The sequence below is a fragment of the Macaca nemestrina genome, chromosome 1 (assembly GCF_043159975.1).
Source record: "Macaca nemestrina isolate mMacNem1 chromosome 1, mMacNem.hap1, whole genome shotgun sequence".
NCBI classification, from domain to species: domain Eukaryota; kingdom Metazoa; phylum Chordata; class Mammalia; order Primates; family Cercopithecidae; genus Macaca; species Macaca nemestrina.
In genome coordinates this window covers 46,985,614-47,057,702 of record NC_092125.1, presented here as the reverse complement: position 1 = coordinate 47,057,702, position 72,089 = coordinate 46,985,614, and the positions used below count along the sequence as shown (strand labels likewise).

The 72,089-nt window shown below is 33.6% G+C and overlaps 1 long non-coding RNA gene and 1 pseudogene across 1 annotated transcript; both read right to left on the bottom strand.

Moving 5' to 3' along the window:
• Window positions 1-18,569: 18,569 nt before the first annotated feature.
• Window positions 18,570-48,928, bottom strand: LOC139356572 (uncharacterized). The gene is made up of 3 exons (XR_011608594.1): window positions 48,812-48,928; window positions 48,599-48,720; window positions 18,570-18,668 (listed from the first exon to the last, which is right to left on the bottom strand). It is a non-coding gene; the product is annotated as an uncharacterized lncRNA (long non-coding RNA).
• A 7-nt stretch (window positions 48,929-48,935) lies between these two features.
• LOC105484610 (small ubiquitin-related modifier 3 pseudogene) lies at window positions 48,936-49,404 on the bottom strand (annotated as a pseudogene).
• Window positions 49,405-72,089: the final 22,685 nt, after the last annotated feature.

Here is a 72,089-nt window from a genome sequence, read left to right as displayed (position 1 = left end):
TGTGTATAATTTTGAGCTAAGGGATTTAAAAAACATTCTGAATGAAATAACTACTAACACTACATCTATTACTAATAAATTTCAGTTGCTTCCCCTTTTGTCTGTTCAGTGTGTATCCATCGTTCTGATGAACATACTAGAAAGTGAACACAGTGAATATTTTGGACATATTCTGCTTTTTGCTAACTAAACATATGAACTCAATTATGGAGACAAAAGAAGTATACTCATCATTTTTTGTGATAGTGAGGTTAAATATACTTTGTATAAGTTTTGTGGAAATTTGCAAGTTTTTGTCTTTTTTATACCTTTTGATCACTTTCTATTTTTAAGGATTCTATAAGCAATTTGAATCCAGTGGGTAAGATTTCCCGGGTTTATCATGTCTGGTTTACTTAAAAGCCTATTTTTTTTTTTATTTCATTGCCTTTTCCTACCCTTTATGATATCCTTTGTCAATTAATTTATAAGCTTTTTTTCGGCTACACTTTATTTTCTTAAAATTCCAATCACGTTAATACTTTCATTTCCTTTCTTCATATATGTGCTTGCAAAACCTTCTTGTATGATATCAGATTGAACTCAGTCAAGATTTGTTGCTAAACCATTATTTCATTGCAGTAGATAAGAGACTAATTTACCTTAAATATGTATAAATCAAGTTAAACTCACAAGCAACAATACAGTAAATATGTATAGTTAATAAATGTGTTTGATAATTTTGCCTGAAATGACTGATTGGCTCCATTTCAATAAATTTATGATTGGTAAAGAATCAGCACCAAAACCTATAAAATTCTTACAGAGATCAAATGTAAATAAGAGGCTTTATTTCAGTCAAAATAAGTTTAATTTTATCAACTTTTAAACATAACAGACATAAACTAAGCTCACATACAATATGCTTTTTTCCTAGAAAGAATGCAGAATGTTAACAGATTTACAAAAGAGACATATAATCCAAAAACATTAATGAGTATTTATTGTGTGATTTATTCTCCTTAATAAACACAATGTTGATCTAAGTTTATAAGATGTGTGATTTATTATATAGAAAAAAATACTTCTATTAAAGCTAATTTTAAATTAATTATATTAAGGATTTTCAAATAATATCTGGACAAATACAATGATAATGTTATAATTTCTTGTATCAGTCACATTATTATTTTATATAATAATTTTATTTTATGGTAAAATAACTTTCAGCTACTGTTTTATATGGTGCTAATTTTATTTGATTCCTTAATTTTTGATTCCTTACTCAACTTTTGAATAATTCTTTACTTACTCAATTTTTGATTCCTTCCTTACAGTGTTTTAGTAGAATTATCAATGTTACACAAGGCATTATTATTCAGTTAACTAAAACATTATGCAACTAACTTTTCATCCACATTTCTAAAGCATTTAGTGGTCTAATTATTTTTAAAATACAGTGTATTGAATAGTTTATTTTTAGCTCATTTTGGTTTTGCTGTTTGTTAATCTTATTGCTCAGAAAGAAGAAAAAAAGGAGGAAGTAAAGAAGCAGCAGCAAGAATAGAAACAAGAAATAGGCCGGGCGCGGTGGCTCACGCCTGTAATCCCAGCACTTTGGAAGGCGGAGGTGGGTGGATCACAAGGTCAGCACATGGAGACCATCCTGGTTAACAGGGTGAAACCCTGTCTCTACTGAAAATACAAAAAATTAGCCGGGCGTGGTGGCGGCCACCTGTAGTCCCTGCTACTCGGCAGGCTGAGGCAGGAGAATGGAGTGAACCCGGGAGGTGGAGCTTGCAGTGAGCAGAGGTCGCGCCACTGCACTGCAGCCTGGGCGACAGAGCAAGACTGCGTCTCAAAAAAAAAAAAAAAAAAAAAAAAAAATAGAAGAAGCAGCAAAGAAGATGGGAAAAAGAGTAACATGAGAAAGAAAAGATGAAAAAAGGATGAGAAGATAGAGGAAAGAACACTTGAGGGAATTTAGGAGCCTTATTATTTGGTACCTTTTTTATTTCCTCACTGGTTCACAAAATTTGAAAAAGTCCAAGACTACCACCATCAAAAACAAGAAAAAAAAAAAAAAAAAAAAAAAAAAAAATTCATTCCCTAAATTGTGTTCAATGTACATATGTAATTCTTACTGTAACAAAAGTTCCCTTCTTGCTAATTTTCTCAATTCTTCAATACTTTAAAAATTGGACTTTCATGTTTTTTTTATTTTATAGACCCTTTCCAGTTATTAAAAATAAAAAGAAAATAAAGCACATGGAATTATTTTGTGACTTTCCTGAATTATAGATGTCTCCAATTTTGATCTGGTTATGGAATTTTTTAATGAATATCAATATCAACAATATTTTAATATAACAAGAAAAGCACATATTTTTATTTTTGTTATTTTTATTTTTTTTTGACTGAGTCTGGCTCTGCCACCAGATCATGTGGTGATGCAATCTCAGCTCACTGCGACCTCTGCCTCCCAAGTTCAAGAAATTCTCCTGCCTCAGCCTCCCAAGTAGCTGGGATTAAAGGCACCCACCACCATGCCCAGCTATTTTTTTTTTTTCCCATAGAAACGGGGTTTCACCATGTTGGCTGGTCTTGAACTCTTGACCTCAAGCGATTCGCCCACCTCAGCCTTCCAAAGTGCTAGGATCACAGTTGTGAACCACCGCACCCAGACAAAAAGTATATGTTTTTCAGGGAATTTCTTCTGCATGATGTTTTACTAATAATTTTATTGTAAAGAGTGATTATTTCCCTGAAGCCTTAGTGATCCTGAGCATTTCATTTAAATAGTCATATATTTTTAAATTCTTGCCATTTTCTTTGATAAATATCATACATTTTAAATGTATATATTTCAGGGGGACTTGATGAGTTTGAATTTTTCCAACATTGACTGTTTCTATTATAAATAAGTCAACTAACTCTTACTGACATATTAGCAATTTTCTTATTGATGTGAACACTCTCAATATTAAACAAAGCAACAATTTACTATTTATAATTCAAACTTATGATGGTGTTTTTTAAAAAACTATAGAAAAAAATACATATACAAAATTTACCAGCTTTACCACTTTCAAATGTACAGATCATAAAGGTTAACTATTTTCACATTGCCATGCAAGAGATATACAGAAACTTTTTATCTTGGAAAAGTGTAACTCTAATTCTATTGAACAGTAATTTCCCATTTCATCCCTCCTGTGGTGTTTTTAAATACAGCAATACAAACTAGCTGAAAATTGAAAAAAATAAAAAATATTAAATGCACAGCACAAAAAAATGAATAGGGTAATTTAGCTTATGACTTCCAATAAAAAAATGTTAAATGAGAGTTCATAATGTTTAAATATCACATAAAATAAATTTATACTTGAAATTTTAAAATATTAATAACAAAAATAAAAGAAATACATCACATTAGTATGTATTTAGTAAAACTAAATACAATTATGTTTAAATATTTCTAACTATGATAAATCATGAAAAGCTATAAAAAGCATCCTATAAACTTTTGAATATTTAGGTAAGGAAACCATGTACATCTCTTTTTTAAAAAGTTTCATTCCAGTTTTGACACACAGGTGTTTTTGGTAAGTATATTAATTTATTTTCTTAGTGGAAATTTTCAAGGCAAGAAAAAATAAAAAAGTTTTATCAATTATATTACCCAAAATCTTAGTACTCGGAGGATTCAGAGGCTAAAATTAAGCCTGAGAATAGCACTGTGTATATAGATTTCACAGTGTAGAATTACAGCAAATGCTAATTACGTTGTTTGTTCAGGGAAGGAATGCCTATAAACCACCTACAAATAAGTCCAAAATAAAGGAAGGTATCTTGTGATTTTAACACATTAGACATGTAGAACAGTGAGACAAAAGCAAAAGCAGATAAAAACACTAAAATAAGTACGTTTTTTAGAAGATTAAAAAAATGACTTTGCACTATTTGGTTAATGATTTAGTATTGACTTATTCTGTCTCCATTTTATTTTACAACGGAAACTGTATAACTGTACGCTAAATTTATGCAATAAGGATACCTCACTACTCTGGAAAGAACAAGAGGACAGAATGGGTAGGAAACCATACTCGATTAAAGAGTGAGTTTTGATACATGATTTTGTGACTCTACCTCTTACGTAAGAATGAAGATTGTGGTAATAACTCCTCAATTCCTCATCAGTGCAACTAGATGCCTTGAGTATACCGATGTGGAAAGCATCAAGAACAAATAGGAAGAAACTTGAATGATTCAGATGCAGCCTATTTCCACAATATTATTTTCCTTATATCTGCTGTTCTGAATTTAACTAATTATCTCTTGACAGCTTGCATTGTTAAACTGGGTTAATGACATCAGAAGACAAGCAGCTGGATGGCTGTACTCCTTCAGTTTTCATACTACTGGTTCATATCCTCTCCTGACTCTCCTGACACTTGGATACATCCTTGAAATTGGATTACTGTATGAGATAAAAACAAAGAATGCAGGTATAATTATGAATCTCTCTTAGGAACCTGTGCATCTGTAGTCATGATAATGATAATTGTGCCAGCTGCCTCTGCCTTCTTGTAAAGGCCCTTCATTTTTTCCCTGAAATTTGTTCACCATGAGATATCTATAATACACAATCTACTTGCTTTTCCAGTGATAGCAAGCATGGAAAAAGGTTTTCAGTGTAATATATAGTCTGAATATTCTCAAAAGATCCTCTTAATGTCTCTAATAACAAAATAACTTTTTCATAGAGAACTATACATACATGCTCTCAGGTTATGTAAACTTCTGTTTTTACTTATATTAAAGCAAAACTTTCCCTAAAAATGAGAAAAAAATCTAAACGAATTGTATCATTATCTGAGGTGATAAAGTATCAAATATTGTGAAAGTTTCTATTTAAGGTATTTTTATAAATCAAATCTGCATAAAATTATTTGACAATTTGAAATAAATTTAGAATTTAAACAATTTATACTATAACACTAAATAACACATACAAACATTTTTTGTTTGAGTGTGGTTGCCTTAAAATTTTTTGATAGTGCAATGAAAATAATGGCTACTTGTGAGAAAATCGTAAGAGACTAGGACAAAGAATAGAGAACATAGGTAGATAGACAGATAGATAGACAGACAGACAGACAGACAGATAGATAGATAGATAGATAGATAGATAGATAGATAGATAGATGGATAGATAGATAGATACATAATCGATGGATATGGATAGGTCATAGATAGATATAGATAAACAGAAAAGGTAAATTAACTTTTTGAGCCAGATGGTAAAGAAAGTTAATAGTATATAGTCATTAAATTTACTTGGTTATAATTATACAGTTTGTCCAATGTTTAATAATTTCAAATGCAATTTAGTAGAATTCAGAGATTTTGATATTTATATACATTTCTGAAGAAATATAAAATATGTGAACATTAAAGATGACTTATATATGTAATTACTTATAAATGGAGAGTTTTACAATAGCTTGTACCCTTTATGAACCACACTTTAAAAGATTCAGTAAGAATATCTTTATAACTTAGATATTCTATATTTTCCTTGAGTAAAGTTTTACCTTTCATCATTTTAGTATTTTAGTTAATCCATTAAGATAATAGAGAATGTAGACACAGGAAGATTGCAATAAGAATTACTAAAATAATAATAATGTTAAAAACAAAATAACAAATGTCATTTAAGTGCAGTGGGAAACAAGTGTGTCTAATAAACAATAGAATTGTATAATATGTGACTTATCAAAGTTTTTTGTCTCCTGTGTTATTCCTTTCATTAATTCTATGTTTCTAATATTAGGTGATATTAAAATCAGGTGTTTCAAATGTGGTTTTAATTAGTAAATATAAATTTACTCCATGGCAATCATATTAACATATTCTCTATTATTTCAAGCTACGTACAACTTCAAATAATTGTACAGGTTGGTTTGAAAACCAGAATAAATTCAAATTAATATAACCAGTGATCACAGAAATATTTATATTTCACATACTCTCAGTAGGATTTGAATTGCTGATAAATGCAAAACAAATAGATAACAAGCAAAATTGTAAAAAATATATTTTTTTATCTAGCTTCTGTTAAATCTATTTACAATTCAGATTAATTATAAACCATAAGACAATGTTTGAAAATTGTGTGTGAATGGTGCATTTGAGATGTTAGGGATATATTAAAGACATTAAATGAATACATCTTACTCTCTTCTTTCTTTTAAAAATGAATTCTGGCCAGGTGCACTGGCTCACACCTGTAATCCCAGCACTTTGGGAGGCTGAGGTGGGCTGATTATTTGAGGTCAGGAGTTTGAGACCAGCCTGCCTAACATGGTGAAACCCCACCTCTATTAAAAGTACAAAAATTATCAAGGTGTGATGGTGGACACCTATACCTATAGTGCAAGCTACTTGGGAGGCTGAGGCAAGGAATAGCTTGAGCCTAGGAGGTGAAGGTTGCAGTGATCTGAGATCTGAGATTGGGCTACTGAACTCCCTCCAGGCCAACAGAGTGAGACTCCATCTAATAAAACAAACAAACAAACAAAATGTGTTTTTAAACATTTTATGCAATAGCTTGCATATCTGCAGATTTTCTTGGCCTGTCTACATGATATGAAAATATCTGGATACAAATGGAAATGTAGAGCATTCATCCAAAAACTTTTCAACCTGACACATAAACTCAGGTTATTTGAAAATGGAATGTAAAAGTATTACTGAACAACTTTCCTAAGATTTACCTTGTTTAGTAACATTTGCTAATATTCTAAATACAAAACAAAAAACAAAAACTCTTGACATTACAGTGTTAACATTTGAAGTCTCTAATCAATAAAACTTTTTTTGTTTTAACTCTTTAAATTATATTTTGTTATTGTTTTATTTGGGTGCTATATGATTTTATAATAGAGTAAGTACTAGCCCATGCTCATTTCAGGTAAACTAATGAATTATCATCCAATTAACATAAATTTTGCCACTGCTAAACAAGCCAAACTTGTTTTGTTTGTTGGTGTTTGAGGCAAGGTTTCTTTCTGTCACCCAGGGTGGAGCTCAGTGGCATGATCTCAGCTCACTGCAACCTCAAAGTCTCAGGCTCAACCGATCCTCCCACCTCAGCATCCTGAGAAGGTAAGTAACATCTTAATTTAAATGGAAAAATTAAAAAAAAACTACAAGTACTAGGATTTTATTTCTGCTACTAAATAGAGGATATGTGTGAAATTAAAGTATATTCCATTATTGAATTTATTATTTAATCCCGAGAGTTAATATGATAGAATATTTACAGAGAGCATACAAAGCCTTATCTTCCTTGAATAAATTAAAAATGGATTATATTTATGTATATGGATATATATGTATATAAGTTATCAAATGATATAATTTACTTATTTACCTAAGCAGAGTTGGATTTGATTCTAGTAACTATTTCAGGTACAATAACGGGTTGAAAATGGGACATACAGTAAAACTGATACGCTTAAAAGAAACTACATCAAGCGAATTTATTAGAGGGTCTCTGAAATGGTTTGGCTGTGTCTCCACCCAAATCTCATCTTAAATTGTAACTCCCATAATCCCCACATGTCATGGGAGGGACCCAGTGGCAGGTAATGGAATCATGGGAATGGGATTTCTCCCGTGCTGTTCTTGTGACAGTGAATACGTTTCAGGAGATCCAATGGTTTTATAAAGGGCAGTTCCCCTGCATGTGCTCTCTTGCCTGCCGCCATGTTAAATGTACCTTTGCTCCTCCTCAGGCCATAAGAGTAAGTTTCCTGAGGCCTCCCCAGCCACTTGGAACTGTGAGTCCATTAAATCTCTTTCCTTTATAAATTATCCAGTCTCAAGTATGTCTTTATTAGCATCATGAGAATAGACTAATACAGGTTCCAAGCAAGGCAAGACCACTCTCACAAGATAAGGAATTACAGTCTACTTATTTTGACTAAGTTGGTTCAGTGATTTTGGGCACCACAGACTAGAGGTACATGGATGCTTATTTTATACCAAAAAAAAAAAAAAAAAAAAAATTCCATTATGATATTTAGGAACCCATTATTTCCCAAATCATGATTTTACTTTCATATAAAATAATATTTGATGCTCTGAATTCAACTGAAATTTTAATTAAGCAAAATAAAATGTTACTGCACTTTAATAAAGAGAAACATTTTGTAAGAATAAGAGTGAAGCTAATGGAAAGATAGAGAATAAGAAAATAAAGAGAAAATCAGCAAACCAAAATTAAATTTCTAAAAAATAACAAAATTGACAGATTTCTAGTAAGTGTAAGCAAGAAAAAAATGGAGAAAAGACCCAAATTACTAAAATAAGCAATAAAGATGAGTGCATCATAGCCAGTATTACAAAAATTAAAAATGATTAAGAAAATAATGGGCAAAATGAACGAATTCCGAGGAAGACACAAACCTGAACTGTGGCAACAAAAGAAGCCTCAGGCCCTGCCTCAATAAAGTTCAGTGGCAGGCAGGCCACAGCAAGCATGATCCTTGAGTGAGCCCCAGTGATGTGTCGATCAGGGAGACTGTGGGCTTTGGATGTGACATCAGCTGTAGTGGCCATAGGACTGTCTGTGTCCTTATCTTCCCCAGGTTCATCAGAACCATGTACCTCAGGCTGCAAGAGTCATAACAAACTTGAACTTAAGGTGCCCTCAAGTGCTGAATTGACCGTAGTCTCAGTGAAGTCAATAATGAGTATGCTGAATTTCTGCAAGTCCTTTAAATAAGGACTGACACAAACAAGGCCAGGCTGCAAAGACTGGAACAAATACCCAGTTCTTCATTGCCCAGGCATCAATGTACGTCCAAAAGCACCAAGAACATTCAGGGAAATTTGACGTCACCAAAAAAAATTAGTCACCAGTGAATGACCTTTGAGAGAGAAAGATGTGGGACCTCTCAGAAAGGAGATTCAAAATAGCTGCTTTCAGAAAACTCACTGAACCACAATAAAAAACAGAGATACAATTAAAAAATGCATCAAATAAATTTTAGAAGAGATGAAAATGATTTAGCAAATACAGAATTTCTGAAGCTGATAAATACAATGGATGAACTAAAAAATAACATAATAAGGCCTCAACAGCAAAAGTGATCAAACAGAAAAAAGAATCAGCAAGCTCACAAATAGTCCATTGAAATACACAGTAGGAGAAAAAAGATGAGAATAAAAAACAATGAAGAAGTCATAGAAGGTTTATGAGATAATATCAAAAGAGGAATGTAGGTCATAGGTCTTCAAAGAAAGTAGAGAAATAGGTGGAAACTTATTCAAATAAGTAATAATGGAAACCTTTTCAAATTTAGAGAAAGATAAATATCCAGGTACAAGAAGTTCAAAGACTATCAAGTAGATTCATGCCAAATAATTCTAAACTAAGGCCTGTAATAATCAAATTCCAAATGTCAAGAACAAAAAGATAACACAATAAACAAAAGTGAATCAAGAGACATATAGAGGGCCATCAATAAGTCAGGAAGCAGACGTGTCAGGAAAATTCAGACAGGCATGGAAGAAGTGGGATGACATATTCAAAGAAAAAAAAGTGCCGATGAAAAATACTGGACCCAACAAATTTATCCTTCAAACATGAAGGAGAGATAAAATATTTCCCAGACAATTAAAGCTGAGAAAATTTATAGCTACTAAACCTTTTTTATGAGAAATGCTAAAGAGAGTTCTTTAATCTGAAAGAAAGGGATGCTAACATGCAATAAGAAACCCATTATATGAGGCCAGCATTACCATGATAGAAAAGTCAGACAAGGACATAACTGAAATGAAAACTACAGACAAATATCTCTCATGAATATAGATGCAAAATATTCTCAACAAAGTACTTAAAAACTGTATTTGACGGCACAGTAAAAAATCATTCACCATCATCAAGTAGAATTTATTCCCAGGATACAAGGATGGTTCAATACAAATGAATCAATAAATGTGACATACTACATTAAAAGAATTAAAGATAAAAACATATAATCACTTCATTAGATGCTGAAAAAACATTCAATAAAATTAAGTACCCTTTTACCGTAAAAATCTCTTAAGAAAATGAGTAGAGAAGGAACATATTTCAACACAATAAAGGCCATATACTATAAACCCAGGCCTACCATCAAGAGGAGAAGTTAAAACCTCTTCCTATAAAGTCTGGAAGAAGAGAAGCTTGGAAACTTTTATCACTTTTTTTTTTTTTTTTTTTTTGAAATGGAATCTTGCTCTGTTGCCCAGGCTGGAGTGCAGTGGTAGGATCTTGGCTCACAGCAACCTTTGTCATCCGAGTTCAAAGGATTCTCCTGTCTCAGCCTCCCAAGTAGCTGGGATTACAGGCACTTGCCACCACGTCTGGCTAATTTTTGTATTTTCAATAGAGACAAGGTTTCACCATGTTCGTCAGACTTGTCTTGAACTCCTGACCTCAAGTGATCTGCCCGCCTCGGCCTCTCAAAGTTCTGGAATTACAGGCGTGAGCCACCGCACCCAGCCTTACCACTTTTATTCATCATAGTACTGGAAGTCCTAGCCAGAGCAATTAGGCAAGAGAAAGTAATGAAAGCCATCCACACTGTAAAAGAGGAAGTCAGATAGTCTCTATTTGCCTGCAACATGATCATGTGTATAGAAATCCCTACTGACTCTACCAAAAATCTGTTAGAAATAACAAATGAGTTTAGTAATATTGCATGATACAAAATCAAAATACAAAAATCAGTACCATTTCCATGTAGAATTTATTTCAGGGATAAAAAGATGGTTCAATACAAACAAATCATACACCAGTCAATAGTGAACTACCAGAGAAAGAAGTCAAAAAAGCTATTTAATTACAGAAGCTACAACAAACAAACAAACAAACAAAAACACTAGAAATAAATTTAACCAAGGAAGTAAGAGATCTTACAATGAAAACTGCAAAACTTTGATTTAAGATATTAAAGAGGACACAAATAAGTAGAAAGATACCCTATTTGTATAAACTGGAGGAATTATTATTTTTAAATTGTCCATGTCACCCAATACAATCTACAGATTCAATTACATTCTTCACAGAAATAGATAAAACACTCCTAAATTCCAGGTGAAAATACAAAGGCCAGATAGACAAAGAAATCTTGATCAAAAAGAACAAAAATGGAGGCATCACACTACCTGGTTTAAAAATATACTACCAAGAAATAGTAACCAAAGCCACATGGTCCTAGAAAAAAAAAAAAAAAAATACACAGGCCAAAGAAATAGAATAGAGAAGTTAAAATAGATTCATGCATTTACAGTAAACTAATTTTGAAGAAAGACACTAACAGCACACATTTGGGAAGGGCAATCTCTTCAATAAATTGTGGTGGGAAAACTGGATACTCACATGCAAATAATGAATATAGAACCCTATCATTTGCCATATACAAAAATCAACTCAAAATTGATTAAAAATTTAACTGTAAGCCACAAACTATGAAAATACTAGAACAAAACATAGCAAAAATATGTCATGATATTTGTCAGGGCAAGAATTTTTTTGAATTGACCTCAAAAGCACAGGCAAAGCAAAAATGGACAAATGGAATTACATCAAACAAAAAGGCTTCTGCACCGCAAAGGAGGCAATCAACAGAATAAAGGGACAACCCACAGAATGGGAAAAAGTATTTATGAACTAAACTGTGCTTTTGAAAACGGGGTGTGTATATATATATGTACACACACACACACACACACACACACACACACACTCAATAGCCAAAAAACAAATAACTCAATTTAAAAATCAGCCAAGGCCAGGCGCGGTGGCTCATGCCTGTAATCCCAGCACTTTGGGAGGCCGAGGCAGACGGATCACGAGGTCAGGAGATCAAGACCATCCTGGCTAACACGGTGAAACCCCGTCTCTACTAAAAATACAAAAAATTAGCCAGGCGTGGTGGCGGGCGCCTGTAGTCCCAGCTACTTGGGAGGCTGAGGCAGGAGAATGGCGTGAACCCAGGAGGCGGAGGTTGCAGTGAGCCGAGACTGTGCCATTGCACTCCAGCCAAGGCAGCAGAGCGAGACTCTGTCTCAAAAATAAATAAATAAATAAATAAATAAATAAATAAATAAATAAATAAGTCAGCCAAAGGCCTGAATATACATTTCTCAAAAGACGACATACAAATGGCCCTGAGGTAGGTGAAAATGCATGCTCAACATCACTAACCATCAGAGAAGCACACACCACAACCACAATGAGGTATCACCTTATCCCTGTTGGAATGGCTTAAAAAGTTATAAAATAATAAATACTGGGGAGGATGTAGAGAAGGAAGAACTCTTACACAATTTTTGGTAATATAAATTAGTAAAACCACTGTGAACAACAATATGTAGTTTCCTCAAAGAGTAAAAAAAATAACTACCATATGATCCAGCAATCTCATTATAGGGTATCTATCCAAAGGCAATGAAATAAGTATGTTAAATAGATATCTGTATTACCATGTTTATTGCAGAGCTATTTCCAATAAGCCAAAATATGAGACCAACCTAAATCCCCGTCTACAGAGAAATGGATAAAGAAAATGTGAAATATATATGTTGGTATTAAGTCATAATTCAGAATGCAATTCTGCCATTTGGATGAAACTGGAAGACTTTACCTTAAGTATAGAAAGACAAACACCATATGATTTTACTCATATATGGAATCTTAAAAGATTGATTTCATAGTAGAGAGTATAAGAATTGTTACTAGAGGCTGAGAGGCTGAGGAGACTAAAGAGGATGAGGGAACACGGAGTTGTTCGATGTGTCCAATGTCACAGCTAGGCAGGAAGAAAAAGATTGGTATTCTATTACACAGTCAGATGATGATAGCAAATAAAAATGCATTGTATATTTCAAGATTGCTAGAAGATAAGATTTTGAATGTTACTATTACAAAAAATAATAAATGTTTAAACTGATGAATGTGCTAATTACCCTGATTTGATCATTTCACAATGTATATATACATGCATTGAAAGAGCACATGGTGCCCCATAAATATGTAAAATTATTTGTCAATTGTAAATAAAAGTTCATTTCAAAAATATATTTAAATGGGAAAATATACTCATTGATAGAAGGTTTAATATTGTTAGAATATTAACTGTCCTCTGAAATTGAGGTGTAGATTCAATGATATCCCTACCAAAATCTCCTCATCTCTGGTTCTTTAAATTAAAACTGACATGATGGTTCTGAAATTCGTATTGAAGTGCAAGAAACCTAGAATAGTGGAAACAATTTTTTAAAAGAACAAACTTGGAGGATTCACATTTACCAATATCAAAACTTACTACCAAGCTCTAGTAATCAAGACAGCAGAGTTCTAAGAAAAAGAAAACAAATAGGTTAATTCCATGTAATTGAGAATAGAAAAATAAATCCTTATATATAATGTCAGTTGATTTTTACAAGAGTTCTATGACAATTCAACAAGGAATGACTTGTTTTCTCAACAGATGATGTTGGGGCAAGTAGGCATACATACACAAAACAATGAAGTTACACCTCTACTTCACCCATATACAAATATTAACTCAAAATGGACCACAGACCAAAATGTAAGAGCTGACATTATAAAAGTCATAGAAGAAAAAACAGGGGAAAATCTGAACACTGTAGTCAATGATTTTTTTAGACACAACCCCAAAAGCATAGGCAACAAAATAAAAAAATACAGATAAGTTAGATTTCATGGAAATTAAAAAGGTTTGTTGTGCAAGGCACGGTGGCTCATGTCTGTAATCCCAGCGGATCACCTGAGATCAGGAGTTTGAAACCATCCTGGCCAACATGGTGAAACCCCTTCTCTACTAAAAATACGGAATAATTAGCCTGGGCGTGGTGGCACACACCTGTAGTCCTACCCACTCGGGAGAATGGCTTGAACACGGAAGGCGGAGGCTGCCATAAGCAGAGATTGCGCCACTGCACTGCAGCCTGGATGACAGAGTCAGACTCCGTCAAAAAAAAAAAAAAAAAAAAAAAAAAAAGAAGAAGAAGAAGAGGAGGAAGAAGGAGAAGGAGGAGGAGGAGAAAAAGTTTGTTGTTCAAAAAACAAAATCAACAAAATAAGAAAACAATTCATTGAGTGGGAGAAAATATTTTCAATCCATGTATCTGATAAAAAGTTTATATCCAGGACATACAAAAAGTCTGACAACGTAAGCATAAAAACCCACATAACCCGGTTAGAAAATGGGCCATCAGGAAACAACTTGAAATAACATTTCTCCAAAGAAGACATATAAATGACAAGAACATTAAAATGTGCTCAATATTTTTAATTATTAAAGAATAAAAATTGAAAATATAACAAGATATCACTTCACACTGTTAAGGATTACTAAATTAAAAAAAAAAAAACAAGAATAGCAAGTGATGATAAAGATGTGGAGAAACTGCAACCCTCATACTCTGCTAGTGGAAATGCAAAGTATTCAGCTGACAGTTTGTTGGTTTCTCAAAACGTTAAACATAGAGTTGCCATATGATCCAGCAATTCAGCATTTCAATATGTAATACACTCTAGGAAAATGAAAACATAGGTCCACACAAGATCTTAGATGCTGGTGTTTATACCAGAATTATTCATAATAGCCAAACTGTGCAAGCCAACCAAATGTCCACCAACTAGTGAACATATATAAATAAGGTATTATTTGGCCATGCAAAAGAATAAAGTACTGATTCATTTTATAATCTGGATGACCCTGAAAACATTGTATTAAGTGAAAGAAGCCAATTTTTTTTTTCATTTAAATGCAATGTCTAGCAAAGACAAATTCATAAAGACTGAAACTTTATTGGTGGTTGCCTAGAGCTGAGGTCTAGTGAGATGGGGTGTGACTGATAATGGTTATGAAGTTTCATTTTCGGTGATAAAAATGTTAGATTGAGTGCTGGTAGACATCTTTTGGAACATATGAAAACCATAAATGATACACTTTAAAAATGTTTTATGATATACGATTTTTATTTTAAAAATTGTTATAAAATAAAAATTTTAAATGCCAATTATTTTTTATTGAAAATATATTGGAATATGAATTATATATTTTTTATTGTAAACTAAACATTATCAGTATTTAAAGCTTTAACTGTTGTAAGTCTATATTGTAATTACTCCTTGGCAATATTCCAGGTTGGTCACACAGAGTACACATTTATATTAGAAGTTTGATTAACTGGAGCTGATATGGAAGATAATAAGACTTTTTTAGTGTGAAAACTTCAATAAATTAACCTATCTTATACGAACATATTTCTACAAAAGAATTGCTATCATATTAATGATAAAAATAGCTGCAAATTAACAAGCAACAAACAACCCCATTTAAAAATAGGCAAAATACATGAACAGACACTTCTTGAAAGAGACATGCACACAGCTAAAAAGCAATATGAACAAAACGCTAATCATAACTAATAATCAGATAAATGCAAATCAAAACCACAACTAAAGACTATATCACTCCAGTCAGAAAGGCTATTATCCAAACTTCCCACATAACGGATGCTGGCAAGGTTGAGGAGAAAATGGAATGTTTATACACTTTTGATTAGAATGTTAAACTAGTTCAGCCACTGTGAAAAGCAGTGTGGAAATTTCTCAAAGAACTTAAACAGAGCTACCATTTGACCCAGCAATTCTACTACTGGATGTATACCCAAAAGAAAATAGATTAATGTATCAAGAAGACATACGTGCTGCTATATTCACTGCTGTGGTACTCACAATAGCAAAGACATATAATCAACCTAGGTGCCCATCAATGGTAAATTGGATAAAGACAGCATGGTACATATACACCATGGAATACTTTGTTATGTAGCCATGAAAAATAATGGAACCATTTCCTTTGCAGCAACATGGAATGAGCTGCAAGTCATGATCCTTAATGAAGTAATGCAGGAAGAGAAAACCAAATATCACAAATTCTGACGTACAAGAGGGAGCTAAACCTTGAGCATACATGGACATAAATATGAGAAAAGTAGACACTACAGACTACCAAAGGTGTGAGGTAGTGAGGAGGATGTGGGTTGTAAAACTATTTATTGAGTGCTATGCTCACTATCTGGGTACAATTTACTCATGCAACAAATCTGCACGTGTACCTTTTACATCTAAAATAAAAGTTGAAGTTGAAAACAAATAGCTTACAGCAAGGTTACCAAATTGAGAAATCAATGTCAACATCTGTAGGTTGTTTAATCAGTCCTGCATTATTAGTAGTAAAATAATTATACATTGAACTATTTTATTTCTACCTTCTAAATTTATTTTAAAATTCATATTTTATAAAGGTAGTGCTGTAGGATAAATGTTAATGCTAAAACAAATTAAAGATTATATAAGAAGGTTCTGTGATAAGCCTTCATAAACTAATTTTTGGAAATAAAAGCTGGGTTACTTATACATTTTAAAATAACTTCCCATTATATTTATTTAATATGCACGTTTCAAAGACATGACAATAATCAGGTGAGCTTTGACATAGCAATATACTTGTAAAAAATCAGATATCATTCTGAATAAGACTAAGCTTTATCTGTAAAGAATATATTTCTCTTTATTCACTCATGCATTCTATCAATGTAAACAGTAAACAAGACAGATTAATTACTTTCATTTATAGTTTATAGTTTCATATGGATAGACAATGATGCATCTGATTAGGATAGCCTAGGTTGATTCTATACTATTTTTTCTTTCTTTTTTTTCTTGATACATAGTCATGGTACATATTTTGATATACATACAATGTGTAATGATCAAATCAAGGTAGAAGGGATATTCACCACCTCAGATATTTACCATTTATTTGTGTTGGGAGTCTCCTAAATTTTCTCTTCTAGCTATTTGGAAAAACAATCTACCTACTCTACTATCGAACATTAGAACTTACTCCTTCAATCTAACTGTATTTTGTATCCATTAACCAAACCTCTCTTCATTACTCCCTCTCCTCTACTGTTTCCAGCCTCTGGTAACCACAATTCAGTCTCTATCTCCATGAGCATGAGGTCATTTTTTTTTTTTTTTTTTTTAGCTCCTGCATATGAGTGAGAACACGAAATATTTGTGTTTCTGTGCCTTTTTTCACCTACTATAATGTCTTCCAGTTCATTCCATATTGCTGCAAATGCCAGGGTTTCCTTTTGTTATGGTGGAATAATATTCTATTATGTATATATACCACATTTTCTTTATGTATTTATTCATTAATAGAGACTTAGGCTGATTCCATATCTTGACTATTAGGAACACTGCTGCAATAAAAGCAAGAAAGACCAGAAGAGAGGACCTGACATTTTCAGATTGAGCAGTGTTAGGCAAGCTCTACCTCATAACACGCAGGGAATGGCTTCAAATACTTAATGTAAATAAATTAATGATACTAACACTTATAATAAATAAACAAATTAAGGAGAAAAGTACCTACTACTCTATTAAATAACTTTAATATGGTAAAGAGAAGAATTTATGTTTTAACAAGTCACTGTAATTGCTGTTAAATAAATGATTTTAAGCCACAACAAATGACAGAAGAGAGATCAGGTACTCAATCATTTTAATAAAAGTGATACAAGGCCGGGCATGGTGGCTCTTGCCTGTAATCTCAGCATTTTGGGAGGCCAAGGTGGATGAACCACCTGAGGTGAGGAGTTTGAGACCAGCCTGGCCAACATGGTGAAACCCCGTCTCTACAGAAATAGAAAAATTAGCCGGGCTTGGTGTTGGGGGCCTATAATTCCAACTACTCCGGAGGCTGAGGCAGGAGAATTGCTGGAACCCGGGAGGCGGAGGTTGCAGTGAACCACGATTGTGCCATTGCACTCCAGCCTGGGCAACAAGAGAGAAACTCCATTGCAGGCAGGCAGGCAGGCAGGCAGGCAGGCAGGCAGGCAGGCAGGAAGGAAGGAAGGAAGGAAGGAAGGAAGGAAGGAAGGAAGGAAGGAAGGAAGGAAGGAAGGAAGGAAGGAAGGAAGGGAGGGAAAGAAAGAAAAAGGTTGTGATATGAGGAAAAGAAAAACAAGGACATATAAAGGCAAACTTTTCAGTAATTTAGTAGATTGTCAAATTTTGAAAATACACATTTTAGAAAATTAGTGAAAAATTTTATACAGTTGTGTCAAATAGCAATTTAAATGTCATGTAATTATCATATATATATGTCACCATAAGGGAAGGCTTTTAGAAAAAACTAGATTGATATAATTTGTGAGAATTGTTATATCCAGTGCTTTATAGAATGTTTTCCTTTTATTATGCCAATTTCAAGGATAAAAATGAATTGAATCCTTTCAATTTTATTGTAGAAATAATTCTAGAATAAACAAAAATGGATTATAAATTACCTACCATAATTGATTCCAATAATCTGTCAGTTAACTTTAGTAAAGTACTGTAATTCTTATTATCTTCATTTGAAGGATAATTTTTAACACCTCTCATGTCTTACCATTAAGTACTTCACTACTTACATTTTATCCTAATCTCTCTTGGAGATCATTTATAATGTATGTTCTTCATGTTGATGAATATTTAAAATCAAGCATCTGCGAATGGTAAACATGGCAAAGCAGAAAATCTGAAATATATAAGAGGTTTTTTTCACTAATAGTTTACTTTTTGCTGACACAAGGGACCAAATTTACACACAGTTTGATTAGATTATATGACATTTAAACAGCATACAATAATACACAGTGCCAATTCGTAAGTTAAATAGCATGGGGATTACTGTAGAATTGAGTCAATATCAAATATTAGTAATTAAAATTCCTAGTGCCTTGGAAAACAAAATGCGTAATTTCAAGGGATCTAATTTTTTGTGTTTCCTTTTAATTTAAATCTGCCCCCAATTGGTTTACTTGTGTCTTCAAAAACGTATGCATAAAATTATCCATAGTTTCTGTGTTATATAGAATATTTTTAAATATAATAGTCTACACAGATAGTCTATGTTTATGTAATGAAATTATATATCCATATTAATTCCATAAGGAGATAGTGACAATGGATATTTAAAAGCTCATATTGTTTTTGTTATTATCTGTCCTCTCATTTCTGATTACTTGAAAACTTAAGTCAAATAAACATGTTTTTGAAAAATCTAACTTTGAATATTTTCTATAACCTCTCTAAATATTTTTAAAAATTCATTTCATTCAGTAACACATTAGTTCAGTGACAGAAAGAGTAATGTTTATTTGCATCCTACAAATTAGAAAAACACAATTTTTAAACCAAGTTGTGTGACAATTATATAAACTTACTCCAATAGGAATGAAAATATCAAAAATATTTGATTCCTATGAATAATAATGAAGTATATATGTAATATATAAAATTATCACTATTATTTAAGTTTACTAATATTTATATTTACATTCCAAATGTATATCTTCATATATTTGTATTTTAATAGAAACAATCAGTGGTTTCACCTATGCATATGCATTTTTAGAAAAGTAATTATTATGCAAATCCCTCTACATTAATCACATCTACAAATAAAAATTTACAGATCTCATCTTAAATTAGCACAGGTCATATTTTTATGTTAGTCATGAATTTTAATCACACTTTGTTGAGGAGGACAACTGCAATTTAAACCCTTTAAAAGCTGCAAACATAACACAACTTTTAAAATTGGACAAAAAAAAAATTACAAAAAATTCAAAATCAATCTGTTTCATGCCAGATAACTCATTCAAGTAGTTGAAAGAAAGGATAGTCTCTATGAAATTCTGCCAGTATTTTAAATATCATTTCTAAGTTGCAAAATAAGTGTTCTACATTTTAACATTATGCATAAGATTTGTCTATAGAAAATCAAACTGAAAGAGTATATCAATAAATTACATTTTGATTTTTAAACACAAAAGGGGTAGCAAAATGAAATCAACTGTGTTCCTAAAAAGTAATGAAGCTATGACCAAAGAGATCATCTCAGTTTGTCTTTGTCACGGCTTCATTATTTATGAGAAAGTGAAAAATGTGCAAACTTTACAAGGTTTCTTCTATGTGTCAAACACCATTAGATATTTTATATAGTTTTTAACACTTTTTTTCAAAGTATACAATACACACAAAAAAGTACACATGTTTGTAGAGCTTGGTTAATTTTTAAAAAGTAAACATACTTGTGATTAATTTTTTAAAGTCCCTCAGTCAAGAAGCAGAATCTGACCCCAAACGTAACCCTAAGCCTAACTCGAATTCAGAATTGTCCATTGTGCCATCTTTCAGTCATGGCATCCCAAGGGGTAAACTTCTTGCACCATAGATATTACTGTTTTAAAAATTTATATAAAATGGATTATACCTTATATGTCCCATATAATTCAGTAAAATTGTAACTAGTTCATTTTTTATGTAGTATTTCCTTAGTGAATATAACATGATTTATTTATTCATTCTGGTGTTCGTGAGCATTTGTTTAATTTCTAATTTATGACTATCATGAATAGTACTAATGTTAGTATTCTTATACATATTTTATTGTAAATATACATGCATTTCTGATAACTATATACCTAGGAGTTTAACTGTGGAGTTCTAAGGAGTGCATACATTAAGCTTTAGTGCACACTACCAAACTACTTTCAAAGTTGCTTTTCTTTACATTCTCAGCAGTAGAGTAAAAAAGTTTAATATACATGTGTGTATATAATATTCTATTGCATAAAATATGCAATTTCAAAATACTACATATATACACACACATGTTTTTGGTTAGCAGCTCTATGATGTAAGTGATTTTATCATCATTATATGCAAATACAAAATTAGCTGTAGAAAGTTTTTACGTAGCTCTTTCAAGTCACATGACTAGTAACACACTGAAAATCACAGCAAAAAACTTTCCAGTAATGAGGCTATATTTTCGTATTTCAGAAATAATGGCTCATTATTTTAGCATCAGTTTCCAATTCTGAAAGGCCTTCTTGACTCCTCTGCTGATGAGGAGTTTGCAGAGTTTTCAAGAGTTCAGCTGATGACAAGACTAATTTCTTGTAAGAATGCCCTAGCAGAGATTGTCATAAAACCTTCCAGTACGTTATGGACCACACAATTCAAAATATGCCCTGGCAATAATTTTTTTAAAAAACTTTAAGTCAAATACTTTAAGAAGTTTGTCTCATTATATGAAAATATCCTTAATAGACTTATGTAAATTTAAATTAAAGAGCAATAACTTAGCATTTATCTTTTGTTTCTAGTTGAAACCATACATCTCCACTGTGTAAAAGAAAACGCTTCTTAACGGATCTCTATCTAATAGATATAAAATTAATGATGAAATTAGAAAACTTTCATTGTGAAATTTTTATGTAATTATAGAATTAAGAGTCATCACAAATGCTAAACCCATTAAGTAAAGGAAAATTTAAAAACAGGCAATTTTTAGATGCTAAAACATCACTGTACAGATTGCTAGCAAATTCAAGTGATGGGGCTGGTGAAAGTACATTTACAAAGGTGGTTACTGTCTTAACCAGCTGATAAATCCTAGCACCAATAAGTGGGAATTGGTCATTTTATGTGTATCCTGGTATGATATAATATGTAGAATACAGTATTTTACCTATATGGATTTCACCAGGGATGTTTAACTTAAATTTAGTTACGTTTTTTAGAAACAGTCGGATAAATCCAAGTGTAGAAAAATCTACAGAAAACTAGCCTGATCCCTTCGATGAGGTAATGTAATTCAAACACGTAATTATTGTTTTAAATGGTGAGACTGTTAGGTTAAACAGCTTAACAGCAAAATGGAATGTGTGAAACGTCTGTATTTAAAGCTGAGAGTAGGAAAAGAAATGAGCACAGAGAGAAAAATGTATACAGTAAATCGATTAAGTTCCTGCTGCTCACACTGGTTTTACTAAATTCATAACTTGTTCCTATCTCCAACAAAGCACCGAAGGGAGCAATGAAAATTAAATTCCTAATGTCTGCCAATTTCATAGGAATAGAGGTGATTGGACATAAGCTTTACACAAGCTTTACAATTATGCCAAATCTCTTTGAATTTTTACCTTTAGCAAAAAAATTATATTTTGTGCTCTTCTATGCTGTGTAGCCCATAATTTTACTTTGATTGGCATTACCATTGTTAGTTAAATGTTGGGTTCAACATTAAAAACATTAAACCCAACATTAAAAATGTTAAAACTTTGGTGTACTGTAAATATATATATATTGCATATAATAACTTTATAAAGATAATATTAAAGGTAAAGTAATTTCATTATTATTTCTCATGATTTATTAAATTCATGCTTTAGTCTTAAGCATACACACATATATTTGTATTTAATATACATTGATATTCATATATACTCACATATATATTTAATATATAAATACTCATATATATTTATATTTATATATATTCTTAAGTTCTAATTTATTGATCCTTGCTTCTGTATCATGCTTGACCTTAGAATCTAATCTTCATGCATGGGTTCAATTACATGCTTCAGTAATGCCCCGCATTGATTCTTAAGTATGATCCAGTATGTAGAGTCTAGCAATTTTGCTGATTCATGGCTATATCTGGGATAGTAAGTTACCCTGTAGAAGGAAATATATTTAGAGATTCAACAGTCATGCAAAAATAATATCCAATCTCACCACTTACTATTTACTATACAGCTGCTAGATGTGACTTATGGTCACCCGAATCTTTAAGATATTATTAATTATGCTAATTTTGTGTAATCCTAGAGATTACAAAGCTTATTACTTAAGGAGAACATGGAGGTTACTGAAAATTAACTATCTCTATCTCGCTTCTCTTGATGGCCCAAAGTTGTATCTCTGCTTGCTGTTATTTCCTTTCCCATGATTACCAACATGGCTAATACCTCTTCCCTGTGTATATAAATTTATATTTTCTGCTTTATTAGATACCATTCAAATACTCTTCTCCATATAAATTGAATTTTCATTTTTTTCCACTGCTTCCTTTCTTTCAGCCTAAATAGAATAATAAAGTTTCTATCAGTCCTACTGTAGTACAGATAACTTCATTTTTATCACATATTTACTTATATATGTGTTCCTCCAACTAGCCTGTGTGTTATTGAGTACTAGAAAATTTGTATTGTTTACTTATTTCACTCATATATTTTAAAATAGTGTCTCCCAATAAATTGCAATCTTGAGTAAAAAGCACATATTATTATTTTTTTCCCTCTTTTTGTACTTATTGGCCCAACACTTGAAACTTATTAGGTACATATATATGCATTTATGTAAAAAAGTATAGCTGTCAATATTTACATGTTCAAATATATGTATGTGACATTTGTGTGTGCATGCATATATTCTACATATGTGTGTGTTCAAAAACATATCTGACATTTAGAGAAAATGTCCCTAATTCCAATGTTTAAATTAAACAGATTTTATTTTTATAAAGAGAAGCATACAAAACTCCTATAGTTTGGAAAAGATAGCCTATTATAAACTGTATTCATGTATCTTTAAACATTATCCTGCTTTAACTTAAGTTGGGCTCTACACTGCAGACTCTGCTTCTGCTATGGCACTGTCGAATTGTAGGTGCATATACACCAACTATCCCGTTTAACTCTTAGATTATTAGATGATAATACCCAGTTTTCCTTGTTGTCATCATTCACAAGTAACTGCGTCACACCCTCTCATTTCTCAGAGATTTCAGTCACAGTGGAAATATTACTCTCTCCACCATTTTCATCATAGTGCTTATTTACTTCAGAATCCATGAAATCATCCTTTATGCCTTCTCATTCAATGTCCCTTTCAATCTCCCATCAACCCTTTACACCTCTGACATCAAAACTAGACTTTTTCATTGTTAATACCTGCAATCTCCTCTTAATCGCAAGTATAGCAGCCTCCCACCACTACCTTCTTTCACCAGCTCATCTCCTTTGACATTGCTAATCCAACCATCAAGGCAATATTCACTTTATTGTTAGAATATTTACACTCGTACATTTTGGGAAGTAAATGCTCTGTTTATATGCTCCCACTTATATTCTACTATTGTGTGGATAAACTGTTTTTGCTCTTGTTCAAAGCTACTCTTTCCCTTTACACTAGATACCATTATCATTATCCTACTCTATGAAGTAAAGGATTTCAACCCACTCTCTGTAGCATCTGTAAATTTCCTTCTCTACTCAATATATGCATAAGCATATCAATGAACTATAATTTTTTTCAACATTAGGAAAAAGAAAAAATGTTATGATAGTTTACCCTCAAAATATCAAGCTATTTTATGCTCTACTTTAGAATAAATTTCTATTAGGCAATAACTATTCATTCTGATTTTAAATCTCTGCTTTCACTCCTGAGTGTGCTTTCTTCAGGCTTTCATACCGAGTTCCTAAAAGAAATCAATCTATTATGGTCAGCTATGAGTGTCATACTTGTTAAATCTAAGGTTTGATTTTCAGTTCTCAGCTTATTTGATCATTCTGTCTTAGAATTTCTTTAACATGGTTTCCAGAATATCACACACTGGTGGTTTTCCAGTCTCCTTTCTGGTCACTTCTGCTTTGCTTATTTCTACTCTTCTCGATTACATCTAAATGTTGGGGGACTAGGAAGCAGTGGAGATCTATCAATGCTATTATTCTTAGATCTAATTCATTGCTTTCATAGATGTACAGTATGTGAAAGTATAATGTTACACTTACTAAATCATTCCTGTATTGTTGATCAAATATTACATTTCCTATTGTCTAATATTGCAAACAATATAATAATAATCACTTGTACGCTTCTCTTTGTAATGTTTCATGATTTTTCAAGCTTAGATATCAAAAAAAAGATTTCACTCTTTAACAGAAGTAACTTTTTTTACTTATACTATCAGCTAAATGATGCAGGATATTTACTGATTCCCCCACTTACTAGTCAACACTCCATTATTAAATTTACTTTCTTGATATAATATCATCAAGGTTTATAAGGTTATCACAAATGGCAGGATTTTCTTCTTTGTTATGGCTGAGTAATGTTCTATTGTGTATATATAATATGTTTGCTTTATTCATAAATTGATTCCATATCTTGGCATTTGTAAATAATGCTGTAATGAGCATGAGAGTACAAATATATGTTTGATGTACTGATTTTATTTCCTTTGGGTACATAGTCAGTAATAGGCTTGCTGCATCATATAGTAATTCTGTTTTTTTTTTTCGAGGAAGCTCCATACTACTTTCTATAACGGTTATACTAATTTCTATCACACCAACCTGTGCAAGAGCTCCCTTTACTTCACATCCTTGCCAAAACTTACCTCTGGCTTATTTATAATAGTCATTCTAACAACTGTGAGGTAATTCTAACAACTGTTAATATAATTGAGAGAGGAGGCAGTTAGACGCTAGTTAGGCAGATAAGGAGGGTCTTGGGAGTGGAAAAATACCCATGGGACCACACCTGCACTGCCCCTGCCACTAACAGGAAGAAATTGGTTAAAAATTTTTCCTTGTGTCAGGATATGCTCAGAAGGGGTGGTCCCAGCTTCGGCGCAAGTACAATCAATCAACCTAAATGTTCTTCACTTGACCCAACTCATTAAAATATTATTCATATGACACGAACATTGTGATTGCTAGCCCCACCTACAATGAGTTTCACTTAGGCACTCATTGATATTAACCAAGATGAAGTCACTCTAGCCAACCCCAGGCATGTGTCGATGCAACACCTTTAGGAGGAAACTTTACCCCTTCCATTTTGGGCAGAATCAACAGAAGACTTGCTTCTGCTTGCCACATAACAGACCCAGAATTTAGCCCCATCTCTGGCAGCTTGCATTCAGGTCCTCTCTCTTTTCTGAAAGATTTCTTATTTCTTAAGTAATCCTACTCTACTCATTCTCTGGTGCCTGTGTGCCTTATTCTTCTTGGTCATGACACAAGAACTTAGATGTAGCTGAACTAAGGACTGAGGTGACTGCAACATTTTGGGATCTCATCTGGGATCATTGGAAGGGTAAGTAGGAGCAGATTTCTAATTCTTTACTTTCATTCCCGAGGATTCTTGTCCTCAGATTTTTTTTTCAAATCAAATAAAATGCTGGGCCTCTATCGGCCATTTTAGAGCAAATAGCGCATCTGCCAGACTTAAGACTCAGAGGACAGGCTTGCTAGAGAGTACTTTGTCAATCCACCATTGCCCTTGGGTGTTGAGAATGTTGACTCTATTCCAATCCAGTTTCTCTTTATGGAGGTCTAGCCATCCCACAGAACTGGAAGGAGGTCTTGTGGCAACTGAGGGTATCTGGATGAGGCTACAACACAGTCTTACCCAAACACCCCTAGACTAACTTCAGTACCCAACAGCCCATTACGGTATCAGCACCAGGACTTCCAGGCTTTTGGTATCACATTTTCTTTCTTCCTTTCTTTTTAATATTGTAGCTCTTATGGCTTCTAGTTCTTCTTTGTATGCAAGATTGCAGGTACTTTTGCAGCCTGGAGATACAATTTTGTTGGGTAAAATCAGCAGGTGCCTTAGCAAACAGAAATGCAGCTCAAAGATAGTGTGTGTGTGTGTGTGTGTGTGTGTGTGTGTGTGTGTGTGTGTGTGTGTGGGTGTGTGTGTGATTTCCTTGAGACAGGGGGATTTCAAGGTTTCAGTCTAAGGGTTTCTTTTTCTACCTATGATGTCTATATATGGCACAGTATAGAGAGATATTTCACCTCAAATAGATACCCTCCTCTCCATTTGACCTGTTTCTTTCCCCATGTGAGAAATCAGCACAGTCCAGTGAATTTAAGCAGCTGCTCTGTGAAACAAATTAATTTTCTTCTTCTGGGAGGCATATTGTGGGACAGCCTATCAAGTCCCAAACCTCTCTTTCCAAACTCTGCATTAAAAGTATGGCCGGGCACAGTGGGTCACGCTTATAATCCCAGCTCTACGGAAGACTGAGGCAGGCGGATCTCTTGAGGCCAGGAGTTTGAGACCAGCCTGATCAACGTGGAGAAAACCCATCTCTACTAAAATTACAAAAATTAGTTGGACGTGGTGGTGTATGCCTGTAATCCCAGCTATTTGGGAGGCTGAGGCAGGAGAATCATTCTAACCCGGGAAGCAGGGGTTGCGGTAAGCCGACATCACACCATTGCACTCAAGCCAGGGCAACAAGAGTGAAACTCTGTCTCAAAAAAAAAAAAAAAGTATTTGGAGACGAAGTTACAGCTTTACATTTCCATCTGATTAAGCCACCTGATGAGATGAGATCTCTTTCCTTGGGGAGCCCTATCAGTCCTCTGCCCGAAACCCTTAGTTTTCCAATTACACACCTTCCTCTGGCCACTCAGCAGAGGCCAAGTCCCTTGTCTCATTTGAAAAAAAATAAAAAAAAATTAAAAGAAAATACTTTATGATAGGGAGGGAGAAGAAAGCCTAGCCAGACAGATGTTTGCTTCTATGTTGTCTCCACAGAAGGAAAGGAACCAGCCTGTAGTGTAGGTCCTTTAGAAACATCTGTTTGTCTCCAGGTGCGATGACACTTAAACAAAAAACACAACCATTATGGGCATCTCAGGAGAGCCTTTAACCCAATATTTTTCTCAATCCCCAAGTTGTAGTTGGGGAGACCTTTTGTTTACTCATGGCTTTTAAATCATGCCTGAAATCCCAACTCCTTTGTTAGGTACAGATACTTCAGTTCATATGGGAACCACCATCCTTATAGCTCCAGGAAACACTCTCTCTCCCCCTGTTTGCAGACTGATATTAATCTAGGAGTTTGGGCAACTCACACAAAAAATTGATCACAGCCTGACCAACACAGTAAAACCCTGTCTCTACTAAAAATTAAAAAAAAAAAAAAAAATAGCCAGGGGTGGTGGCACAGGACTGTAATCCCAGCTTCTCAGGAGGCTGAGGCAGGAGAATTGCTTGAACCCAGGAGGTAGAGGTTGCAGTGAGCCTAAATCATTCCACTGTACTCCAGCCTGGGTGACAGAGCAAGACTTTGTCAAAAAAAAAAAAAAAAATTGATCAATCTACAACCACCACACCAGTTCAGGTCCACCTTAAGGATTCTACCTCCTTTCATAACTAAATATGCCCTAAAACCAGAAGCCAGGAAAGCGCTGATAGCCATCATTGATATCCTAAGTATGTAGGACCTCCTCAAACCCTCCAATGGCCCCTTGAACATCCTGACATTGGGGTTATAGGAACCCAACAGGGCATGGGGACTAGTCCAAGACCTCTGCTCCATTAACGAGGCTGTGGTTCCAATTCATCCTGTGGTTCAAAAACTTTATAGTTTGCTAACTCAAATACCTGAGGAAACTAAATGGTTCACAGTCCTGGACCTGAAGGATGCATTTTTCTGTATACCATTACACTCTGACTCCCAATACCTGTTTACATTTGAGGATGCCTCCCACCAAACCATTAAGTTAACCTGGACAGCGCTGCCTCAGGGATTCTCAGACAGCTTCTACTTCCTTGGGCAGGTGTTATTAAAAGATCTCTGAGTTTTTTCATTCTCAGGTTAAAGTTTTACAATTTGTAGATGACATTCTCCTCTGTGCCCCAACCAAGGAACCCTCTCAGGAGGGCACTAAGGCTCTTCTCAAATTTCTAGCTGACAGTGGATACAAGGTTTCAAAATATAAGGCTCAGTTCTGTCAAATTTCACTGAAGTACCTTGGTCTAGTCTTCTCAGAAGGTGTCAGAGCACTCAGCAAAGAAAGTACTAAGCCCATCTCTTCTTTTCTCCACCCCCAAACCCTCAAGCAACTGAAGGGATTCTTGGGCATTACAGGGTTTTGCAAATGATAGATACCTGGGTATGGTGAGATGGCTTATCACGTATATCACCTCATAAAGGAGACGCAGGCAGCTAAGACTCACTCCGTACTTTGGGGCATCAGAAGCTAAAAGGACCTTTAACCAATCAAAGCAAGGTTTGCTTAAGGCACCAGACCTTAGTCTTCCCTTGGAAAAGACATTCATCCTTTATGTATCAGAAAGGAAGGGAATGCCCCTGTGAGCTCTAACCCAGGTCCAAGGTCCAGCCAAGCAGCCTGTAGGCTACCTAAGCAAGGAGCTTGATTTGGTGGTTAAAGCATGGCTGTCCTGTCTCTGGGAAGTTGCAACAGTAGCCTTGCTGGTGTTGGAGGCTGCTAAGTTAACCACAGGGAGTAACTTAACCGTTTAGATTCCCCATAGTGTGGAAGGACTGCTGTTCTCTAAAGGGAGTCTCTGGCTAACAGACAGCCACCTCCTCAAATATGAGGCTCTGCTGTTAGAGGGATGTACAGTCTAGTTAAGAACCTGTCCCTGTGTAAGCCCAGCCACCTACCTCCCAGAAGAACCTGGAGAGCCTGAGCATGACTGTGAAAAGACAGTGGTATAAACCTATGTGGCCAGGAAGAAGCTAGAAGAAACTTCCTTAGAAAACCTAGAACGGATTCTATTTACGGACAAAAGTTATTTCATAGAACAAAGAATCCATAAAACAGGATATGCAGTAGTCACTACGAATGACATTATTGAGAGTGTGCTTCTCTCCCCAGGCACAAGAGCTCAACTAGCTGAGCTGTTTACTCTCACAAGGGTGCTTGCATTAAGTAAAGGGAAAGCAATTAATATTTATACTGATTCTATGTATGCTGTCCTATTCCTCTGTACCCATATCAATATCTGGAAAGAAAGATATTTCCTCACAGCTAATGGGTCTCCCATTCAATACCATCAGGAAATTGACAAAGTATTGTCTTCAGTTTTCCTTCTATGGGAAGTAACACTTACACACTGTAAAGGCCACCAAAAGGGAATAGATGAAACAGCCAAGGGAAATAGATTGGAAGACCAAATATTTAAGTCAGCAGCAAAAAGGGCCCAGAGTTTCAATATACTTGAGGTCCCTTGAATCAGGGGGGATTCCATGAGACAAATAAAATCTAAGTATTCTCCTGCAGAGAGAGGCTGGGCCACTTTTTAAGGATACATTTTTTAGCGCTTGGGATGGCTACAATTGGAAGACACCAAACTTCATTTGCCAGACACCAGCCCATGGACAGCTCTTAAAAATCTTTCACCAATCCTTTTACCTAGGAAAGGATAGAACTTTCAACAGGCCCAAAAGCTGTTAGCAGAAAAATGAAGGGTATGTGCTATAGTAAGCACTTCTTGTTGCTTCTATGTTAACTCTTCAGGAGAGGTTGAATTTAGGGCTAACCGTCTACTTTATAGAGCTACATGGTTAAGATATGCTAAGAACTATGTGGCTGGAGAAATATGGAATACCGTTAAAGGATACCTTCTCTCAATGGCATGATTTCTCCCCTTATTAGCATTTTCTTCTAGTACTTACAAATTTTTGTTTTCTGGGGTTTTTTCTGGGTTTATTTTTTATGTCCTGGTCTTTAGTTCATCTGAAATTATTATTTTATTTATCAAAAAAGAGTTCTAATTTGTGAATATTATTTTCCTACTAATTTTGGATGACACCATTATTATTTATCAAATTTAAATATATAAATGGGATTGTTTCATAATTCACTTTCCAGTTTCTATAATATGGTATTCTATTTCAGCATGAATAGATAACTTTTTAGATTGACTATACACAATTGAAATATTTTATTATTTAATTATCATATTGTGGAGTGTAAATATTTTGAAATGTTAACCATTCTTGAATATTTAAACCAATCATCTTAGGTAATGTATAAATTCAAAGTATAATTGGATTTCATTTTATATTATTCACTATTTTTGCATTTATTTATATGTGCTAAATTACCTTATAATTTACCTTTATTGAATTTTATTTGGCATGTTATCTTGGTAATTCTTATTTTTAAGATTATTTGGTAATTTCTTAGCTTCAATTAAATGAAGTAATTTATATAAAATTAAATCTTCTAGGAAACATTTTATCTATACAGAAGTGTAATTAACTATCTGTTATAGCACATCAGAAACATATAGTAGACTTTCAATATTTGAAGGAATAAGAATAAAATAGAAGTTGTTGGGATTCTGGACCATTTTTTTCAGTTCACATAATATGGCTGTACTGTGGGCACAATTAATATTGCACACAATGTTTTGAAAAATACCTACTCATGTTAAAATATTTTTTATTAATTTGTGATGCCATGAGCAAATATGAGAAACCAAAGCATATGACAATAAAATCATAGGGCATATTTTAAATAAAGGTAATTTATGGAAAAATGTGAGAAGCATTTGTATAAGTGTTTAATTATGCAAAAAATAATTAGCAACTTATGAATTTATAAAAATTATAAAAGTACTGTGACTATTAGTTGTCTTAGGAAAAAGCATGTATTATTTCTGATTCTAATTTATTATATTTTCACTTTGTTTTATTTCTCATCACCAAACCTTGGTAGAGGTTTTTCATCATGGTAATTCTGATAGACAACTAACAGTATAAAGCAATGCAAGAAGGAATGAGAGGATCAGAATGTATCAAAATGAGTGCCCTTTCTCATATAATTTAGTATTATATGGACAATTATGGTTGATTCTATGTCACTTCTGGTACAAAATATTCAAATTCTGTGATAAATTAAAGTTTTTATTAATTAGTATACCTGAAAATAAGTTTCACTAATGTCATTCATAGAAATGTTAATTACAATTTTATCTATGTCTTACTATTAAAATTATTTTTTCCAGATTTTGCTTACAAATTCATTAAAATGGAAATATTTAAATGAATTAATTAACAAATAAATTTATCTTAAAGAAAACTAAGAGATGTGGCAGATAAAACACCATAGTTATAGTCCACACACCAAAAAGCAAAAATGTACAACATATTTAAGTTAGTCATACAAATTAATGTAAGCTTATACATTTTGGGACTGAAATAAATATTTCCTGTATACTTAAATTTAAGTTACAACCTGTGGTTTAAATACTATAATTCTTTGGAGAACTAATTATTAATAGCAAAAATTAAATTATTTTAATAATTTTTCATACAATGTTGAAAAGTTTGGAGGAAAGTGTTTAGATGTACACAATACTTTAGTGACTATTTTATAAAAAGAAATAGAAATGTAATATCAACTCAGTTTCATTAAGGACTATATTTATTGAAATTGAGAGCAGGAAAGTAACATAGTTGTCAAAGCCTGAACACTTGATTTAAAACGTGAGAAAAATAAAATCCATAGGGGTTCGTTAGTCTCAAACACAAGCCTATAATTCAGAATTTCCTTATTTCTTGGCCAAGTTCTCATTCTTTGAGTAGCTTCTAGAAGTAGAAAATTACAATAATCTAAAAGAGTAGGCTGTGTCATCCTCATGTTTAATAATATATTAAATCTAAATTTAATAATAGAATATTTCTAAATAGAAATGGAATTTTAATAATTAAATTAAGAATCAATAAAAATGTTCTGAGATTATTCAATTACATGACTATCTGTTAAGGTTGCTATTGAAAGAAGCATCAATATTGGGAATTTGATAACATGGCTTTAATGGCTTCTTTCATTTTTAATATTGAATGATCCTTTGAAAACACAAGGTGGATATCATAATATCTTATCTCTGATTTTCCTTCTAAGATCACTTTTGTAAGTTGTAAGGTTTTTTCCTTATCCTTTCTAACTTCGAATCAACTTACTGAGTAGATTTTCAAATTTGGTGCAATTCATTTACTAAAATGTTCGGAAGGTCTTTTTGTTATGTGCTTAATTGATAAAACACCAGCATCTGGTAGCATCTTAAAATGAGTAAATCTACTTTTGCCTATTAATATGCATTTATTTCTGCAGTTGATAGAGTGATATTTTCCACTGAAACAAAAATATGAATGTTTATAAATTGAATATTAGTAAAAGATAAGTTTTTCCACTGCTTTTGGAAAATATACTGACAATAAACAGTAGGTGGTAAATCCATCTCAATTTTAATTATAAATAACTTACAAGCATTCTTTTCACCTGTTGTTTGAATAATGGTAAGCTGAATAAGTTACAGTGGAAACAGAACAATTATAAAATTGAATACCACAGAATTTTTGTATTTTTTTTTTCTTTTTAAATTTTATGGTGTAACCCGATGGAAACTCAATAATGATATTTTCAAATATTATTCTCAAATTCATTGATAAAAATAACATATTTATTCAAGTTGTTTATTTAAAACTTATTTTTTCAGCTTTGTTCTTTTTGCTTAGGATTGTCTTGGCTATGCAGGCTCTTTTTTGGTTACACATGAAATTTAAAGTTTTTTTTTCTAATTCTGTGAAGAAAGTCAACGGTAGCTTGAGGGGGATAGCATTGAAACTATAAATTACTTTGGGTAGTATGGCCATTTTCATGATATTGATTCTTCCCATCCATGAGCATGGAATGTTTTTCCATTTGTTTGCATCCTCTCTTTTTTCCTTGAGCAGTGGTTTGTAGTTCTCGTTGAAGAGGTCCTTCACATCTCTTGTAAATTGCATTCCTAATTATTTTATTCTCTTTTTAGCAATTGTGAATGAGAGTTCACTAATGATATGGTATGCTACCTGCTGTCAAACTATACTACAAAACTCCAGTAACCAAAACAGCATGGTACTGGTACCAAAACAGATATATAGACCAATGGAACAGAACAGAGGCCTCAGAAATAATACATACATCTACAACCATCTGACCTTTGACAAACTTGACAAAAACAAGCAATGGGGAAAGGATTCCCTATTTAATAAATGATGTTAGAAAAAATGGCTAGCCATATGCAGAAAACAGAACCTGGACCCCTTCCTTACACCGTATACAAAAATTAATTCAAGAGGGATTAAATACCTAAACACAAGACCTAAAACCATAAAAACCCTAGAAGAAAACCTAGGCAATACCATTCAGGACACAGGCATAGGCAAAAATGTCATGACTAAACACCCAAAGCAATGGCAACAAAAGCCAAAATTGACAAATGGGACCTAATTAAACTAAAGAGCTTCTGCACAGCAAAAGAAACTATTATCAGAGTGAACAGGCAACCTACAGAATGGGAGAAAATTTTCGCAACCTATCCATCTGACAAAGGGCTAATGTCCAGAATCTACAAAGAACTTAAACAAATTTGCAAGAAAAAAACAAAACAAAACAAAAAAATCAAAAAATGGGCAAAGGATATGAACAGACACTTCTCAAAAGAAGACATTTACAACAAACATGAAGAAAAGCTCATCATCACTGGTCATTAGAGAAATGCAAATAAAACCACAAAGAGATAACCTCTCATGCCAGTTAGAATGGTGATCATAACAAAGTCAGGAAACAACAGATGCTGGAGAGGATGTGGAGAAATAGAAACACTTTTACACTGTTGGTGGGAGTGTAAATTAGTTCAGCCATTGTGGAAGACAGAGTGGTGATTCCTCAAGGATCTAGAACCAGAAATACCATTTGACCCAGCAATCCCATTACTGAGTATATACCCAAAGGATTATAAATCATTACACTATAAAGACACATGGACACATATGTTTATTGTGACACTGTTCACAGTAGCAAAGACTTAGAACCAATCCAAATGCCCATCAACGATAGACTAGATAAAGAAAATGTGGCACATATACACCATGGAATACTATGCAGCCGTAAAAAGGATGAGTTCATGTCCTTTGCAGGGACACGGTTGAAGCTGGAAACCATCAATCTTAGCAAACTAACACAGGAACAGAAATTCAAACAGCATATGTTTTCACTCATAAGTGGGAGTTGAACAACGAGAACATATAGATGCAGGAAAGGGAACATCACACACCAGGGCCTGTCAGGTGGTGCAGGGCTAGAGGAGGGATAGCATTAGGGGAAATACCTAATGTAGATGATGGGTTGATGGGTACAGCAAACCACCAGAGTATGTGTATACTGACGGGGTGGCCTGCCCCTCCACACCTGTGGGCGTTTCTCGTTAGGTGGAACGAGAGACTTGAGAAAAGAAATGAGACACAGAGACAAAGTATAGAGAAAGAAAAAGTGGGCCCAGGGGACCATCGCTCAGCATACAGAGGACGCATGCCAGCACCAGCCTCTGAATTCCCTCAGTATTTATTGATCATTATCTTTACCATCTTAGAAAAAGGGAAATGGCAGGATAATAGGATCATCATAGGGAGAAGGTCAGCAGTAAGACATATGAATAAAGATCTCTGTGACATGAATAAGTTTAAAGAAAAGTGCTGTGCCTTGATATGCATATGTAAACATCTCCATAAACCTTTTTAGTGCATAAAGAGCAGCACTGCGCTAGCAAGTCCCACCTTTCACCCTAAGGCGATTTTCTCCTTTCTCAGTAAACAGAACGTACAATCGGGTTTTACACCCAGATGTTCCATTGCCCAGGGATGGGCAGGAGACAGATGCTTTTCTCTATCTCAGCTGCCAAGAGGCCTTCTTTCCTCTTATACTAGTCCTCCTCAGCACAGACCCGTCACGGGTGTCAGGCTGGGGGACAATCAGATCTTTCCCTTCCCACGAGGCCATATTTCAGACTATCACATGGAGAGAAACCTTGGACAATACCAAGCTTTCTTAGGCAGAGGTCCCTGCGAACTTTGGCAGTGTACCTGTCCCTGGGTAATTGAGATTAAGAGAATGGTGATGACTTTTCAAAAGCATACTGCCTTCAGGCACTCGTTTAACAATGTACACCCTGCACAGCCCCAAATCCGTTAAACCTTGAGTCACCACAGCTTGCAAGGACAAGGTTGGGGGTAGGGTCACAGATTAACAGCATCTCAAATACAGAACAAAATGGAGTCTCTTATGTCTACTTCTTTCTATATAGACACGGTAACAGTCTGATCTCTGTTTCTTTTCCCCACATATACCTATGTAACAAACCTGCACGTTCTACACGTGTAACCCAGAACTTAAAGTATAATAAAAAAATTAAAAACAAAAACAAAAACAAAAAGTATTTGTGGGGTAGCAGATCCAATTTAATCGTATAAATTTAAGTCCAAATAATCAATTAACTTATCTACCTTACTCCACCTAATACTATCCAATTTGAATGAAACAAATTTTAGAAAGAGAGAGATTGAATTGTTTTGAAAAGGAAAACAGGCCATACTTTAGGCTAATATGAAAATAAAAGCCAAAGATAATCTCTAAACTCAAACATAAAATATAACTATGTAAACACATGATGTTTGTCTTAGTGTCTTAGGGTAAACCATAGTTTAATCCTATACAATATTTGATTTCATATTAAACAAGTATATCGTTAAAAATCACTTATATTATTTATCTAATTTAATACATAAACACTTGTTTTCTTAGTGTCTTAGGGTAAACTGTAGTTTAATCTTATGCACTATTTGATTCCACATTAAATAAGTATATCATTAAAAATCACTTATAATAATTATTTATTTAATTTCTTACAGGAGAATAAAGACAAATACTTGGTTGATTATTCTATAGTGAGTAGATATATGCAAACTTACCCCAAAATTGCAGAGGGAAATAAGAGGCCAAAGAAAGAGACTGATAAATTGTTTCTCAAAAAGAAATATTCAGTGGCGAATTACAAACAGAAGCAATGACTTGGGCAGCTATGAGAAGGTGAATCCCCACACCAGCCCTCCAGAAAGTATTCTTTATATAGCAAGCTTTTAGAGGAAAATGTGCAGCAGATTATGTCTTAAGACTTTCTTGTCAAGATGTATAATCACTGGGGAGGGTTGATAAGGATATTTATGAGGGGTTATCTATGTTATTGGCATTGTTTAAGGATCCTACTTCAGAACACCTTGGTATGTATGGAACAAACTAGTCCTAATTGAAGTTTTGCTTGAGAATGGCTTCACTCTTGCCACGCAACAGGCGGTTTTGCTACATTGGTAAACTGATTAACTTTACAACTAAATAGCACGTTTTCATTAAATATCTCAGAAACAAAACCTATAGATTCTTTTCTTTAGGTACATTAAATATTATAACAAATTGAGGCAAACTGGCAAAGAATACTTGCTCTGGATTCAGAAGTCCTGAATTTGCCTTTGGCCTTACCCTAAATTTGGCTACAATTAAAGCTATGTAATGAGAAATAATCTTCAAATAAGCAGATAAAACTTCATGCACGCCATTGAAATACAGGGATTTTGGAATCTCTCCTCAGATGCTTAAGGGGAAGTGTAAAATAATCAGTACTGTGTTTTAGGAGTATTATTCTAATTGCAGTGAAGCAGTGGATTGAAAAAAACTTAAAAAGGAATGGGGTGTTTTTGACAAAAAATAATTCAATATTTAAATTAGAAATGACAGCTATCTAAACTAATGCAGACTGATGATGGCGAAGAAAAGAACGAATAAGAATAACATCAGATATTGTGAATATGAACAATAGCAAACATTTGCATATAATTTTACTAATGTGGGTATCAAAGCCCTGGGATTTTAACTTTTCCAAGGTTATTCAGGTAATGAAACAATGTGATTTGAAACTGGATGTTTGACCTCAATAATCCATGTACTTAATAGCCATCCCTTCATAACAATATCAACCCCACAGGGTAGGTAAAGAACAGAGAGGTGAGGGATAATTTCCACATTTCAGGTTTAGGTAACTGAGTGTGTGGTGGGAGTATTCATTGAAATAAAAATTATGCATTGAAGAACAAAATGATTTGTCAATAAGTGAACAAATAATTACAAAATTGTTACTTCATGCCAGTCATGTTCTAGGGACACAGTTTTGTGTTTTTTTGTTTGTTTGTTTTTTACTTCAGGACTCAGGATGAAAAAGTAGTTTCCAACAAGGACAGAGCAGTTTCCAATCAGTAAAAAATAAATAATTGAATAAATAAATGTAGCAGAGTCATACAATGGTTCTTACAGAATCTGTCAGATTTGGTATATGCCATTTCATTTGCCAGAGAAAATAATACAGCCTAGATTAATATGAATAGGTGGAAAGAACTATCCTCCCACAGGAAGAGGCACCAGAGTGAAGTCCTGTGAAGGTAGCTTTTTGTTTGTTTGTTTGCTTGTTTTAAGAGTATGTTAGAACAAAAGCACTATATCCCATATAGAGGTAAAAAATTTCACCATCAGGACAGGAAATGTGAAGTGAAAAGGTATTTGACAGCAATGACCTGAGTATGTTCAAGTGTCGTGGTGTAAACGAAAAGTAAATTTAGTTGATGTATATTGAGTTTGAGACTCTAAGGCTCCTTTGTTGATTTACATTGAGCATTTGTTTCTAATTTTTAGAAATGACATTGAAGAGTAAAGAAGAAGTAGTTTTTGAAAAAAAAAAAAGAATTTCAGAGAAGGGTGAGCAGTGAAAAAGGACGTTAAGTTATTATCTAGGACATAAAGAAAACATAGTGATTTCAAGGATGGTGAGAGATAACTGGTAATTAATCTTCAATTATGAAGTAGTACAACAAAGATTTTCTCCTAATGTGCATCACATATGTTTGTAATTTTTAGTATGACTAGAACAAAACTTAAGCTTTGTGTGCTATTTAGAAAAATCACAAAGAATGACAAATTATGGTTTTTCACGTCTGATAGTTTTAGTTGTCTGACACTGGTATTCCAGTACTTAAAATAATCCCCTTTTCCCCTATGTGCCTAAAAAATGTCTTTTATTGATGTACACTGTAGTAAATAATGGTATAGTCTAAATTAATCATGTGTCTTTCTAAAAATAGAATAAATCTGCTCTCAGTGAGGGTCTATGGTTTCTCTGAAGAATAAAGGATGTTCAACTTAGTATATGGAAAGTAAAGAGAGGAACCTTAAAAAAAGTATTTAAAATTGCATTAGCATTAGCAACAGAAGAATCTATTGGAGGAGGAGTAAATAGAAATAAAGGAAAAATAATATGTGCAGCTATTGTGTTAGGGAAGAGGTTGGGTAAGCATGACAGCTAGTAAGATCTGTCTGGGAGAGGTTTTTAGTATTTTTAATATAAAAATTCCAAGCTTTTTAAAGACTTAAATTTGAAAAACATGGAAATACCAACATCCCCCCAAAAAGTAGTGGAGAAGTAATGAAGCAGTTCTCTAAAAATGAATTAGGCAATGAGATGTCGAGAACAAATGAATAAATCAGAGAAAACCATGTGTTTTTATTCATTTAAATGGAAAAGATAAACTGAGTCTAAGTAAGATGCAAAAAGGGAAGAACAGACATGAAATTCTCTAATGATGCTTCCTATTTTCTCACTGAAGTATTATGTATTTTCATGTGACAAGAGTAAATGGAATTAATGCATAAGGTACATTTGGAGAGTGAAAACATTTTAGAATAGCCAGTGTGGGAAATAGTAATGAGTAATATTTTCCAATAGAGATTGGTTGTTATAAACAACATCCAGGATTTCATTTAATCTACATTTTAATATCATTTTCTTATTAATTCTCAGGTGAAGACTGAGGTCACCAGATAACACCACTGATAACTAAAGGAGATAAATTTCTATTGCATGAACTTCTGACTCCAAATCTTATTCTCTTATTTATAACATATATTATGATATCAAACGGTCCTGTTCTATGCCATTAGTAATGCATAGAAAAGGTCGGAGAGTTAATTTGAATTGAAGAGAATGCATTTTTGTTGGCACTGGTTTATGCACTTCAGGTTAATTCTCAGAACCGCTCAATATTCTTCTTGAAATAGAAGAGAATAAAGAAATATCCCATGGTTGATGTGTGATAGGTCAGTTCTGTAATAGAATAAGCCGGGGAGATAGCTGAGAGTACTAATAGGAGATCAATTATAATTATGAATCATTAGGACAATATTAAGTGGCTGGAAGTAAAAATTGATCAATAACTTGACAAAAATAAAGAATTCAATTTTTTTTAAATGAACTTAAAGCACAAGTGTATCAGCAATTGAGTAAAAAAGAGAAAAAGATTAGATGTTGAAATTAAGCCTGGTCTAAACTGCTCGTGATTATGAGAGTTACTGAGAATCACTTGAAATCATTTGTGGAATGATGTAGGAAATAGAAATATATGTTACCAATTGTTTATATTTTTAGAGCTTTTATAGATAATGGCATTTTTGAAACATTTAGGTGATATTAACATTTTTTAAAGGTGAAAAAGAATTAAGTTTTGCATGCAATCTGTGAAATGTAGGCTATTTTTATTCAAACTATTAGTGTAGATTTTCCTATACCCGCAGCTTTTCTGGTCATATCTGTGATTCACATTTTTAATAGTATCATGCTGGCATCTAATTTGCAGAGATTAATTGAAGATAATATTTAAAGACTATGAAAAATAAAAAAAAACACTACAACTTTACGTTCCAACAACATAAAATTGATTGAATATCCCTGAATAAAATTGTTATTTCTCTGCCATAATTGGATTTTCTTCAGTTTTCTGCTTTGTGAATTTCTACTCAACTTTTAAAAACAAAGTCAAATTTCTTCCTCTATAAAGAAATCCATGAAGATTTCCAAACACCTTATTTACTGTATCCTAAAGATGGGTTTAACCCTTGCTGCCCACTGCCTCATAGAAATCCCTGCCATTTCAATTGCCATATTGAACTGTTATCCATTTGTTCATATGGTGTTTTATTTCGCTATATGTATTTAAGCAACAGGTGGTAAGTTATTTGGCATCAATGATAGTACTTTATTTTGTTTTGTGTCCTATGCACATCTTAAGCATTTGGTAAGCACGATGTAATGAGGAGAGAAGAGAACAAAACAGACAAGCAATGCATGTACTAGGAGGAGTGTGAAGATGGCAAAACTGTCAGGCACTGTCCTCACTACATGGGTGACAAAACCATTTGTACACCCCAGCAACATACAATTTACCCTTGTAATACATATGTACATGTGCCCCCAAACCTGAAATAAAAGTTGAAAGAAAAATAAAATGATTGAGATTTAAAACTATATATATTGAAATTTCAGTCCTATATGAGAATGTAAAAATGTTTTCCCTATTGTTCTTTATTCTTTCAAATAATTTAAAAACAATAATTAAATGTAGAAAAGAGTAACAATTACTTAGTGGAGCGACAAAAGATGAGAATCAGGCCCCATCACTTAGTGAATACCTCAGGTCAAGGAAGGGAAGAAGAGGAAGCTTCCAATTATTTTAGCACAATTTTATTGACTGGAATTTGCCATGAAAACATTAATTTTTAGAAAAGAATAGATTTTAGTTTTCTTGATAAAAGCTTATTGCATACATTTAGTTGAATCATGTAATCTTTTATATTATGTAATCATATTTATTCTCCCTTTAGAAGAACAGATGATATATGTTCTCTTTCTACAAAAAAAGAAATGCCAAAAACATATAAGAAAGTTTAAGAAACATTATGATTTCATAGACCCTCAGGGTGACATCTTACAAACTTTGCAAAGTTTGAAATGCATGAGTTAACGATTTTATAACTGCCAAAATTAAAAAAAAAATATTTTAACAAGTAATAAAAGAATCTGAGCAAATGATTTAAAAGACAAAGAACAATTTTTATGCCCAATTATAAGGGCTGCTCGCTAAAAGCATAATGGATCTTTATTCCAAATCCAGGGGCTAGATTGTTTACCAAAGCTGGGATATAAATTAAACACAGGTAATAAGGGCACTAAGCCTTTCTCATGCCTGCCAAATATGTCTCGTGTCTTCCACCTGGGACTTTTCTGTTGACACTTAGGCATGAGACAACGGATCCATGATTAGGGGTCACACATACACATTCTGGAAGGAAAAGGGTAATTTAAAATCTCATGGAATTAACCCTTGAAAGGTAGGAAAATAGAAACCATAGATTAATGCATATGTTAACCTATAAACAATAGGAAACATGAATCCATAGTCTGGTCTTTTCCTTTTCTCCCCAGACTGTCTTTCCTGAGACATAGTTAATTGGCCTCTCTCCAGACCAACCTGCAGGATCCAGCAGTCACATTTAGTTGGGGCTATTTTAAAAATATATCTTCAAATAGTCTCTACTGTTTTCCTTCCCTGAATTCCTTTGTCCCTTACTCACATTTTATGAAAGCATGTTACCTAATAAAATAGTAGGACATACAAGTACCTGAGACAGGAAAGTTGAATGTTGGACAACATTGGACAAAGTTAAAGATAAAATCTACCATTCTCTATACAGTAACCTCTTCTGTCATGGAAGGAATCATCCATAGGAAGTGCATATTTTCTCTGTTGCTCCAGTTCGTTAGTGTTACCTCAAACCCCACTCCATGTATACAAAAACGCAGTAGCAGACAAGAGCCAGTGATTGATGGGTAAGTGTGTTAAAGAGTTAAGAATTTAAAGACACTTGATGGTATTGATATTTATTATTAATATATTCAGCACCTCCACCCCCGCCCCCTGCCCCTCCGACTGCGCGTGGTTGATGTAAAAAAGCATAAACTGTTAGCCTCAAAAAGGGAATAAAAATGTCACCCTAGGCCGGCGCGGTGGCTCAAGCCTGTAATCCCAGCACTTTGGGAGGCCGAGGCGGGTGGATCACAAGGTCAGGAGATCGAGACCACAGTGAAACCCCGTCTCTACTAAAAATACAAAAAATTAGCCGGGCGCGGTGGCGGGCGCCTGTAGTCCTAGCTACTCAGGAGGCTGAGGCAGGAGAATGGCGTGAACCCGGGAGGCGGAGCTTGCAGTGAGCCGAGATCGCGCCACTGCACTCCAGCCTGGGCAACAGCGTGAGACTCCGTCTCAAAAAAAAAAAAAAAAAAAAAAAAAAATGTCACCCTCCTCCTCTGGAAATGTCTGTGCAGTCTGAGACCAGGCAGTGAGAAAACACTGTCAAATCAGAAAACAGGTTCCGACAAAAGGAAAACAACGAACGCTGTAAAATCGTGGGTTTGTTGTTGTTGTTGTTGTTTGTTTTGTTTTGTTTTTTAAAGATCACCCTGGAGGGGAAGGGTGTCTAAAAAAAAAAAAAAAAGCGTACAAACTGACCTTTCCTCTCTGGTTTATTGTAACCTGATCACTCAATACTGTTATTGAACGACTGAGGCGCTGCCGGGCTGCGGGGTCTGGGTCTCCACGCCTGGGACAGCAGTTAAAGCTCATCTGTAAACCCAGGCCTCCGCCCCCCTCATTCTGTTAATTATTAATCCCCTTTCTACTGTGGTTTCTGTTGTCATTTTTTTTAAATTTTAAATTTAATTTTGTTTTACTTTTGCTTTTTACTTCTTGCGTATATGTAGGGAATTTATAGGGAAATATGTACTTTATGGAATAATTGTTAAGAAACAAAGTATATTTTATTTTAAATAAAGTAATGCACCTTTAATCTTACACAACTAAATTACTGATTATATATTTGATGAGCTGATTTAAGGGTTAAAAAATTGCATCAAAAGTTTTATTTTTTGACTTCTAAGCCTTCTTAATAAAGTCTCTTTTCTGAATGTGAAAAAAATATATATATTCAGCAAACAGTATGATATTTTCCACTTGCTGGTTACTCTTTATTGTCTATTTAGAATGGATCAGAAGCTACAATTTAAAGATAATTATTTTTATTTTTTCTGAAATTCTAATATGCTCATGGCTTGGGAGCCCACCCTTTGCATCGGTGTGCCCTGGATGTGAGACACGAAGTCCAAGGAGACTATTTTGGAGCTTTAAGATTTAATGACTGCCCTGCTGCATTTCAGACTTGCCTGGGGCCAGTAACTCCTTTGTTTTAGCCAACTTCTCCCATTTAGAACACCCAATGCCTGTACCCTCGTTGTATCTTTGAAATAACTAACTGGTTTTTTATTTTACAGGCTCATGGGCAGAAGAGACTTGCTCTGTCTCAGATGAGACTTTGGACTTTTGGGTTAATGCTAAAATGAGTTAAGACTTTGAGGACTATTGGGAAGAAATGATTGCATTTTGAAATATGAGGACATGAGATTTGGGAGGGGCCAGGGAAGCAATGATATGGTTTGGGTCTGTGTCCCCACCAAAATCTCATCTCCAATTATAATCCTCATGTGTCAAACGGAGGGACCTAGGGGAAGCTTATTGGATCATGGAGGCAGTTTCTGCCATGTTTGTTCTCATGATAGTGAGTGAGTTATCATGAGATCTGGTGGTTTTATAAGGGACCCTTCAAAGAGAGTTTCACAGGTCTGGGTTGGGGAGCTCCCAGGTCTTGGCTCCCTGAAGGGCCATAGGTCTTCTTCTCATTGCCCACAATGTGGTCAGAAGGGAGGACTGTTTCAGCCCTTTCTGCATGACAGCTCTTTCAGTCTTGCCATTAGATGGGTCCCAAGTTCTTGTCCCATGCCCAGGAAGAATGGGCTATGCAGATAATTGCAGGGTGAGTAAGGTGGAGAGGAGTTTCATTGAGCGACAGAATAGCTCTCATAAGACCCAACTGGGTAGCTCCTTTCTGCAGGCAGGTCGTCCTAATGAGTGTCTAGTTGTCAGTGGAAAGGGGACCTGCAGTGGGTAACTCCTTTCTGCTATTTGTAGTTCTTACATCTGTTTGAGTCTGGCTGGTTCTGGGTTTTTTATGGGGTCAGAAAGGAGGAAGTGTGTGCTGATTGGTCCATGGGCAGCCATGGGTAGACCTGGAAAAAGCAACGTAAGTTCTCACAGTAGGCCGTGGACTCCTTCTGGAGCTGACAACCCAGACTCTGAGCTTCAGGCTATCCCTCTTGAAAGTGGGGTTTCACCAGGGACCTTCCTCTTTCCCCTCAGGAGCCTGTCTGCCTCCTGTCATCATCAACATATTGTCCATGCAGCCCAGGCTGTTTGTGCTGAGGGGCTCCTGCAGACTCATGCTGAGCCTCTCTCAACCTCCCCTTGGCTTCCCTCCTATGATTGTTGGTACCCAAAGTTAGAAGGGTGCCAAGGCAACAGGGGTCTGGCATGTCAGGAATGCCGCAAGCACACACACACCTGGCCAGGTTGCAACAGCACTCAGACTTGGCCACAACTTTGCTTCAAAATCAGAGTGGGTGCCAGGAATGAGGAGAGGCCAGGGACGGGAGCAGGCACTTCCAAGCTTAGAGGGGAGAGGGCCTTCCTTGGCCCATGAGAGTGCAGGGATCCCTGGGTTCAGAGCCATGGCTGGGTGGCTGCAGCTGCACCCCTGATCATGGGGCTCTTACCCTGCTAACTCAGTAAAGGCTGGGGCTCCTGCCCATCCCTGGTTCCCACCACCCCCAGGGAGCACACAACCCCAGCAACTCCAACTCCGCTACAGCCAGTGTCTTCACAGCAGTGGCTCCAGATGGGCCATCACTGCCATCAATACTGTTTATTTTAGGTCTGGCATCTATCTATTATCTTTCTTTATCTATCTTTATCTCACTGCAGTCACTAAAGACTCCAGGATTCTTCATGTAAGTTCATAGAAAGATGATGAGAGTGAGCATTATTTCCAGTCTCTTATTTTAAAATATTGATTTATATTTATTTTGTAGAAAACAACTATTCTTACTAGTTTCTTTGGAGTTTTTTTTTCTTTTATAGAAAAATAACTTATATTTATTCTACTATTAAAGGAGATACACCCATTAATTCAACTTCACTTTTTACTATTACAAATAATGCTGCAACAAATATTGTCTTGCATGTTTATATATCCAATTATAAATGTAATTCTGGAAAAGACAACTGGATAATTAATAAACTACAAAGAATATGTTTGTTATTTTCATTTTTGAGATGAGAGAACTACAAATGGGGAAAATTAAATACCTTGCCCAAAGTCATGTGTTAGAAAGTGGCAGATGCATGGTATAAAAAGACATATATTTGATGTAAAAATTCTGATTTAAATCAGTGTGTAGATCCACATAAACCTGATGATGCTTCTTTTATGAAATATTCTGAACTCTCTCCCCCGTGCTTAAAAAGTTATGTATATAATGACACATCAAATTTTCTGATACGATTTTAGAAGTTTTATAAGAGCTCAGCAATTTAGATAAATCACTAATATAGGAAATCATAGAAATAAATTACCAAAGTCCAAATCTCATTAAGTAGAGAGAAAAATTTCTCCCATGAAAAGTTATTTTACATAAATAAAGTGAAATGTGGATTTTAATATTTTATTAGCCATAGACTTTGAATAAGTCATCATTTCAATAATCATAAAATTGCTTATCTGTAAAATGTGATGGTAATCTCTGTCTTATACAAGCTGTAATAGTAGTAGTAATAATAATAATGTATTATATTTATATAGTGCACACTTTTTTCCCAGGCATAGTTCTAAGCATAATTTGTTCTGTTCCCACAGTATCCCTGTTTGAGTACTATTATTTTTCTTTTTTTGGTAAAGAATCTGGGGCAAACAAAAGTAAAGAAATATGTTGAATGCTTCACAGATAGCAAATAGTAGAAGAAAGATTTGAACTTAGGTAATCTGCTTCCGAACCTGTCCCTTTAACCAATATAAGAGAAAAACTCATATTCTGGTTTATGTTGCAGATTCGATGTATTTGTAAGTATCTTTCACAACATCCGGAACCTATAAATGTTCTACATTTCTCAAATATTTTTCTTTCATTAAATATTTGTATATGCTCCTTTGCCAATTTTATCAAGATAGAATTAGAACCCAATAGTATTTTTTAATAAATAGATATTAACAAAGCAGTTTTTGGTATTTCGGTATAGGTTTAAAATATTTTGATAGGAAAATTCTAACATAATCACCTTGAGAAAAATGCATACTAGGAAATGAGAAATATTCATGAGCTATGAAGCCATCAAGGTAATAAAAAACATGTTTAGAAAAGCATGTTACCATTTTATTTATGTTTAATTTAAGCATGGAATTGAGCATGGCCACCTGCAAACTACAAAAATGTTATAATACTATAAATTGAAAAGCATAATAAAGTATGCAAAAATGCTCACCGTCAGGATAAAATCTTGTAAATTTACTGCTGCAATCTTGAAAATGATTATATGTTATAGAATATTTAAAAATATATACAAACTAACAGATAATCATGTGAGACTTTATGGCAGAGTTGAAACTATGCTACTTTCAAAGTTTTATTACAAATAACTTAGCACCTTTAGTAGCACCTGGCATGCTGAAAAACTTCAGAGGTAGAGTCTCTGTTATATTTACAATGATTATGATGGTAACTATGTTGCTAACATTATACCATTACCCTCATCCAACTCCCTAAAAACTTAAACAGACTGTGCTGTGTTGTCTTGAATTTCGAAGAACAGCATGGTGGATTAGGATCAAGTGAGCACATATAAATGGCTGGAAAAGTCAGGGTCAAGACAATGTAGCAGAGTGGTGGAGGTGCTAGACAGTTCTCAAAGCATAATTCAGTTTTATTCAGAGACAGCTGATCCATTGCCTTGTGTTACTGACAAAGATTACAAAAACTTTTGCAGATGCCACAAATTGGGATCCTTTCGGCTCTCATTGTGTCCTACCTGCCCAAAACAGCCTTTGAAGGAGAAAGATAATACATTATGCATGAAAAATAAGTCTGTATAAAATAAAATTTATGAAATATCTTTCTCATCTGATTAGACAAAGATACAGGGTCTAGAAGCTCATCAAAATCATTACTGAACTTTTGCTTCAGGGTTGTTTTTATTTTATTTTATTTTTTATTTTTATTTTATTTTTTTTTTCAGAATACCAAACTATATTTACTATTTACAGTAGTAAAGGATAACAAGTAATGTACAAATTGGTGAATAAACACAAGAGCCAACAAACATCCCACCCGAGCTCATACAGCAAACAGGAAATGAGAACATTTCAGCAAGATTTCAAGCAAGCAAGAGATGACGGGCTGTTGTTCAGGTGACTATAAAAAGGCAGAGAATGGCCACCAAGCAGCAATGGAGCCTCAGGGAAGGACAATAGGCAGAACTATGAAAGTATTTAATTGGTATAGATTCCAAAATATTTTACAGAACTGAAATCACCAGACTAATGCATAAATTCAATACATATTTGGAAAGCAGCACGGCACAAACCCACGAGAAGAACATGAAGTCATCATTCCGTGGTTTCATTTGTAACCACACTGGGAAGTAGCTCTTTTACACGACAACGTAACTGCAAATTCAGCAATACTTAATCTTACTTTTTTATGTATGGACCATAATTATTCATCAGAAGCAAATACTGGAAGAAATCTGAGGTCACAACACCATTACCAAATGAGAAATGTGGGAATTTCTTCAATATTAAGAGGAAGAGAAAAGCCAGTTTTGGTTGGGCCAATCCTTGCCTGTGTACCAACGCCAGGTACTGAGCAGGGAGTGGGGTGGGAGGGGTGGCAGCGGAGTGGGTCCTGGGCCTCAGACCTCGAGATTACATGCTTGAGGGCCAGAGAGCACGTGGGGTCAAATTACCAAAGGATCTGGTTATTTTTTAACCTTTGAAGAAGCATTCCAGTATTTTCCCTTCAACTTTTCCATATACTGACAAAGCATACATTTGCAATATTTAGCATTTTAATCACTTGTGCCTATAACAGCAAATGACAGTCTATCCTCCCTACCCACCTTGACCCCATTACCTGTCCAACAGCGGCACCCCCACTGCGAGAAACATCAATTCTCTATGTGACTGGAGTGAGCAGCGGAGAGGCAGCCAACTCAGGAGTCAGATCCCTGGCCAGACTAAAAGCGAACATTCAGGCTATAATTTTGGGGTTGAAAATGTTTTAAGAGGGGGGAAAAACACAAATGGACACACAAAAAAACCCAAAATACCTTGCAACTCATTTTACCTGAACAAAGATAACAATTCCGATTGGCCCAATTTAAGTTACAGATTCAACCCCACAGATACAGTTTTGAATTGCACTTGAAGTACATTAAAGAGAGGAAAATCATCGCGGTGAATGTCCTCGAGTTTGCGCAGACGCCTTTGTGGTCAGCATGGTCACGTGCTCACCATTCGACAGCAATGCAAGGACGGATGGCCCGGATTGGGGACGGGCCCTCTAGAAACCATGCCCTGCCAGGCTGCTCTCCGGCGCACCTCCTGTCTGCTGCTGGAACACGTCGATGGTGTCCTCTCCTCCATCTCCAGCTGTGCTGGAGTGTCGGTTTCATTAATTGGCTGCCCGTCAAACCTGAATCTAATCTGGCTCACTGACAAGCCCTGCCTCTCGCAGCAGGCCTTCATCAGCTTGCTCAGTGGTGTGTGCCTCTGGATCTTGAACTGCACCACGGAGCCATCCTGCTTGGCCACCTTCAGGTTGACGTGGTCGTTCTCTGTCTTCACGCCCTCCTTGGGCTTCTCCTCCGACATGGCTGCGCGGGCGGCGCGGGCAGGCAGCGCGGGGGAAGCAGCGCGGAACAGGTGAGTCACGCTTTCGGCCCCAGGGTTGTTTTTTAATAAAAATTTTATTTGGGATAATTCAGTGTGTTGCTGTTCAACTATTTGCAAGTGAAATGAATTTTTTAAAAAAAGATATTTGATAATATTTAACTATTCATGAATTGAACTGACATTAAAATAAGTCCACATTGTTTTTCAGGCAGATAAATTTTAACTTTCTTCCTATTGTAGTAGTATTTTCTGCAAAAAAAAAAAAAAGTATTTTCAAAATATTTAACTTTTACTTCAATTATACATGTTCAACTTCACAAAATTGCATGGGGTGAAGGAAGCCTATACATAAATTTATTATCATTGTAGGAAATTTTGTAAAATCCTACCAGCCAGTATTTTACCTAAGGAACATCAGCGACAGGCCAGAACATAAAGTTTTTAAATATATTACGTTGTGAAACAGAATTATAATTTTAAGTAAGTTTAAAGACTTTCATTTTCATTAGGTTTTAAACAAAATCAATGTGACTAATTTTAGTTTCTTCTAATGAAGTAATTGGTCTGAATTTAGGCAAAGAGTAATTAGTTATTTGTTCAAAATAATTTCATGTTTATTGAGCTTATCCACCTAAAATAATAGATTGTCAGCAGGTTTTATTCAGTAATTAATTCATCCCACAAGCATTTATTGAGCACTTTTCTAAATTCTTCTTTATAAAAAGTAACTCTTGCTGTCGTGGATCTTATTTTCTAGTAGATAACAATTAACAGGTGAAAATGTTCTATATAAATTCAGGTAGTGATGATTGCTCTAGAGAAAAATGCTGCATGGTTTAAGGTTAGAGAGTAAAGTAGGAAAACAGCTCTTGAAAGATTGGGCAGGAAAGTCTGAAAGAATGATAGCTAATCAGAATCCTAAATATACTGCAAAGTGAGGGAGAACAATTCAGGTATGTGTGTGTGTGTGTGTGTGTGTGTGTGTGTGTGTATAAACAGGAAGTGAAAGGGGTGAATTAGAATTGAGCTTGTCCTATTCAAGGTAACTGAAAGAAATACGTAGTTTTGGAAGACAGAAAAAATAAAGAGAGAACGATGAAAGATAAGATCGTGGATAGGAGTGGGAAACCTAACGTGTCTTTCAGGGTATACGGAGGGGGCTGGATTTTAATTTAAGACTGTGAAAAACCAGTGAAGAATTTTTCACATTCGACATATAATATGACTTACATTGTATTTTTTATTAAGTTTTTCCAGGTATACTGAGGTGTAATTGATAAAAAATTATATATTTAAGTGTAAAACATTTAAAAAATAAAGATTCAAGCTGAGGGTAGAATTGACTTTACAGAATTTCAATATAAATGAAGCAGGGAGATCAAGTAGGAAACTATTACAGTAGTCAAAGGCAAATATGAGTAGAAGTGGTTGAATTTGGGATATATTGAAAAGGAAATATAGAAATTACTGATGTTGCAAATATGGAAATTGTTTCACTCAAACCAATCAATAATTATTCAAGAATTTTAGGCTAAACCACTATTATATCATATTCCTATTCACCATTGATTAAGGTAGAGAGGAAGAACCGTATTTCTATTTGATGTTTTAGAAATGCAAATTGAGATAAATTTTCCAGAACAATTCACGAATAACCCTCATTTATCTGTTAAAACCATCATTGTAAATTCTTCATATAATTCTTCCCAAAATGACCACAATTAATCTGAAGCATCTGGAAGTCAAGAATCATATTTTTATTACCTATTTACATTTGGTATAGTGCCTTATACAAAATAAAACATGCTGGTGCTCTAAAAATCACTGCTAATGTGTTTTAAATCACTGAATATACTAATTATGTTAACCTAAATAATCCCCCATTAAATTTATAGAAAAGACTCAATATTAACTAAAATTATAGCTAATGATTTACTATTTTACCTGTGAAGGTTTGCTACGGCAATAAGATAGTTTTATTTGCCAACTTCACTTACTTACTACAAGCTAAAATTAATATTTAGTGAAGGGTAAAAGTTGACAGTATGCATAATTCTATTGCCTTCAATTTTCAAGTTAAAATGTAATATTTCTTTTAATAGAATTTCAGGTAGACTATATTTTTCCTTTATAGGAAATCATTAGTGAAATAATTTAAAATATAAGAACTCTATTGTCTATATATTACAGTGATTGTTGTAAGTATTGATATATGAGTTTGTATTTTGTTTACTCTTACTGCTAATGTATATTTGTTTCTAATTCAACATTAGATTTTAATACACAGTGTTCCTGGTCTTATAAATATTTTTACTTTTGATCAAATTACATTGCATACAAGGTGGTAAAATTTTGAATAATTAGAATATTTTACATTTGAATATTTTGGGGCATGATTATTATATTGTGTTAACTGTGAAATATTCAAGTACAATAACAACATAAAGTTATGCCCTTTTTATCGATTCTTTCATAACTTTATTTGAATGCAGCTACTATGTAAGTAAGAATTTTAATTTTTTAATGAACTCCAAATGCAATTGTTAAGGCATCCTTACTACAAGCAAGGAGTGGGAACGCAGTCATAACGTGAATGCAAAATTGTAGAGAGAAGAGTAATTGACATGATTTTTATTAATTTAAAACGTTGAAAATATGTTAAAGTATTCCAAGTTAATTTCACATCTCAAGCATTCTATGAATCATTAAAAGCAGATGGTAAACATGTACAACATAAATTATACATACAAATGATAGCAGATGTTAAAAATTAGTATGCTTGCTATAATAAAAATGGAAAATTAATAAACACAAATAGCGTATTCAAATAATGGCTAATACACAAAATTTATTATTACATCGCCATGGAATGGGAAGATGTGTTTATTTAGTTCCAGTAGTTTTGACTCTTCTCCATCTGTCAACTTTATAGTCATCTCATCATCCTAATAATCTATTCATTTATTATAGTATATCCCAATCTCTCAATTCCTCTAATTCAAGATGATATAATCTCTTGGACAGATTATCATCATTTTTAATTGATTTCCTTGAATTGATTCTTTCTTCAATTCTGTCTCCACATTTAAACATCAACATTTTTTATAAATTAAAACCATCCAGTCATTCCTTTTCTACAACTTTTTTTTTTTTTTTTTTTTTTTTTCCAGACAGTGTCTCACTCTGTAGCCCAGGCTGGAGTGCAGTGACACAATCAAGGCTCACTGTAGCCTCGGTCTTTGGGTCTCAAGCAACTATCCCACCTTAACCTCACAATTAGCTGAAACCACAGGCATGTGGCAGTATGCCCAGCCAGTTTTTAATTTTTTTTCTTTTTTAAGAAATGGAGTGTCACTATGTTACCTAGGCTGGTCACCAACTACTGGGCTCAAGCAGTCTCCCACCTCAGCATCCCAAAGAGCTGAAATTACAGTGATGAGCCATCATGCTTGGCATCTATAAACTTTTAATGTAAATCTTTCTGAAATTTTTTCACTTGCCATAGGATCCTTTCCAGGTTTCTACACATAGTTGAAAATATCTCTAATGTCGTATCTGGGCTTAACCACTAGCCACTTTCTCCGACTGACAGTGTTTGTTTTTGTTTCCCTTTTCCCATTTTCCTTGTTTTCTCTTGAATCAAGGACAATTCCCACGCTTTCCCTTAGACATAGCCATTTCCCATTGCCACTACCCTCCTCAACTATATGCATAGAGAAGATTATTTCATTTTAAATTATTTAGTTCTTTTGGGAAATCTTCAATGTCTCTTTATTGCCTGTTGAAGGTAATATTTCTCTGCAGTCACATGCTGACCTCTACTCAGTTTAATCCAGCACCTACTACAAAATTACCTGATCAATTCTGAGTTGGGGGAAAGTCTAAAAATTTTATTTCCTTTTTATGTTTAATTATCTATATTTTCTAATAAACTTTTTAATCCATGGAATAAGTATGTAACAAAATTGAAAATAGTTTTAAAATAACACAGACTATGAAGTGTTCATAGTAATGACAGAACAAGTAATAAAAAATTAGAAGGCCATCATATTTGGAATCCAATAAATCTAAATTTAAGTTTACATCTATTATTTAGTAGCCCTTTTTTATATTTATTATGAGTTTTATATTATTCCTCTAAAATGGAAATAATAATGCCTAACTTTCTCAGTTAATGGGACATTAAATTATATAATATATAATTCAGAAATGCAACTAAACAAATATATGCATTCATTTTAAAATATTTATTGTCTATTATATAGACAATATATTGTCTATAATATTGTATATTATATATTTATAGTCTACTAAGTGAGGCAGTGTAGTAATTACATAGCAAAACTCTCAAGGGACTCAACAACCAAGCACAGAAAAAGTATCATTTTGTCTCTTCTCCTTTCTTCACTTTAACTTTGAGCTTAATCTTTAGGAGGAGGATTAGCTAATGTTTGGAATCTAGGCAATTTAATAAACTAAAACCACTTGCTCTTCTTTGTCTTTATGTTTAAGCTGATTCTCTAACTCTCTCTCTCTCTTCCTCTCTCTGTCTTTGTAATCTTCATCACCTCTCACCTTTCTTCATTTCTTTCATCTTTTTTAACTTATTATTTGTCTTCCCTACCATATGCATCCAGAAATTTTAAGCATTGCTTCACGTTTGTATACTGTAAAACAACAAAAATACAGGCAAGATATATAGACCCATGCCTAATAGAAAGTACAAACTCATTTTTAGCTCTAGTAATGATATAAAAATCATACCCTCCAAATTTTTCATAGTTTTGTATCAAAATGTTTGAGTAGAATAATAAAGAAGGACGTTCACCTTCATTTGATCTTGTTCTGTGTAGACATTGCTTTGTTTGCAAACTCACATGGAACAGTTGTATTTGGGAGAGTAGGAGAATAGGAATTAAGGCATTGTTCTAATCAAATGTCAATGAATACGACTTGGTTTTAACCCCTTATGGCTCAAACTATAATCAGTTACATTAGGAGGCTTTCCAAAGCTGTATAATCTTTGACTGCTGTGCTCTAATACTCTGATTGTAATAGAAATTAGTTCAATAATTATTATAGTTGAAATGAAGTCAATTCTGAATATATGTCTACAGGAAGTTGATATTTTACAATATGTTTTTAAGAAAATGATAAGTTTATTACATCTTTAATTATTTACTTCTTCTGAGAAATCTTCAATGTCTCTTTATTGGCTGTTGGAGGTAATATTTATCAGAGACCATATTTCAACTAGTTGCTCTGCGCTCACGTTCCATGTGTCAAATGTGTTATCTCAAACAAAAACCTATTCTGAGAAATAAATTTTGCCGTAAGTTGTAGTTTGTCATTTTTCTGAAGACAATGGCCAAGAAACAGTTACCATTGAATTCAACTTTCATTGTCCCAAATTCTATGTATTGGTGAAGAAATGCTTGAAACTTGTGGGGATGAAGAATGTAGGCATCTGGAGTGTTGTGAAGCAGAGAAAACTGAATAGTGTATTTAGTTGACTTTAAATAAATAAACCTCATAATTATCTTTCCCAGAAAGAAAGCTAATTTTTACATCTGGGTGGAAAATCACAGAATGATATGAAAAATACAGGTGAGGTGTCCAAGAAACACTGATTATTATTTAAATTGTATTGTTACTACAAATAACTTCCTAGCTCAACTCTTTCTTAGGAGTCAAAGTAAATCATTAGTAACATGTCATTAGTAATATTGCTGTTATTTAACAATAAAACCGCACTGCAGCGTTAGAAGGTCTCCACTGAAATTTGGCAGACAACATATACTTGGATGCAATGAGTCCGAGGAATGTGGAAGAATTAGTGCAGTCATGAGAATACTTAAGGTTCTCTGTGTGGCTTGCACACAAGGAATAATTTCCAAATGCCATGAACATATTCATGTGTGATAATAGCAAATGTGTCTCCTTACTATACACAGAGTAACTACAGGTAGGGTCAAATATTAATTTTATGCCTTAAAATATATAAAATGTGTACCCATAGGTCCTTGATAATTCATTTTATACAATTAATTAATGCACTACTCTTTCTTACAGCAATCATCTATGGGCTTTCTTTAAGACTTTAGGGAACCGTTACTCACTACACCGCAATTGCTGTCATAAATCTTTTTGATACTAATTACCACATAAATGATTCTTATTATTTCTGTCCCTTTGTCTCCTTGCTTTTGTCTACCACAGCCACCCATTACAATGGTCATGTTCAGGACTATTACCAATATCTACTTCTTTCTAGGATTTTAATTTTAAGTATCATCTTTCAACCACCACCATGTCTTCAATTTTTTTACACATATTTACCTACTATTATTTGATTGTACTACATTTTCACTATCTATTATACAACCCATGTTTTTCATTATATGACATTAAAATCCCTGAACATTAATATTAGGTGGGTCTCTCATGATACATGAGTAATCACATTGTTTGCCCCTAGTCTATTTATTATCTCACAGGTTTAGGTGGTAGTTGTACAAGTTTTCTCCTCCCCTGAAACCTAAAACTCTCTCTCCCTCTTTTTGACTCCCACTGAGAAAACTGAAGAATTCAGATAAGAACTTCCACTAGTTCTTATCACCGTTATCTACTAGCCTACCTCAGTCTGTACACACATGCTTCATATTCCCTTTTATTGTAATTGATAAACTACACTGTGTCTAATCTAGCTCTATGTCTTCCACTTTGCAGGCTAAATGTTATAAAACAAGGATCAGTAAACTATGGCTCATTGGCCAAATCTAGTCCACAGACTAGAGCTAGAAATGGTTTTTAAATTTGTTAAAGAGATTTATTTTTCCAGAAAGGAAGAATATGCAACAATGACTATATGTGACCCAAAAAGCATAACACATTTACTATCTGACCTTTTACAGAAAATGATTGGTTATATCTGCAGAGAATATTGCCTATTCATGTATTTAAATGCAATCTATAAGCTAAAGACTAAATATTTATATTTTAGAACTGAGTAACTCCCTGTAATCCAGATTTCTTTCACTAATTGTCTTCTCAACATTACCTGGATTTAAAGAATGATCACTATGTCTTCATTTAAAAATGTTTAAACAAACACTTATTTTGTTCTCTATCTGTTCCCTTAATTTGATCCGGAGAGGTTAGGCATTTATGAGCCCTGGAGGCATGAACAGAAAGGAGATTCTGAAAGCAGCATAGCATTTGGAGATATTTTATGAGCATCTCAAGAATTTCATTGACACACAAGAAAGGCCACATATATGTGAAGAGCTATTCTAACCTATGAGTAAGAGTTTGTCTAGACTCATTCTAATAAAGTTTTTAAAAGTTTAGAAAAGACCAGGGATGAGATTGTAAATTATTGGCTTGCCAGACCAAATTTATGGCTTTCAGAAGAAAGCAAAATGTCTTGAAGTGTTTGGTGATTTTTATTATACACTTGTAACTTTAAATTTAGTGTTGAGTAATTTTTATTCTATACTAATAATTTTGAAGTTCACTTAAAATGTAGCTTTTAAATTTATAATTTTTCTCATATACTCATAATTTTAAAACTTACCATTGCTCATACTAATTTTAAAATTTAAAATTATGAGTATATAATAAAAATTACTAAACACATCAAGAATCATATAGTTATGAACAAATGTGAACACTTTTAAGAAGAAAATTAGAAAACAAGAAAGGTAGAAAAAAGGTAGATCAAAATATATGCTGGTCAAAATGAATGCACTTCAAAAATAAAAATAGAGATACGTTGAAAGGAAAAGATGTAAAAATATACATCAAGCAAGCAGTGAGCATAAGAAATCTGGAGGAGTTTTATTAATAACAGACCAAATAGACTTTAAAACAAGGGTTTTTATAAGATTTTTTAAAAGAAATCTTTAAAGTGATAAATGTTTTTAATGATAAAAAATTTAATCAAAATGATATAACTGTCTTACATATAAATATGGTACCAGAACTGTAAAGGATATAATTTAAGTATGTCAGAGATAAGGAGAAAAGTAGTCAAGCCTACAATCAGCATTGAAAATTACATTATCTCTTTCTTAATAACTCATAGAAAAATTGAACTACATGTAAGATATACAAAATGTAAACACTGTCATCCAAATTGGTTTACTCATGTTGGTTTACTTATATTCCTCAATATGATTAATGACATTTATAAGAAAACTTATGGCTACAACCAACAACAAAATACACTTCTTTGTAAGTATACATGGAGCACTAAACAAGGTGAACCATATGTTGGAATTTATAATAAGTTTTAATAATGTTGAACAGTATTATAGAATATTTTCTCTGGCCAAGTTGGAAATAAATTAGAAATCAAAAATATGAAAAAGCAAAAATACAAAAATTTTAGGAAAATGAACAATAACTTCTAAGTCGTACAAATCAAATTAGAAAATTTTTTGATTTAACTGATAAGGAACATATAAGATAACAAAATTCATGAAATTAGCTTCTTTATTGAAAAATAAATGAATGGTTTAAACTTCTACTTTAAAAAAATTATTAAAAAGAAAATGAAACTCAAGGTAATTAAAAATAGAAAAAGAAATAATTCAGCTATAAGAAATAAATGAGTGAGATAAAACCAGAAATGAATATGAATTGAAAGCAGTCGAGTGATATAGAAAACTGATAGTGCTTTCTGTCCTTTGCAAATAAAATTATGTTCTGAGAATAAAATACAAGTATCAAGATGGTGGATAGGAGGCAGGGCTAGCTTGCAGCTCTCACTTAGATGTACTGAGCAATGTGTAGAGACACACATTAAGAACTTTTGTTCCAAGAACTAAAGCAGGAACATACCAGGAAAGCTGACAGAATCTGTATACTGTTTGAAGGAACTGAATCACCAGTGAGGCTCCCAGAGACATAGAAGAACTGTGAGTCGGCTTGCTTTCACAACAGACAGGCCCATGGTCTGGGGCTAGTTGTCAGTCTTGGTCACAGGCTGCCTGGAAATACACTTGGTGCTTTGGGGGCGTGGCATGGTGGGAGCAAAGCCATCTTTTAGGACTGAGTGGGGAGAGGCCTGTGACTTTCCCCCATTTCCTTGGTTACCTGTATGACTCAGCAGAGGCAACCAGATTCCCCATGGGAGTACAAGTCCATTGTACTGGAAACCACACCTCCATCCCCCACAGCAGCTGCAACAAGCCCTGTCCCAGGAAAGGATGAGCTCAGATATACCTATCCCTGCCCAACCTGGTGGTCTTATTCTACTTACCCTGGTAGCCAAAAACAAAGGTCATAATGTCTTGGGAGCTCTATGGCCCTGCCCACCACCTGAGAAACCTGAATAGTTAACCAGGTGTCTCTAGGGCAAGTTTGCATCTTCTCTATAGGACCACAGCTGAGGCACTCCTGAAAGTGTCATCTCCTGCCTGGAGGGCAACCAACAAAAAACCAGAGTACTAAACAAAAACACAACCAAGGATGCTCACAGAGTCCACTTCACTCCCTTGCTACCTCCACCAGAGCAGGTGCTGATATCCATGGCTGCAAGCCCTGAAGATGGATGACATCACAGGATTCTCTACAGACACTCTCCATTACCAGCCTGGAGCCTGGTAGCTCTGCTGGGTGGCTAGACCCAGAAGAGCAAAACCAATCACTACAGTTCAGCTCTCAGGAAGCCTCATTCCTAGGGGAAGGTGGAGAACACCACATCAAGGGAGCACCCCGTGAGACAAAAGAATCTGAGCAGCAGCCCTTCAATCCCAGATCTTCTCTCTGACATAGTCTAACCAAATGAGGAGAAACAAGAAAAAACAATTCTGGCAATATGACAAAACAAGGGTCTTAACACCCTCAAAAGATCGTATCAGCTCACCGGCAATAGATCCAAATCAAGATGAAATCGCTGAAATGCCAGAAAAAGAATTCAATTGGCTTATTAAGCTAATTAAGGAGACACCAGAGAAAAGTGAAGTCCGACTTAAGAAATCAAATATGTGATACAGGATATGAAAGGGAAATTCTTCAGTGAAATATATATCACAAATAAGAACAAAAAATCGTAACTTCTAGAAATCAAGTGCAAAGAGAAATGCAAAATGCACTGTAAAGTCTTAGCAATAGAATTGAAGAAGCAGAAGAAAGAACGTTGGAGCTCAAAGACAAGGCTTTCAAATTAACCCAATCCATTAAAAGGCAAAAAGAAAAGAATTTAACAAAGCCTCCGAGAAATTTGAGAGTATGTTAAATGTCCAAACCTAAGAATAGTTGGTGTTCTCAAGGAAGAAGAGAAATCTAAAAGTTTGGAAAACATATTTGGTGGAATAATTGAGGAAAGTTTCCCCATCCTTCCTAGAGATCTAGACATCCAAATACAAGAAGCTTAAAGAACACCTGGGAAATTCATCACAAAAAAATCATCACTTAGGCACATAGTCATCAAGTTATTTAAAGTCAAGGTGAAGGAAAGAATCTTAATAACTGTGATGCAAAAGCATCAAGTAACCTATAAAGGAAAACCTATCAGAGTAACAACAGGTTTCTGAGCAGAAACCCTACAAGCTAGCAGGGATCGAGGTCCTATTTTTAGCCTCCTTAAACAGAATAATTATCAGCCAAGGATTGTGAATCTAGCGAAATTAAGCTTCATAAATGAAGAAAAGGTGTGTTATTTTCCAGACAAACAAATGTTGAGAGAATTAACCGCTACCAATCCAGAACTACAAGAACTGCTAAAAGGAGCTCTACATCTTGAAACAAATTCTTCAAATACAACAAATAGAACCCCCTTAAAGCATAAATCTCACAGGACCTATGTAACAATAACAAAATGAAAAAAAAAAAGATATTCAGGAAAAAAATAGCATGATGAATGAAATAGTACCTCACCTCTCAATACAAGCACTGAATGCGAATGGCCTAAATGCTTTGCTTAAAAGATACAGAATGGCAAAATAGATGAGAATTCACCAATCAATATCTGCTGTCTTCAGGAGATTCATCTAACACATATGGACTCGCACAAACTTAAGGTAAAGTTGTAGGAAAAGATATTCCATGCAATGGACACTAAAAGCAAACAGGAGTAGCTACTCTTATATCAGACAAAACAAACTTTAAAGCAACAACATTTAAGAAAGACAATGAGGGACATTATATAATGATAACAAAAGACCAGTCTAACAGGAAAATATCACAATTCTAAATATATATGCACCTAACACTAGAGCTTCAAAATGTATAAAACAATTACTATCAGACCCAATAAATGAGATAGACAGCAACACAATAATAGTGGAGGACTTTAATACTCCATTGACTGCACTTGACAGGTTATTAAGACAAAAGTCAACAAAGAAACCATAGACTTAATTAAACTATACCCTACAACAAATGGACATAACAGATATTTAAAGAACATTCTAACCAACAACTGCAGAACATACATTCTGTTTATCAACACATAGAACATTCTCCAAGATAGACCATATGATGGGCCAGAAAACAAGTCTCAGTAAATTTAAGAAAATCTAAGTTATATCAAGTGCTGTCTCAGACTGCAGTGAAATAAAATTGGAAATCAACTCCAGAAGGAACCCTCAAAACCATGCAAATACATGGAAATTACATAACCTGCTCCTGAATGATTGTTGGGTCAATAATGAAATCAAGATGAAAATTTAAAAAATTCTTTGAACTGAATTATAACAGTGACACAAACTATCAAAATCTCTGGGATAAAGCAAAGGTGGTGCTAAGGGGAAAGTTCATAGGATTAAATAACTACCTCAAAAAGTCTGACAGAGCACAAATAGAAAATCTAGGATCATACCTCACACAACTGGAGAAGCAAGAACAATCAAAACCTAAACCCAGTAAAAGAAAATAAATAACAAAGATCAGAGAAGAACTAAATAAAAGTGAAATAAATAACAAGAACAAAAAATACAAGACATATATGAAACAGAAAGCTGATTCTTCAAAAAGATAAATAAAATTGATAGAACATTAGTGAGATTAACCAAGTAAAGAAGAGAGAAGATCCAAATAAACTCAATTAGAAACACCTGCAATCCCAGCACTTTGGGAGGCTGAAGTGGGCAAATCACGAGGTCAGGAGATTGAGAACCACCCTGGCTATGGTGAAACCCCGTCTCTACTAAAAATACAAAAAATTAGCCAGGTGTGGTGGTGGTCACCTGTAGTCCCAGTTACTTGGGAGGCTGAGGCAGGAGAATGACGTGAACCCGGGCGGCGGAGCTTGCAATGAGCCAAGATTGCGCCACTGCACCCAGCCTGGGTGACAGAGCAGGACTCTGTCTCAAAAAAAAATTAAAATTAAAATTAAAAATATTTTCCATTAAATAATATAAGGCAAAACACTAATGTGTTTCTTATTTTTTAACACTTTGACTAATTTCTGTCTAACTTAAATACAATATAGAATATTATATGGCAGAGTTGCCTAGTCATAATAATACTAAAAGTAAAATTAAGGTATAATTTTTAATAATTAGCACAAGTATTACTTCTTCAAAAAGGCAGCGTAAATGATTGATTTTCTTAAGTTACCTTAACATTTGCAATTGGTGTCTAGTAAAAATACATGAATACTATAGTTTCAGGGGGTCCTATTATCAAGCATGTTGTAGAATTTGAAGTCTTTCAAATTTCACTGCTGTTTAATATATAAGCTAGAAATATTATAATCCCACCTTTTAAAGTATTATCTATTGCTTATAACAATGTATTTTAGGGTTTTTATTATTGTATGAGGCCATTAATAATGTATGTTTACTGATAATAAATTCAAACTTTTACTGTCTAAGAATATCCTACTTTTGACATTCATCAATACTTATGATAATTTAAATATGAACATGCAGATTTTGGCATTTTGATTGATATTTTTTCTTCTTGAATTCATGAGATTAGGTATGTAAAGAATGATAGGAATCATAATAAATTTTTGAGATATGCAAAATATATTAAACAATTTAAGCTTTTTATTATCCTAGGTGGTATTTGCTTAAATTATAACAGATAATCCAAAAAATATTTGCATCGTTATGTATGCTATCTTTACTAGTTCAAATCATAGCAGTGAGGACTGCTCCAAAATTAAGACTTAGAGATACTGCTTGACCTTTTATGCCTAAGCATAATAAATATGATTTGCATAATGTTGTAACTTACATAATCAATTTAAATACTTTAGAATTATTTTATCTAGTTGCAGTTATGGTAATATATTTATACTGACAACTACTAAAGCTCTTAATTTTTTTAAAAAAACATTCCCTATGTGATATCTTGTATAGCTATTCTAAGTAAGAAACTTTATAGATGAAGATTTGTTACAGGATAAGAAAAAAAATGTATAGCAGGTAAGTCTTAAACTAGTTTAGTCAAGATAATATGAAAAAGTGCACAGAATTAAGGCTGAATTAAATAAATAAAAATGTTATGAATTGCGCTGCTTTTTAGCCAAGTGCTATTCTAAGTACTTTACATAAATTTTAATACTTTAATTATTGCATTAAGCTTTTCACCCTAAAACAATTATTAAGCATTTAAACAATTTGCATAAAACCAAAGAGCAAATAAGTAGAGTAGTGAAACATTTTAAAACATCTTTATAGAGGTGTAATTGATACACAAAAAACTACAGATATCCATGTATGCAATTTGCTTGGCTTGATCGTATACATGCATTTACAAAACCATCACCACAATCAAGATAATAAACATATCAATCACCTCAAAATGACCTCTTCTTTTTTGTGGTAAGAACATTTAACTTGTAATCTACTCTCTTGACCAATTTTTCTATGTACAACACAGTATTTTTAGCTATAGGCACTATGCTATATAACAGATATCTAGAATTTCGTCTTGCATACCTGAAATTTACACCTATTGGAAAAAAACTCCTTATATCCCCTTTTCCTTAGTCCCTGTTAATCATTATTCTACTGTCTACTTTTATGAGTTTGACAATCTTAAACACCTAATATAAGCAGGATCATGCAATATCTGTCCTTCTGTAATGCACTTACTTCACTTAGCCAAATTTCCTACAGGTTTATTTATATTACTATAAATGGCAAAATTCCCTTTTTTTTTTTTTTTTTTTTAAAGACGGAGTCTCGCTTTGTCACCAGGCTGGAGTGCAGTGGTGCAATCTCAGCTCATTGCAACCTCCACCTCCCAGGTTCAAGCAATTCTCCTGCCTCAGCCTCCCGAGTAGCTGAGACTACAGGCATGCACCACCACGCCCAGCTAATTTTTGTATTTTTAGTAGAGATGGGGTTTCACCATGTTGGCCAGGATGGTCTTGATCTCTTGACCTTGTGATCCACCTGCCTCGACCTTCCAAAGTGCTGGGATTACAGGTGTGAGCCACCGCATCCGGTCGCAAAATTTCCTTTTCTTTTTAAGGATAAATTATATTTCATTGCATGTGTGTGTCACATTTTCTTTATTCATCCGTCTATGATAATAGGTTGATATGATAATATGTTGTTTTCATATCTTGGCTATTGTCAATAATACCACAATGAACATGGGAATACATTTATCTCCTTGAGATTCTGATTTCAATTCTTTTAGATATGTTTGCAGAAGTGTTGCTGGATCACATGGTAGTTGTATTTTAAATGATTAGGAACCACCATGCTGCTTTTCATAGCAGGTACACCATTTTACATTTTTACCAACAGTATACAAGTGTTCCAATTGCTATATGTCCTTGTCAAAATTTGTCATTTTTTGTTTTTATTTATTTTTGTTTTGTTTTGTTTTTTGGATAATAGCTTTCCTAATTGGCGTGGGGGTTTGCATATGCACTTCTTTGACAATTAATGATGTTGAACACTTTTCCATATACTTGCAGGCCATTTGTAGGTCTTCTTTGCAGAGATGTCTATTCAGGTCCTTTGTCCAACTTTTAATTGAATTATTTGCATCTTTTTCTTGTTCAAATTTTAGGAATTCTTTGTATATTTTGGATATTAACCCCTTACCAGACATTTCATTTTCAAATTTTTCTCCTAAATCAAAATCATAGATTGCATTTTCACTCTGATTATTTTATAATTTGACAATATCCTTCTTTTGCAACTCTTCTCTAAGTGTGAAATTATTTCCAAATATAAATATTTTTCTAAAGTAAAAAATGAATTGACCATTAATGAGTTAGGAGACTGAATCTGTAATCAAAAACTTTCCAACAAATGAAAGCCCAGGACCTGATGGCTTCACTAGTTAATTCTACTAAACATTGGAATAATTAATGCCAATAATTTTCAAAGTTTTCATAAAATTGAGAAGGAACATCTCTAAATTCATTTTTTGAGGCCAATGTTAAAATACAAAAGTTAAATTAAGAGACTATAGGAAAAAGAGAAACCAAACCAAACCAAAAACACTACAGGCCATTATTTCTGGTGAGGATAGCCTATTTTAATATGTCCCATTTCCTTGTTTTTGTCATTTAGTGTAATATGCCCTAGAATTCTAAATCACCCCTCAGCATCTGAGGTACACAAGGCTCTTTGGTCTTCTCCCTATTCCTTCCTAACTACTAAGCCATTCCAATGCTACACTTGGGAACTTATTTTCATCATTAAGTGAATCCCCTGTATCCCGAAACTCTTTTCTGAATATTTAACACACTGTTCTGTACAAATAGATATTTACCAGAATCCCGAAGACATTGCCTGTTGCTCCTGTGTCTTGACTTCCTACAGATATCCACATAACTCTCTCCATCTGCTTCAAGATTTTTATTCAAATATTATCTTAGTGCTGTCTTTTCTGACCATATGAAATCCCCCATAGCTTTTCTTACTTTTCTGTATATATCATTTGGCTACCTAACATTTTATATATTTTAACATTTTGTTTTTATATATTTTAGCCATGTTTTGTCTCCTCCTGCTACAACTTAGGTTCCATGACAGTAAAAACACTTGTGCATTTTGTTCATTATTATAATCCCTATTTCATACATAATTCTTGCCTTAATATCACCCTGAATTTTTGAATAAATAAATGCATACTCAGAACCATATGTAATTATGTCCATTTACCTAAAGTAAATAAAATATCCAGTTGTGGTAATGAGCCTATCAAAATACTTTTCAACATCCAAATTTTTATTCCACTGGCTGCAATTTTTTTTTAACATTTTATGATTAAAATGTAAATTTACTTACAAATACTTAATTCCTTAAAAATGGGCAAAATCAATGGTTCATTGCCAGCTAAATGAATAAACTAATAACTACATAAAGAAATACGTAAAAATGGTCTGCAAATATCTGGAGTTGGTTTGATTCTCACCAATAATCATAAATGTAAATTAAAATAGGTATTATTCTAAAGTCATCAAAATAAAAAAAGAAAATCACAAAGATCAATATGAGCTGCCATGAAGGTATACCATTTGCAAATACTGCAAATTTTTCCAATATGTTTTGAAGATATGTTGATGTTATTCTTTAAGAAACTTAAAATACGTTCATAAATTTTGATTTATCAATTATTATTCTAAGGCTCAAAATGAGAAAAGTGGACAGAGATATATTTGTATATTGTCATCACAAAGGTAAACTTCATATCTTTAAATGAGCAACACAAAATATCCAACAATAGATGTATATTCATATCACACTACTATGCAATTATTAAAAATAGTGTGTTATGTGGTGTTCAATAAAATGAAAATGCAAATGAAATAATTTAGAAGCAATATATCCAGGTATTTATTAATGTATATATGTGTCTTGATTCATGTTTTGAAAATGCATGATCGTGATCTCACTTATATGTAGACTCTAAAAAAGTCCAATACATAGAAACAGGATTAAATGGTGGTTACTAGGGGCAGGGAGGTAGGAGAAAAGGGATCTATTGGTCAAAGAGTACAAAGCTGCAGTTATGTAGAAATAATGAGTCTAGAGATCTAATATATATAGCATGGTTACTGTAGTTAACGATATTGTATGGTATTCCCGGAAATTTTCTAAGAGAGTAGATTTCAAGTGCTCCCACCTAAACTATGTGAGATGGTTATGTTAATTAGTTTGACTATATTAATCATTTCACCATGTATGTGTATGTGTATATAAAAAAATCAGGATGTACATTTAAATATATGCAATTTTTATTAAAAAATAAAAATATAGAACAAAAAAGTATGCACATAATCATAAACTCAATTATGTATATAAGTGTACTGTTTGTAAGAAAAGTGAATTAAATATCACATATTTGTTTATATTGTAACTTTTCCTTTCATTTTTATACATATATTGCATTCATAATTATACAAATTATTTAATGAGTACAAAATATAACTATATGTTAAATATCCTCAACATATTTCAGAAATGGCAAATGTTACAAATTGTAGGTCGTAGTCACTATCAGAATGTCCCCTTTGTAGGTGTTATTTTCTGTTGGCTTTGGTTTAAAACATTCACCACTATTGGGAGATAGCCCAGATTTTTCTAATCTTTACCCACTATAAATAACGTTGCAATGAACACCTCAGAGCATATATCACCATGGGCAATTAAGCATACTTCTGACAGATAGCTTCCCAGAATTGGAATTGCTGATCCAAAGTAAACGAACGTACTAAAATATGATCTAGTTTCACACTGCTCTCAGATATGATGTTAAAGATCATATATTCATTAATTTTATATAATAGTACTATTATCAATTTTCCCATACCTTACAGTACAATTGGGCACTATGAATTCAATTCTTATCTATATGATAGGCAATAAAACATCTCATTGCTGTTTCAACTTGAATTTTCTGACTACTGTAATTCCAAACATTCTCTGTCATATTTACACAGTTTGTATTACTATTTTTATGCACTCTACTTTCAATATCCTTTAACCACTACAGAATGTTGTGTGGAAACAAAATTTGTTTTGTATAAGAGTGTCTTTTCCTTTTCTAAAATTTGTTTGAATTAGGAAGGAACAAATTACATATTCACCCAAACAGTACAACGTCTCTTCACAATAGCAATACAATGTGAACAGAATTACACTCATAAATATCTCCCATGACAAAACAAACACATTATGTACAACAATCATTCATCTTGCATTGACAAATCTTTTTTTTACCAGCTACATATGGTCAATTTCTCTTTTTTTATGTTGTATATTTTTCAATTGCACCTAGGAGTCATTTTAATATAGATAATTGAATTGCAGTTAATTCTCCATCTGGTGTTCCAGATTGGTTACTTACTACTGCTGATTTGAGGCTGATATTTTTCATTTGTATTACTTGATCATTTTATTCACTGTCACATCTCTAACAGTATGTGACATTTACAAAGCATGTCATGTGAACACAGTTTAAAATTCTCAAAGAATAATTCTTTATTGAAGCATTTGGAAGCCTTATGCTATCCATGTTCCGGCCTTTAAATTACCATTTCTTACATTTTACTTTTATTTACTTCTATTTTTTTGTGAAGTATATTACACAAACTGTGTAAGTACACTTTAGGAAACTATCACATGGTCTATTATTTTTAGCGCATTATTTTAATATTCCAAATACATTTATGACATGGCAAATTTTGATAAATTTAAAAAAATTAATTATTTAAGAAAACTGACCTTATTGTATTAGAAAGCTATGTGTTTAAAATATTGCGTCACTATAAACACACTTAGTAGCATGGATCCAACTTTGTATATATAAATTATCTTTGTAATGTTTGAACAGTGGCTTATACTTTTAACGTGCTTTCACTTCCTTTGATTTTGTTAGGTTAGTAAGAAATCTGGTGTGTTGGTGAAATAATTAGTTTGGTTCAAGAAAGAAGGTATACTTTTTATTAGAACTCTTAATAAGTTAACAAATTAGATACTGTTTTCAAATCTCAGTTTCAAAATTTGACTAACAGTATTTCTGTTTTAAAGTTTCTATGAGCACTAAATGAGATAATTTATTACCAATAAATTACATTTAATATGTGTTTGTTATGTCATCACCTCCTTTTTATTCACTTTTAGGGTTTATGAATCAAGTCTCATAGAAGTTTAAATTACTTGCCCAATGTTTCAGAATCATGAAGAACCCATGCTTTTTATCCAAAATCTTTTAATAAAATGTATAATAAATGAACGGTGGCATTATCCAATCCAATTTGCTTATTTCACGTCAGAAAACTCTGAGTCACGGTGGGTTTACTGGATCAGCCCAGGCTCTGGCCATCAGATTTTGAGCAGTTCAGAAATTGTGATGATACCTAGGTTTTGTACTTTGAGATGTACTGATTCTGTGATTATAAAATTTTGCAATTATAATCACCAAACCTTTGTGATAAATTTTGTTTGTATAAAAGGTGTTTTGTTTTGTTTTGTTTTGTTTTTTTTAAATAACAGCAGAGTGTGTAGTATCCTAGTAAAATACATTAGGTTTTGAAATAATGAGGAATATTATCCATTTTGTGTTTGTATTTTGTTTAGTTTCAATTTATGAGAAGTGTTGCCTTTCACATTCGCTTTATTTTAAAATGTATATATATATATATATATGATATACACATTTTGTAGAATATATAATACTAATATTATATATTTCCATCACTGTTTCTATTAAATCACAATAAAAAACTAGCTCCTTTCTGCTCCTTTAAATTTGTAGGAGAAAGCCTTTGAAAATGTTTATATCACAGCGTATGTTACATTAAGCATCTCTAAATCAGTTATATGAGAATTCTTTTCACACTTTCAGAATTTATATGCATGTATAAACATATACACACATACACACACGAGTCATGTGTCACTTAAAGATGAAGAAATACTCTGAGACATGTATTAGGCAGCTTTGTTATTGTACAAACATCATAGAGTGCACTTACACAAACCTAGATTGTATGGCTCACTACACACCTAGACTACGAAGTGTAGCCTACTTGTCATATGTTACAAACCTGTACAACGTGCAATTGTACTGAATATTGTAGGCAGTTGTAATATAATGGTACTTGTATATCAACAGATCAAAACATAGAATAAGTGTAATAAAATATGGTATAAAAAATGCGACACGCTTTTATAGAGCACTTACCATGAGTGGAGTTTTTATGACTAGAAGTTGTTTTGAGTGAGTCAGAATGAGTTGCGAGTGCATGTAAAAGCCTAGGACATTACTATACACCATTGCAGATTCATAAGCACTGTACACTTAGGTTGTACTAGATTTACTAAAAATATTTTTCTTTCTTTAATAATAATCTTAACTTACTATAAGTTTTTTTTTACTTTATCAACTTTATTTTTTAAACTCTTTTGTAGTAACACTTAGTTTAAACATTCTACAGCTGTGCATATTTTCTATCTTTATATCTTTATTCTATAAAGTTTCTGTTTTTAAAAATATTTATTTTATTATTATTTTTTAAACTTTTTTGTTAAAGACTAAGAATTTAGGCTAGGCCTAAACAGGGTCAAGATCACCAATATCACTGTCTCCCGCCTCCACATCTTGTCCCACTGGAAGGTCTTCAGGGGTAATAGCAAGCATGGAACTGTCATCGCTCACAATAACAATACCTTCTTTTGGAATGCCTCCTGAAGGACCTGCCTGGCTGATTTACAGTTTTTTTGTTTTGTTTTGTTTTCTTTTTCCATAAGTACAAGTACATTCTAAAATAATGATTAAAAACACGGGATAATAAATACTAGGCCATAGGAATTTTTCAGCTTCATTATAACCATATGGGACAACTCTCATATGTGTGGTTTGTCCCCCATGAACTGGAACACTGTTATGCAACACATAATTGCATGTTTTTAAACCAATTTTCATCAAATTTTCACTGATTTTACTGCCAATTTTCCAGGTACAACTATAGCTATCCAATGTTTCTGAGTGACACAAAAATTGTATCTTGTTAAAAAGCTACCTGTGAAAAATCACAAGATCTAATATTCAATTAGATAGCATTTTATACATCTCACCAGAATTTAAAAAATTTATTCATGTTTTAATTATATAAAAAATAGTTTCAGTTTTCTGTGTTTACAGAGTTCATAAAAATAAATATTGTAATTATCCACTAGGAGCTCATTTCAATACACAGTAGCTTGAAATTTAGGTATTTTAAATATTGGCATAAACATAAATCACTTCTTATGGAAACCACACTACTAATTAAAAATAAAATCCTCAGGCCTTAGAGATGGCCTGTTTTACAACATCAAAAATCAGAAAAAGTGGCTTTAATACATTTCATGAAAAACAAGTTATGAATTATCTATATGATCCTAGGTAACTCAGATATTCTTTAATATTTAGCTTGCTTTCCTTAAAATGTAGTATTCAACAGTTATTTTATTTAACCTTTCTGCTATGTGTAAATATTGTAGAAAGTCAAGTGTAGTTTAAGGTGATTTCTTATTTTTCAGACTTAAATTTACCTTATGAAAGTTCCAAAATTTCTGCTATCATAATGTATTATGTAAAATATCTAAACATATTTATTTCCCAAATTTGTTTTTAATATATAAATAAATTATATAAATAATTTATAAATGATATAAACAGTTTCCATTTCCATCTTTTTATCTGAAATCAATGTGGCAACCAAGATACACATTTATCTTCAACAAATCTTCAACATGCACAAACACGTGAATGTTCAAGTATGAAAATATTGCTACATTAGCTATTATTGAAAAAAGCAAATTATCAGGAGCTTTACACTTCCCAGGCTGTTGTTTTTCCTCAACCAAGGACTGAAAACACTTTAGATTTGTTGTAAAAAATGTCACCTCAGCACTGTGGATCATTGAAGGAAGCTTTATGTATTGATATACAAAATATTAGCTATATCAGACTTTAAAAGAAATAATGCTTTCTTCTTTTTAAAGTTATCTTTTCTGCATGAATCCTGCAAGCTCCTTACTCTGAGTGTTACCTCCCCTCTTCGTGAAACTTGAGGCAGATGTGTGTAATCTCCCTGAGATGTGGTTATAAACGCATGTGTACAAACACATTCAAGAAAACAACAAATACACAGAAAAATTTTATAAATAAGAATTGAGAAAGGGCATGCCAATTAATTGTTCAAAAGCAAAGGCGGACAATGATTCTGAAAATATGACTTCCAAGTAACGCATTGTAATATATCATCCCACTGAAGCATACCTGACCTTCACTTTCAGCTGTCCTTACTTTCTTGTAATTCTATATTAGCTAATATATGTTCATTTTTCTTAAATAAACAATTTTACCATTTAGTTTTATAGATCTTTAATTGTAGAATTGGGGAAATTGTGTTTAAAACATAAACTATTATCTTGCAAATTATTCTCTGTATAAAGCTCACATACGTATAATTTAGAATGGCAGTCGTGGGTTCACAGTGTGACAATGTACCTATGCTGGAACTGCATTTCGTGGAATTCAGTTCTGCCGTTAGCAGCGGTCAGAAAGATAATTTGCATAAGTTTTGAAATATGGCACTGAAGCATCGGAAATATTCTTTTTACATCAGGAAGTTCAGTCTAGTTCACATTTGTTCTTACTGATTTTCTGGCTTATCTTGCGGGCATGGGCAAGATCTTCAGCTCCTCCAGCTGCCCCTGTAAATTTTTCATTATTTTTTTTCTTCTTATGAGACAGAGACATGTTTAGTTTCATGATAAATTGAATAGCGATAGGTTCTCTTGTAGGTCACA